We start from the raw sequence: 70,680 nt of genomic DNA, 5'->3' as shown, positions 1-70,680 counted from the left end.
TGCAGCGCCATCTAGCAGATGTGCTGGTGAAATGGCACCAGCGGGGCCATCCCAGAGCCCTTCAAAGACACATGTCCACTGTGCTCAGTGCTGAGGTCACCACGAACAAACAAGTCCTTGAGAAGTTCACTGTCCATCTGGGGAACAATCACAGGTTCTAGGACAGACACTTACACAAGCGTCTAGGGAACAGGGAGGAGCGGGGCTGACCTCCGCTGGGGCTCGGGAAAGGCCACGCAGAGAGAGCAATATTCAAACCAGGTCTCAGAAGATGTGTTCTTACTAGTCAAGCAGTAGAGATGAAAGAAACTTCCAGGCAAGGAGACTGAAGCCTCGAAGGCCCAGAAGTGTGAGAGTTTAGCGCATACTCAAGGAAGGCTGGAAAGTTCAAATCACAAGCCAATAGCAACTTTACAGACATCTAGTTTAACATCCTTGTTTTGCAGATCCCACTTTTGACATCCGGGCAAGGAGGGGACTTCGTGCAGATTTACACCACACTGGAACTCTTATTTCCTGACACTCCATCTCCTACTCTTCTTCTGAACCATGGAAGGAAGAGGCCAGCAGCCAGCTCTCTGGAAAAGGTTACTGTTGCCTGCCAGGGCCCTAGAGTAAGGCTGTGCCCATGCAAGTTAGACCTTGAACACAAGAAGACATGTTTGGGTTCAAAACTCACCTCCATCCGTAGCTATGGAAACTTTATCAGACTAACGTCTTTCTGAGTCTCACTTTCCTTATCCGTCAGGTGGGAATCATAGTAGTCCTTACTTCATATGGCTGTTTCTGAGGTAGAAAAAGTTGATCCCATGGGCACAAAGCCCAGCATATGCTAAGTGCGCTCAATCACTGAATAGTAAAGGCTATGACTTTAATATTGTCACTTTGTATTATAATATTATTGGTATTTTTCTTACTTGAAAGTATCCATTATCATTAATTGATTGTTTATGATTTATTATTTCTACTGTAAAAGTACTGACTACTTCCTGAGGGAACTGGAGGTATTCTATCTACCTGGAGGTAGATAGAATTCTATCTATCTGGTATTCTATCTATCTGGAGGTACTCTATCTGGGTAAGAACAAACACAGAAGCCACAGTCCTATTTTAAAACTTGAAGGGCCAATCTGGAACAGGAGAAGTGGTCTGAGGGATGACAGAGGGCTGGGCCAACAATGGTCGAGAGCTTCAGGATGGAAGATTTTACTTCCATGTACAGAAAAACTTCCTTACCCTCCAGGTGGCCTTGGGAGGAATATATGCACCTGTTATTAGAAATGTTCCTTCCAAGACCAGATGACCATTTGTAGGGCCTGCACCTACCTTGCACGGGGCTAGAAATCATCTAGTCCATTTCACTTTCTGATCCCTTAAACATCTAATTTAGCTCTGCTTTCTAGGGGAATATGATTCAGTAGGTCATCTGGGAAGACAGATGTCTATGTTTATAAATTTCAAAGTCATGAGCAATGCTCAAAGAAGTCAGGATCCAAAAAGCATAACCCTGTTTGTTCAGAGTAATTCATTAGATTTTAACTGGAAATGTTAAGAAGAGGCTGAAATGTCCACGTAAGACTGGAGACCAGAGGAAGACAAGACAAGAGGAATAGGACAGAGGAACAGAAGGCAGCTCAGCCTTATGCCCCAGGTGCTGCTTGAGAATGAGTCTTCATTCTGAAAAGATGGAAAGGGCTTTTGCAGTCCTGATATCCATATAAAGTGTAGAAATACCATCTTAAAATCATTAAATAACAGAACACATTGAATGCTCACTGTTCAATCATTTATGCAGAGTCTGCTGTGTGCCAAGCACTTGGAATACTAAAGTACATCTAAAACTAGAGTCTAGATGAGGCTTGGAGGTGTAATGTCTCTGAGAAGATAATAAGACCTAGGCACATAATAACTGTAATCCAAAAACAAAAGGCCTAATATTATATGTCAGACATGTGAGGTTGCATGACTCTCTGTAAAAGGCATTGGAGGAAGGTTTTATGGAGGAAGTGATAGTTAGGTTGGGCCCTTAGTAACACATAGGATTTGAACTCCAAATGATAGGAGGGAAGAACTTCTCATGCAAGACAGCAGTGTGGACAAAGCATCGAGGGTCTAAAGTATGGGCTAGGGGTGGGGGAGTAGAACCCCACTGTGGTCAGAGCATAGGGAGTGTGAAGGGGTGGGGAGGGATTAAGATCCAAGAAGTCATCCTTCAGCAATCCCACTCCCAGGTATATACCCAAGAAAATTGAAAACACGCCTCCACATAAAAACCTGTACACCAATGTTCATAGCAGCATTACTCATAATAGCCAAAAAGTGGGAACAACCCAAATAAATGTCCATCAACTGATGAATGGATAAATAAAATGTAGCATATCTATCTATACAGTATTATTTAGCATTGGCAATCAAAAGCAATGAAGTTCAGATAAATGTGACAACATGGATGAACCTTGAAAACACATACTAAATGAAACAAGCCAGAGACAAAAACCACATAGGAAAATCCATTAATATGAAAGGCCCAGAATAGGTAAATCTATAGAGACAGAAAGACTGATGGTTGCCTAGGGCTGGAGGGGATACATGATGGCATATTTCAAAGGTTACGCTTTAGGTTTTCTGGCTCTTCCCACTGTTAGAGAATTCCTCTGCTTGCAGCTCCCTCCACAACTCTCCAGCCAGACTCGCCCTTGGGGTAAGCCTGGGCAGCAATTCTGAGTGCCCCCCGACATCCCAACTGAACACCCCCCCCCATCACCATAAATGTCCAAAAATGACTGAGCATGACTTCACCAAGAACAGCACCGTCCCCAGACTTTCCTGCCTTTTATTAGCACCAAATATGTTAACAAGTACATCTTCTCTCTCTCTCTCTCTCTCTCTCTCTCTCTCTCGCTCACTCTCTTGCTCTCTCTTTCTCTCTTTTTGGTGCACACCTCTCTCCCATTACAGAAAAGTCAGGAGGCTAAGACATACAGGACTTACTGCCTCCAAGCAAAGCTGGCATAGCTGAAATGTAAAGAAAAAGCAAAGATTCAAATTCTTGGCTTTTGGAGTGGGCTTTGGAAAGTCACAGCAAAAACAGTCTTGAAAGCCAAGAGTGTGGTTTGGAAGAGCCAAGCTTTTTAATTTAAGATCGAATAAGGCTCTGAGTTCTAGAAGCATGGTTTGTGGCATGAGAGGCCTAGCTGAAGGAATTGGGACTTCAATTCCAGCTATTCGTGACCTTTCCTTCACTTCTTAAATACATCCTCACCACACAGGCTCAACCATTCCCATACCACCTTCCCTCCTGCCCTGCTCCAGGCTGAACCCCCAACACTCCAGGCCTGGGCTCCACCTTGCGTTCCCCCTGCCCAACTTACACACCCGACCACCCTGATCTTTCTGAAATCCTACCCCTGCAATGTTTCCTCCTTGCCCACTGGAAATGCTTATTGAATATTTGCTAGATACTAGGCATTGTGCTAAATTGGGGTAAGCTGTGACCCCTGATCCAAATCAGGTCTGCCACAGGTTTTTGTAAATAAAGTTTTATTGGAACACAGCCCCAATCACTCATTTGCATATCATCTAAGGAAACTGTCATGCTATGAGGGCAGACTCAGCAGTTGTGACAGAGGCAGTATGGCCCCCAAAGCCTCAAATATTTAGTCCCAGGCCCTTTACAGAAAAAAAAAAGACTTTACTGACCCATGTGTTAGATGCCAAGTTTACCACAGTGAGCAAAACAGGCATGGTCACCTCCTGCTTACAGACTAAGGCCTTCCACTTCCTGCCCTTTTCTTCCATTACCTTCTATTCATGAGTCCTCTGAGAGTACACTGGTTCCTAGATTTTTGGAATTCGTCCATCAGTAAAAATAATTTTCTTAATGACAGAGGATTGACATAGGTTATCAGGTAAGTATGTTTTTAAAAACCAACTACCATCTAATATCACTAACATTTTATAAGAAAGAAACATTTTAACATTAAAAAAGAGCAAGGTGGATGCACCTGGATGGCTCAGTCAGTTGAGCATCCAACTTCAGCTCAGGTCATAATCTCGTGGTCATAAGCTCGAGCCCTACATTGGACTCACCACTGTCAGCACAAAGCTCACTTCAGATCCTCTGTCCCCCTACCTGTGCCCCTCCTCGGTTTGTGCTCTCTCAAAAATAAATACACATTTTATTTAAAAAAGGAAGAAAGAAAAGAAGGAGCAAGGATATCTCTTAAAATGAAGAAAAATTCCTCAAGCTACACTAGTTTTGCAAAATTCATTCTATTGGCTTTATTTTCCCCATTTTGCTGTGAAGAATGAACGTTCTTCACAAATCATCACAGGTTTGTGATCATCTGCATAGGAACCTTTGATCTAGTCTACGCAAGCTGGTTTGATTTGTATTACCCAAATTTGCCATGAATCTTCCCACGCAATTTTGCATCCAGAAAGCTCTTCCTCCTTCTCTCCTGCTCACTGTTCAGAGCTCAGCTCCTCAGAGGCCGAAGGGTAGGGTTCCCTCTGGCAACAAGCTAAAAGCCCAGCTGCTCAAGCAAGCACCCAGGCTGCTGGCAGCATGGACGAGAGATATGGCTGTGGGTGTCTGTCAGCCACAGAGCAGGGTGACAGGACAGCCAGAAGGGCCACCTGGAGTGTGGCCCTTCCACTGGCACATGCAGGTGCACCCATTTGATACAGGCATGCTGACAGCTCCGTGGCAAAGATTCCCACCCGAATGCTTGACGGATGAGCACCGGCTTTCTGATAAGTCTCTCACATGACCTGGGATGCCATGAGGGCCCCCGGCGGCCACGGCCAGCTCCCAGTCAGCACATGTGGCGGCCAACTCAGAGAGCTCGCCTTACTGGCCGGCAGCCCCAGGATGCCGGGTCCTCACTGCTCACATGAAGTTTCTGGAATCCCCTTAAACAATCTCGAGGTCTGTGGAAAAATAAGTTATGGCTCTTCCATGAAGAGAATCCCAGCATGGCCCCATACCAAGCACATTTTTCTACCTGACTTCCATTCAGAGACATTCTCCAAAAACCCCTACTTACCTCCCCACTGGTGGGGGGGGGCACCGTAGCAACAGGGTATCTTACCTTTTCTGCAAACAGAGTGGGGGCAGCAATTCTCCAACGGCCCTCCACAGTAGAGGTTAGAGGTTTCATTGTCCTGAGCTGGTCTCCAGCAAAATGTTTCATTTCTCAGACATTCGCATTAAACCCATTTTTGTGAGACAAAGTGGGGAAAAAAAGTTGGATTTCCAAGAAGAAATTAGAGACCCTGAGACAAAACCGGAAAGAAACACTTCACACTACAAAGAGGGAAACTGAGGCCAGAAGGGGAAGAGAATTGCTCAAGACACCACCAGTAGAGCTGGAACTAGAAATTAGACCTTCTTGGTCAGTCTAGACCTCTTCAACTATACATTGAAACGTCCGGATTGTCATTTCCTATAATCCAACATGAAGGGACTTTTCCTTCTAGAAAATGGGAAAATAGGGACCAGCTGAGACATAGGACATGGTAAGGACAGGTGAGTCTGTGGTGAAGAGAGAGAATGTCCACTGCAGCACATAATTACACAGCATAGACTTACCCTTCAGAGTAACATTTCCATTAAAGGCAGAAGGAACAGGGTCCCCAAATTTTAAGTAAAGACACCACCAAACTTGTTCTCATAATACCTTCATATTCACCCCAGATGGGGAAGCAAGGCCCTGAAGAAGGGCAGGAACCAAGTGAAGGACAAACCGAGTCAGGTGGGAGGTGGCATTAGGGGCTCGGCCTCAGAGGGTCCAGTATAGCTCTCTTCTTGGCAGGGGTTCAGACCATTGCAATCCCTGTCCTGAGGCTACAGGCCAGTCTTGAACTGAGGACTTCATCTCAGCTTTCCCTGCAGAGTCAGTTGTTCTCTCAGGCCAGTCGGACCAGGCCGATATCGCATTCCCCTCCTTGGCCCCAGGGCAAGGGACACGCTTTCCCGCAGCCTGATCCCCTCCCCCACGGTGTGATGTCTGCCTAGTATGGCCCAGGGAGCAGCTGGTTCAGGAGCTGGCGGGTCAAGGCTCTGAGTCAGGCCTGGCTAGCTCAGTGAGGATCACCTGCCCTCCAGGAGGGCTTGTTTTACTGCCCTCTGGCCATGTGTCACAGCAGGACATACTGAACTCTCCCTGTGATCTGAGGACATGGGTTGAGCTGCCCAGGGCAGGTGGGGCAAGAACCCTGAAAGTAATCCAGGCAGCATTTCCCTGGGGGTGTCTTCAGGGCACTCAGCGGGGAGGCACCAGTCTCAGGTCCTGACCTCATGCAAGGGGAACTGACGTTGTTGGCCTCGGAACCCCTAGCTCTAGACCCGCCTCCAGCATGCCATCTTGTGGGGCCTGCCTAAGAAACCAGCAGAGCTCTCAGCAAAGGGTGGATCGGAAAGAGATCTCTTTCCTTGGAGAGAATCAACAGCATCAGAAAGTAACACCCTGCCCGTTACCCAGATCACCCAGCTTCTATGGGCCGAAGGACCTCAAACATCTTCTAGTCCAAGGCCTTGGTGGTCTAGAAAAGATAACAGGTCCAGAGAGGGGAAGAAGCTTGCCCTAGGTCACACCGCCATTTAGAACCAGGACGACAATCCAGTCATGCTGTGCTGTCCAGTTCTCAGCCCACAAATGTTTTCAGAGCATGGTGGTGACAGACTTCACCCAGGCCCCTGATCTGTGATGGAGAAACATCTCTAGGAGCCACCGGGTGCCTTCATAGGGCAAGTACTAGGTGCACCTGCTGTTCTTTGTGGTGTCAGGGGTTGCACAGAGCACTCATGTATATCGTCTTTTTAAACATAGCCAGCAATCTTCTAAGGAAAGGGTGACTCTTATCACCACGAACAAGAGAGTAAACCTGGGGGCGCCTGGGTGGCTCAGTCAAGTGTCCAGCTCTTGATCTTGGTTTAGGTCATGATCTCATGGTTGGTGAGTTTAAGCCCCTCTCTCTCTGCCCCTCCTCCACTCACACTGTCTCTCTCTCTCTCTCTCTCTCTCTGTCAAAAAAGGAATAAACATTAAAAAATATTTTTTTAAAGGAGGGAAATTCTGACACATACTATCACATGGATGAGACTTGAAGACGTTATGCTAAGTGAAACGTCAGTCTAAAAAGGACAAGTACTGTATGATTCCACCCCTATAAGGTGCGTAGAGTGGGCAAATTCGTAGAAACAGAAATAGAATGGCGGCTGCCAGGGGGCTGTAGGGGGAAGGGATGAGGAATCATCGTTTAATGTGGACAGAGTTTCAGTTTATAAGAGGAAGAGTTCAGGAGATGGATGGTGGTGATGGTTGCACAACAATGTGCATGTGCTTAATGCTAAAAAAAAAAGGCTAAAATGGTAAATTTTACGTTATGTATATTTTTTCCACAATTTTTTAAATAAGTCATTTTTAAAAATAAAAGAATGAGGAGGGAGTGTTCCAAGCAGTTCAGGTTAAGGACAAAATCCTAGACAGAACAAACAGTTCGTACAAAAGCACAGAGGTCTGAAAGCAACTAGTGCTGTCTGCAAAGAGCAAAGGCGTCCCTCCGTGTAAGACACAAGGGAGGCCACAGTGGGCTGGAGAATGCATTCCCTGAATGCCCCCTGGGGAGTTTTCATGCCACTCTGTGGGCTCACGGGGAGACATGGTCACAACCATAACTTAAAACAGTCAACCTGTGAAGAGCTTGGGGAGGGCGGACGGGATCCGGGACATGTATGAGGAGCAACCTCTAGATAGACGTTCAAAGGGAAACTTCTTTCTAGACAGTCCCAGCTCCCCAGCCCTGTGGTCACCCTCTGTGGTCACCTTCCCAGTGTTGCGGCGACAGTGACTCAAGGCATTTGCCCCATGAGGCCACCAGCTGATGGCAGAAAGGATTCCCCCGAAAGATGAAAGCAGGAGCAGACTAGGCTGGGGGGGGAGGGGTATGCGAGAAGCTGCCTTCTGCCCTGTCACCACCCCTGCACTGTGCAATCCATCTGGGTGATGGCTGAAGGGTAATGGGGGGCTTGTCTCCCCACAGGTCCACTCTGTGGTTTCCACCAACTCACAGGCAGGTGAAGACACTCGAATGTGCATATTGGTGTGAGGAGTGGGAGGGGGCCTCTGTGAAGTCTTTGAGTCAAGAAATGTGGGAAAACCCAACTCTGCAACTTATAAATAGTGACCTTGGGCTGCCCCATGTCTCTGTGTGGGTCTCAGTTTGCCCACCTATGAAATGAAGTCAGACTCCATTGTTAGGCCCCCAACACGAGGAGGGGCAGGGCATTACCCGGCACGTGACAGTGATTAGGTCATCCAGTATGCACACACACGGTCCAAGGGATGGGGCAAAATTGATTAGCCCATGAGGGAGATACACGTCACCGCCTCTCACCTTCCGGGGCCTGGGCCTAAGTCACATGTCTACCACGTCCCTGAGCAGGCATGCTCTCCCTGGTGACAACTCTCTGGGAGGCCTGCAGAGGAAGCTCTTAATCTTCAGTGGGGAGTCAAGCCATCTCTGTCACGTAGGCGTTTCAGACACAAAGCTCTTCTCAAATGCTCAACATCCTACCCAGCTGTGTGTGGGCCTTTTCTTATACGTGGCTGTTCCTCTGTTTGGCAAACTTGTATTCTGCCCCTGCCTTAGACGTGGAACGTGTAAATGGACTTTCCCTTAAACATGGCCCTCATGTAGTGTGTATTTGGCCCCAGCTTTGGCTTCTTCACCTGTATGGCCTCGGCCTCTGCCTCCAGCTCCTCTCTGCATCTGCCCCGGCACCTCCTTCAGCCCTGCCATTTCACAAATGGCTCCCTCTTCAACTCAGACTACGTCTTCACTCCTTAGTAAGACTTGTGCTGTCCACCTTGGAAGGTAAGGCTGGTAGAGCTCTAAGAACACCAACTGGGGGCGGAAAGCTTAGCTCTGGAGAGTGAGTAGTTCCACATTTTGAGTTCTCTGTGGTAACAAAAGAAGAGGGAGCCCTTGCACTTTGAAGCCAGGAGAGCTGTCCTGGTCCCTCTTTCCCCTCACCGCAGAAACCTCTATAAACAGACCAACAAAGTACATCTCATTTAAAGACAGGGAACAGGGGCGCCTGGGTGGCGCAGTCGGTTAAGCGTCCGACTTCAGCCAGGTCGCGATCTCATGGTCCTTGAGTTTGAGCCCCCGCGTCAGGCTCTGGGCTGATGGCTCAGAGCCTGGAGCCTGTTTCTGATTCTGTGTCTCCCTCTCTCTCTGCCCCTCCCCCGTTCATGCTCTGTCTCTCTCTGTCCCAAAAATAAATAAACGTTGGAAAAAAAAAATTTTAAGACAGGGCACAAAAAAGAATATGGAGATTTCTGCTCCCAGCCAAGAGAAGCAACAGGGACCCATTTACCCTCCTACCTAAAACAAGAAAAGAAGGAAAAAAAGAAAGAAAGGAAGGAAGGAAGGAAGGAAGGAAGGAAGGAAGGGAAAGAAAAAATACATAAAATAATGGTTTTCAGAGCACGGGTGGTCACACAGCAGAGGACAAACATACCTGAGACCCGAAGCACAGGGGATGAACCCTGTGGTTGCCCCAACTTAGTATCTTATGATTGTCCTCCAGCCATAGCACAGGAAGGGAACTGGGGCAGAATTGGCCGACTCTCTGGGTTGAGTGGATGGAGCTGAGAGTCCAGGGGGGAACCAAAGCAGCAAGAGCTTATAATACAGAGGTCACTCAGAGATAGAACCTCAGAAATCTGCACAGGGCCCTCGGTGCACCCGCCAATTACACATGCATGAGGAGAAACTCCCTAAGATGGAAGAAGGAACCACCTGAAAGGATTAGAGGCGATAAAACCTAAAGCCCCACACAAGGCTGGAAGCAGTGCCCACAGCCAGGCATCAGACTGAAAAACTCACAATTCACAGGGCATGGGGCAAAGCACTCAGGAGGGTCTTGCCTCAGCAGTGGGCAAGCAGTCCTGGACTGCACAGCTCCAGACCTGACTAGCCAATCATAACAACAAGAACAGAAGGAACCCCCGGTTTCCCAAGTACTCAACTGCATCCAGAACAATACTTGTAATTTGCAAGAATACAAAATATCTAACATCAACAGTAAAATGTACAATGCCGATATCCCATCAAAGCTTACCAGACATGCAAAAACTCAGGAAAACATGACCAATAATGAAGCCAATCGATCAACCAAAACCAACTCAGAACGGACACGTATGTGAGAATCGCCAGAAAAGGACCTTAAACAGGTGTTCACAGAGTCAAGTGAACAGGGAGAATACACAAGAGACCCAAATCTGTCTTCTAGAGATCAAAACTACAATGTCTAAGGTGAAAAACATGTGGATTGCGTGAAGTGATGGGTGAAGAAAAAAATCAGTGAACTTGAAAGTATAGAAATAGAACCTATTCCAAATGAAACACACAGAGAAAAAAGAACTTTTAAAAAATAAGAAGGACGTCAGTGAACTGTGGGGACAAGCCCAAGTGAGGATGTACCAGCTTCCAACCCTCCCCTTTCAGCCCCTCAAAGGCTGCTGGATTACAGCTAAGGGTGGCTTTGTCCTCTCCGTGTTGCTCTTACTTGAAGTTTTTAGGGGGTCTCTATGTTTTGTATTTTTAAAAGCATCTTGCAAAGAGAGTACAGAGGTTTATTGGATGCCTTCACCCAGGTTCCCCAGATGTTAACGTCTTACAGAACCGCAGTGCGTTTGTCAAAATTAACACTGGAACATTACTGTTAATGAAACTACCAACTTTATTCAGATTTCACCTGTTTTTCCCATTAATGCCCTTATTCTGCATTGTATTTAGCACTTACAGGTTTTTTTTTAATTTTTTTTCAACGTTTTTTTATTTATTTTTGGGACAGAGAGAGACAGAGCATGAACGGGGGAGGGGCAGAGAGAGAAGGAGACACAGAATCGGAAACAGGCTCCAGGCTCTGAGCCATCAGCCCAGAGCCCGACGCGGGGGCTCAAACTCAAGGACCATGAGATCGTGACCTGGCTGAAGTCGGACGCTTAACCGACTGTGCCACCCAGGCGCCCCAGCACTTACAGTTTTCAAGTTGAAACAGCAAGTACGTATATCATCGGTGTGCAGCTCACTTATTTTTTTTTAATATATTTTAAAGCTTTTGGTCTTGGAGTAATTTTAGATTTGCAGAAAAGTTGCAATGCACATATCCATCAGGATCAGCTGCATATGTATCTTCATTCAAGCTAATGAAACAGCTGGTATCTGGACCACAGCTCGTCTTATGGGGGAGAGGAAAAAGAAAGAACATGGCGTGTCATGTGCTGGCTCTTAAAGATTCTGCCGGGAGGTGATTGATGCCACTTTCATTAATTACCTAAAGCACGACCAATGCTAAGGTTGGTGGTGAGGGGAAGGACAACCTTTCCCCAGAGAGGGGCAGCTAATACTTGAGAATAATAGTCAAGCTTAGGAATTGACAAACTTTTTCTATAAAGGGTTAGACTAGCTATTTTAAGCTTTGCGGACCATAGTTTCTGTCACCAGTATTCACCTCTATTCCTGAGGCAAGGAAGCAGCCATAAAAATATGTAAATGAATGAACACGGCTGTGTTCTGATAAACCTTTATTTGCACAAACAGGCAGTGGCTGCATTAGGCTGACAGGTCACCCCCTGATCTAAACTACCACAGTTGCCAATACTCACTTGAGAAAAAATGGAAAACCCAGCTCTTTCTATAAGAAAGTAAGAACCTGGGGGCGCCTGGGTGGCGCAGTCGGTTAAGCGTCCGACTTCAGCCAGGTCACGATCTCGCGATCCGGGAGTTCGAGCCCCGCGTTGGGCTCTGGGCTGATGGCTCGGAGCCTGGAGCCTGTTTCCGATTCTGTGTTTCCCTCTCTCTCTGCCCCTCCCCCGTTCATGCTCTGTCTCTCTCTGTCCCAAAAACAAATAAACGTTGAGAAAAAAAAAAAAAAAAGTAAGAACCTGAATGAAGAGTTTTTAAATCCACCCCCCCCCCCCCCGGCCAAAGAAGGATCCTCTAAACTTTCATCACAAACTGTTAGATGTACAAAGTGTGAAAAAACAAAATCCATGAGTTTGGATTATGACAGAGAAAGGAAGCCTTGAAACCATGGAAGCGTGAGTGGGACCTGGTGTGCCTTCTGGGTCATTCTGAAAAGCAAAATGTGTGCCCTGCTCCCAGAGGAACGTAAATACTTCCCCAACTCTGCCTGCTCTTCCCGCCTCCTCATAAACTCATTTTCCTCTTGACCACTCGGGGTCATCATGCTGTTTTCACTTGCTCCCCCCTCCAATGACTATCACCACGGTACCCCAATTTGAACAGAAAACTGATGATGGACTTCCCCTTGGGAGAAGGCAATCGTGGAATTCATATTAGACTGAGAAACGGAAACTGGCTTTTGTGACTCTCCTGCTGTGTGACCTTGAAAATCTCACATTCTTCATTCTCCAGATAACTCCTTGGTACAACAGGGATTAAGATTACTTCGCTGGGTGGTGATTAGGACGTAATCATTCACCAGTGAGAACGTGCTTGTAAACGTTCACTCCAGCAGATGCTCCGGCCGTCACAGGATAAACAGAACCTCTTGACAGAAGGCTCAGGAGGGACGATGGGGTCCATCTGCTACAGGCAGGACGAGGTCTAAATCATTATTTTTTAACTTGAATAATGCACTGAACCCTTTAAAAAAAAGTCTCAGACCGCAAGGACCAACTTCAGTGACTCTTATTATACTATTCCTGATACATGAAGAAACGTGAAACTAGGTTTGGACTTCTGGTGCTTCCTTTATAACTCATAGTGAGAGCGTCTTTTGAAGAAGCCTGAGAACAATGGTGTTGAGGTGCTGTGAACCAGGTGGAGTAAAGGCCTGAGGAAGAGAGTGGAAATAGGGTCAGCGGCCCTTCGAAAGAGATCCTCCAACTTTGGCCTGCTTTCTCTTTCTGGCGTGGAGAACAGAACCAGCTGTCTTAAGATGAACACAGCTGTCGTGGGCTGAAGCTGCTCCCCCCAATTCATGTATCAAAGTCCTAACCCCCAGTCCCATGAGGGAGAATGTGACTGGATCTGGAAACGGGGCCTTTAAAGCAGTGTTCAAGGTAAAATGAGGCCACGGGCTCACAGTGTGGGCTCTAACTCACTCTGACCGGGGTCTTTATGAAGAAATCAGGACACGAAGCGGCACAGAGGGGAACAGTGAGGAAAAGGAGGGACAACCTTGTGAGGACAGAAGTCAGCCATCGGCAAGCCGAGGACAGAAGCTGCTGGAGATCCCAAACTTGCCGACACTTTCATCTTAGACTTCCAGTCTCCAAAACTGAGAAAATACATTTCTGTTGTCTAAGCCACCCCCCCCCCCCATCTGTGGTATTTCGTTATAGTCGCCGGAGCTGACTGACACAATGACATGAAGTTCGTGGTTTCTTTTAAAAGACTTTCTGATGCCTGGATGGCTGTCAGTTAAGCATTGGACTTTTTACTTTTATTTAAAAAACACTTTTTTGGGGCGCCTGGGTGGCTCAGTCGGTTAAGCGGCCGACTTCAGCTCAGGTCACGATCTCGCGGTCCGTGAGTTCGAGCCCCGCGTCGGGCTCTGGGCTGACGGCTCAGAGCCTGGAGCCTGTTTCCGATTCTGTGTCTCCCTCTCTCTCTGCCCCTCCCCCGTTCATGCTCTGTCTCTCTCTGTCCCAAAACTAAATTAAAAAAAAAAAAAGTTGAAAAAAAAACACTTTTTTTAATTTTTTTTAACGTTTATTTATTTTTGAGACAGAGAGAGACAGAGCATGAATGGGGGAGGGGCAGAGAGAGGGAGACACAGAATCAGAAACAGGCTCCAGGCTCTGAGCCGTCAGCCCAGAGCCCGACGCGGGGCTCGAACTCACGGACCGCGAGATCGTGACCTGAGCTGAAGTCGGCCGCTTAACCGACTGAGCCACCCAGGCGCCCCTAAAAAAATTTTTTTTAATATTTATGTATTTTTAAGAGAGAGAGAGAGAGAGCAAGCATGGGAGGGGGAGAGAGAGAAGAAGACACAGAATCTGAATGAAGCAGGCTCCAGGCTCTGAGCTGTCGGCTCAGAGCCCATCACAGGGCTCAAACTCATGGGAGTCAAACTCACGAACCTCGAGATCATGACTTGAGCTGAAGTCGGACTCTTGACTGACTGAGCCACCCAGGTGCCCCAAGTGTTGGATTCTTGATTTTGGCTCAGGTCGTAATCTCAGAATTGTGAAATCGAGCCCCACATGACTGCGCTGGGTGTGGAGCCTAAGATTCTCTCCCTCTCTCTCTCTCTCCCTCTCTTTCTGCCTCTCTCCACTTCCTCACACTTTCTCTCCCTCTCGATGTCTCTTAAAAAAAAAAAACAAAAAAAGACTTTGTGCTTGCTTCTTTGGAAGAATACTCTGTCAGGCAGAAGCTATTGTTGTAAATAGTTGCAATTTGCATATGTGAATATTTATGGTTAAGCTTCTCTGGACACAGGGTGGGGGTTGGGGGACTGGCAGCAGGATGGGGGACGTTTTGCTTGCTGCTGGATGACTGTCTGCTGACTGCCAGGCTTCGGTGCCAACATAAGGCCAAACTGATTACATTTAAAAGTTTTCTCGCCGGTGTGGGCCGGGCCCACAGTGCTGTATTCATACAACCGAATATTCCACAGCAACTCAAATGAGCAAACCGTAGCCACCTTGCACAACGGGGCTAATCTCACAAACAGAACGGGAGAAAATGCAAGTCACAGGAGATGTGCGGGATGATCTCATTCATACAAAATTCACAAACAGGTGACTCAACTCTGCCCTACTGGGACAGAGACTTAGGTCATAAAACCAAAATGAAAAGCAAGAAATTGGCTTTCCCGAAAGTGAGGTTAGTGATGACCTGCAATGGGGAGGGAGGCGTAGCTGTCCGGAGGAGACACGGGGTGCCTGCCATGCTCCACTTCTTGACAGGGGTGGTGGTTACACAGCGGTTTGCTTTATAATTGTGCGTTAAAATGTACAAGTTTTAAAAACTTATCTCTTTGTATAAATGACATGACAAAAAAAAAAAAAGAAGGAAAGTTGAAGCAAATATGACTAAACATTAATTGTTCTCAATCCTGGAAGTTCTACGTTATATTATCAACTCTACTTCTCTGTAAGTTGGGTTGGTGGCTTTTTCTTTCTCATTATTATGCTGAGTGAAAGAAGCCAGGCAAAAAAAGAGCACATGTGTGGTATACATTTGCATGAAAGTTAAGAAAATGCAAAGTAATCTCTAGTGACAGAAAGCAGACCAGGGATTCCTGGTGGGGTGGCCGGTGGCCAGGCAGGGGCATGAGGGAAGGAGATGAGGGAAGTTTTGGGGGTGATGGATTTGTTATGCTGATCATAGTGTTGGTTTCATGGGGGTATACTTATGTCAAAATGTATCAAATTATACACTTTAAATATGTACAGTTTCCGGAACGCCTGGGTGACTCCGTCAGTTAAGGGTCTGGCTTCGGCTCAGGTCGTGATCTCACAGTTCGTGAGTTCAAGCCCCACATCAGGATGCTGTCAGCACAGAGCTTGCTTTGGATCCTCTGTCCCCCGCCCTCTCTCTGCCTCTCCCCTGCTCACTCATTCTCTCTAAAATAAAATAAATAGGGTAGATCTATTTTTAATTTTTTGAGGAACCTCCACACTGTTTTCCAGAGCGGCTGCACCAGTTTGCATTCCTACCAACAGTGCAAGAGGGTTCCCGTTTCTCCACATCCTCTCCAGCATCTAGAGTCTCCTGATTTGTTCATTTTAGCCACTCTGACTGGCGTGAGGTGATACCTGAGTGTGGTTTTGATTTGTATTTCCCTGATAAGGAGCGACGTTGAGCATCTTTTCATGTGCCTGTTGGCCATCCGGATGTCTTCTTGAGAGAAGTGTCTATTCATGTTTTCTGCCCATTTCTTCACTGGGTTATTTGTTTTTCGGGTGTGGAGTTTGGTGACCTCTTTATAGATTTTGGATACTAGCCCTTTGTCCGATATGTCATTTGCAAATATCCTTTCCCATTCCGGTTGCCTTTTAGAGGGGGAAGGAGGCAAGCCATAAGAGACTCTTAAAAACTGAGAATAAACTGAGGGTTGATGGAGGGTGGGAGGGAGTGGAGGGTGGGCGATGGGCATTGAGGAGGGCACCTGTTGGGATGAGCGCTGGGTGTTGTTATGGAAACCAATTTGACAATAATTTCATATTAAAAAAATAAAAAAATTAAAAAATATAAGATTTTTCTCCCTCCTAAATAAATAAATAAATATAAATTAGTTTTTAAAAATATGGACGGTTTCTGGTATGTTGATTATACATCAGTAAAGCAGTTTTTAAAAACACTTTCTTGTGCCTTTTCATAATGTTTCACATGGTCTTCAATATACGTATATTGCTTTGAAATGAGGGAGATATTTTTATTTTTTTTAATACGAAATTTATTGTCAACTTGGTTTCCATACAACACCCAGTGCTCATCCCAAAAGGTGCCCCCCTCAATACCCATCACCCACCCTCCCCTCCCACCCACCCCCCATCAACCCTCAGTTTGTTCTCAGTTTTTTTTTGTTGTTGTTTTTTTTTAATTTTTTTTTCAACATTTTTATTTATTTTTGGGACAGAGAGAGACAGAGCATGAACGGGGGAGGGGCAGAGAGAGAGGGAGACACAGAATCGGAAACAGGCTCCAGGCTCTGAGCCATCAGCCCAGAGCCTGACGCGGGGCTTGAACTCACGGACCACGAGATCATGACGCGAGCTGAAGTCGGAGGGTTAACCGACTGCGCCACCCAGGCGCCCCTGTTCTCAGTTTTTAAGAGTCTCTTATGCTTTAGCTGGAGGGAGATATTTTTAAATAGTGAGAGACACTGTAATAAAGTCTGATGCCGGCTCCCAGGCCATCGTATGTACCTTTGGGTCACTCATGGACATCAATCTTATCAATACATATTCTGCCTTGGATGTTAAAAGAGCCTCTACTCTTCCCCCTTCCCTCTTCTCTCCCCTCTTCTCTCTCTCTCCCCACTGCCTCCGTCCTACCCCCTTGGACTCCTTTGCGCTTTGGCTCTGGCTCTTGCTTTCTCAGAAAACCCTTTTCTTCAGCTGAGCGGGCAGCTTTAGCAGACGTGGTGACACTCGGAATAATGATCAACCATCTTTTCTGTCACTGAATTGAATCTACAGGAGGTAACATGCTTTCTCATATCTGACTTCCGGTTGTCAGGAGAATCCCTGGGTGACGCAGCAGGAAAATAAAGGCAACTGTAACTTCCGTTCCAAGCAGGGTGGTCAGTTTCATAAGGGGGTAGGGAGCTGAGTAAAGAAATAAATTAATCTCTTCGCTGCTCCTATCACTTTCAGAGATGGTTAGTGAAGACAGCAGATGAAAGATCCAACCAGTTCTTTCACTCCAGCTCCCTCCCTTCGGCAGCGTGATGGTCTCTTAGCTTTGATGCAGTGAGTCATTGGCTATGCAAAGGGAAGTCCAGAACTGAGTTGGGCCGACATTGCTGGTTTGCCTACCCAAAATTTATTCCTCTCTTCTTACTTACACAGGGACCTGATTTTGTTGGAGGTAGCAATGCGCCTGGCTGAAAAATTAGATTTCCCAACCTCCCTTCCAGGTAAGAGTGGCCATATGACCAACTCTGGTCCATGGAATAAAGGAATAAACTACAGATAAGACTGCTGGAAAAGCTTCCTGAAAATGGGGTTAAGCTGACAGGTTACTTGCTGATCTTTCGTCTTCTTCTACCTGAAACATGGATGTAATGACTGGTGCTGCAGCAGCCATTTTGCGGTCCTAAGGTGATCTCGATTGAAGATGTTTGGCTTGTGCTAAGGAGAGCACAATAGAAAAACAAGAAGTTAGGACATTGATGAGATTATTACACTACCACACCAGCCCTAGGATGCCTATCCCCAAAGTTCTTTTACACAGGAGAAAATTTGAAACCATATTTAAGACATTGTTTCACAAGTCTGTGTTGAAGCAAAACATAATTCCTAAATGATAGAGAATTGATGAGCTAAGTTATTCTGTGTTTTGAGGTGAGAGGGAATTTCTGGGATGAACCCTACAGAAAGAAGAGTGCTGGAAAAAGAGGGGGGAATAAGCAATACGATGATGCAAACCTCGTATGCATCATCAGCCTCGATGATGCAGCCCTGGTCGTAAACATCCTTATGGGTACATGTCACCTCCCTCCCGTGTGGGTATGTACGTGAGAGTCAGATAATTATCCATACAGTAAGGGATTCGTGTTAATGTAGAAAGAGCACTCCATTTGAATGTTTGAAATCTAGGCTTCCTACCAGTGTGATTGCAGGCAAATCCTTTAACCTCTCTGGGCCTCAGTTTTTTCATCTGTAACAGCAAGGATTGGCCAAATTAAATTCTAAGGCCTAATCCAAACCTTCTAGGAGCCTATACAAACTATATCATTAAAATAAGGTTAAATCTATTAAGTGTTCAAGGAGAAGAAATTCAGCTTTATATAAACATATGCTACAGGGGCACCTGAGTGGTTCAGTCAGTTAAGCGTCTGGCTTCGGCTCAGGTCACCATCTCCGGGTGCGTGAGTTCAAGCCCCGCATTGGGCTCTGTGATGAGAGTGTGGAGCCTGCTTGGGACTCTCTTTCTCCCTCTCTCTCTCTCTCTCAAAATAAATAAATAAACTTGAAAAAATATATATGCTACATAACAATGCAAATCCACTGTTGCAGAAATCCTAAGTCTTAGGAGAACAGTACGGATCTACAATTAAACGAGCCGTGAGTGCGTTGTGGCTCCTTCCTTCCTATATTGTGCTTCCCTTAAATCATCTCCTGGGTGTCTTGATGCATAGGTATATAGGTATATTTACATGAGAAAACCCGCCTTACACTGCAAAAATCATTTCCTTTAAATAAAAATTAAATAGACACAATGGGAATTTAAAATACATTCTGGTCTGTCCCAATAGCACAAGAGTGTGTGACATGAAGCTGGTAACATCAGACGTGGAAGGATTTTATTAGACAAATCGGGTAGCTTATATTAAACACCCCTGAGCCTTCTCGTCATAAATGCAGCCAAGCGGTCCGGAGTAATAGGTATGGGGCCCCTTGTGGGCTCTATGCTCTTTATTCTGACATTTAATGAGCATGAATAACCAGGAATAGGTCGTATCATTTATGAGCGCTTGTGAATCCAAGGAAAGGGTGATTTCTAAGATTCCTTGGGGATCTTTGAGACCTTGTCTATAAAATGTGTCTGGACAAGCTGTGCTCCTCCTTCAGTCCCAAACCTCTTCTTCAGGAACCAGCTAAGGGGAGAGTCTGGAGTCTGGAACCATCACCTGTGAGGATGTGATTGAGTTATTTGCTAAATTATCCTCCAAGCAATCATTTGGTCCTGTCCTCTGGCCGCCTGCGTTATTGTTGGATAGGGAAGGGCATCTCGTTCCCTGCAAGTGGAAAGCAGTTGAAACACATCAGACCTGTAAATACAGCTCCTACTTGGCATCTGCAGAATGGCCCGAAGAAGGCAGGGATTCTCAAAGAGCAGCGAGCTCCCCATCGCAGGAGGTATCCAAGCAGAGTCAGAGACTGAAGACAGGACTTTAGATTCAGATTGGAGATTTGAACTGGAATTCAAACTTTCTTTCCAGTTCTAAAAGTTGGGAATCCTACAACATATGACCAAATGCTCCTCACTGTGAACGTTACTACTTGTATTGGAGGCTTATTACGTGCCAGGTGCCGTACTGAATGCTTTGCTTGAATTCTTTCATTTAACCCTGCCCTAAAAGATAAGGCAGGTCTAGGCCCCTTTTACATGGTGTGATGTCCAAATATTTGTGGACAAGGGACCCGAGGCTCGGGGTAGCTGAGCACCGAGATCACACAGCGGCTAGGTGCCAGGCTGGGTGAGGCTCAGATGCTGGTCTGACCCCCCAGAGCCAGCACTTTCTACCTCTCAGGGGGCTCTACCCACAGGGGCAGGAGTTGTAGCGACTGGACCCACTGGAAGTCACCCCACCTGGAATAGTCCAGCCTCCTCTGGCAACTGTTTTTCAAGATTTGCACACAAAGACAGAGGAGATTCAGGGGTAACAGAGCGGGCAAAAATAGATTTTGAGGGCTGGGAGTGTCTCTGCAAGGTCAATGGGCTGCTGTACTGAGAACCTAAGGAAACAGTGAGAGGCACAGGGCACCGGGGCCTTGGTGTCCTGAGAGGGACAGTCCAGAGAAGGGAAATTCTAGCCCATGGTGTTTCTGTTCCTTTGAGCTACATGACATTCCTCTGAGAGACTCTAGCTGGGAGGGCTGTTCAAGGCCAGATTTGGCTCCCATTCCCTTTCCTCACTGTCCCAAACCCTTCCTGGCAGAGGGCCATCATTTCTTAAGTCTGGGCTACCTCCCCCCGGAACCCCCAAACTGTTCATGGCCAGAGCCATGGGGCCTGGTGTTCTCTGTCTGCTTTCCAATCCTGAGATTAGAGTCAGTAGAAGGTGGAAGAAAAATGTAAGACACTTTGCTTTCTCTCGCTCTCTCAAAAGGCAGCCCCCAGCAGTGTTTGTTCTCAGAGAAGCCCCGAAAAGAAGAGTGACCACTTTCCTTTCTCCAGGAGATAATTGAAGAGAAATAAGAAAGTGCCCGTGTTTGAGGGCGAAATGATGACAATTAATCTCTGAGCGGAGGCCCTCGCCATTAAATTCTTTGGAGAAACAACGCCAGGAGTTTCATGACAATCAAGAGAATGAAATTGAATTAAGAGAAATAGTAATTAAATCAGGAAAGAAGTTTTTGCAAAGGGGATTGTAAAGGAAATTAAAACCAGTAATGCTGAAAAATGTGGTGAGCAGAGCAGGGGCGAGGGGTGGAGGGAGGCTTGGTGGGGAAGAGGAAGGAGCAGACACAGCAAAGCAGGTTGGGAGGGCCCGTGTTTGGCACTAGGGAAAGGAATTTGGAAATTGTTCTCGAGAGGCCATGTGTCTGCTCTTCCAATTCAGGGCTAAGTACGCCCACCTCCTTTAGGAAAATAGAAGTCTCCAGTCAGATAAAGATAAAACAGCGGTAGACTTGAAGCAGGGTGACCACCTGTCCTGGTTTGCCCTGGACCACCCCAACTTTAGTTCTCAAAGTGCCATGTCCCAGGAAGCCCCTTGGTGGAAGGGATACTAGGACAGTTCATCACCCTAACGCAGAGGCAGCCGCCTGGCTTCCCAGCTCTGCTACGTGGTCGGTGGCTCCGTGATTTTGGGTGAGGCATGCCATCTCTGTGGGCCTCGGTTTCCTCACCTGTAAGATGAATCATCGTGGGTACCTCCAAAGATCAAAGAAGTTGCTGTCTGTCAGTGTGTCTAGAATAGAGTGTGTGAAGGAAAAGCTTGACCAATGAGAGCTGAACTGAAGAATATTGATATTAGCAAACATAGTCCAACAGCGCATTAAAAAATAATACATCAGACTGTTTCAGGGGTCCCCAAGACCACCCACACGTTTGCAGAGTTTCTAGAATGACTTGCAGGATTCAGCATATAGTTGTACTCATGGCTAAGGTTTATTACGGTGAAAGGATACACTATAGGGTCATCAGAGGAAAAAGACACAGGTGTAGTCTAGGGAAATTCATGCACAGGCTTCCTATACTCTGTCCCTCCTGCAAAGGTCACGTCTAGCATGTTCCTTTCTCTAGCAGTGAAGGATGCAGGAATGTGTGCAATGCTTCTGTCCGGGAGACCCATTAAAAACTCAGTGCCAAGGACTTTATTGGCAGGGGTTTCATAGGCATCTTCTGCCTGGCAACTACCAAAAATTCTAGACTCTGGGAAGGAAAGCTGGTGTCCAGGCTAAACCACACTGTCAGCCTTACGAGTTAGGGAACGGCTCAAATGCCAAGTTTCCAGACCCCCGGTCAAGGGCCAACTTTGCAAACAGACCTTTCTGAAAATAGCAGGGTCTGGCCTGCTGTGCTAAGTCTTCTCATCCCAATGACCAAGTGGAACTCATTGCAGGAATGCAAGGAGACTATGCATAAGTGAAAACTTGAATCTAGATCCCGAACTGGTTTGCATATCACCAAATCCCAGCTGGCAGTGCTAAGGCCTCCACTGGTCCGGGCTTTATTGCTGGTTGTAGGAATGTCATCCACTCACCTAAACAAGATCTGCTCACTACCGAATTCCCTCCCAAGAATTTGTCACCAACCAAGTTTTCCTACTTGGTCTCTTGAGTCAGAACACTAGGTTTTTCTCAGTTCATCATGAGATGAGCAAGTCTCCAGACTGAACAAGCTGGATGGAAATAGTGCTCGCCTTGTGCATAAACAGAGGCCAGGTTTTTGTTGACACTGGGGGACATCATCACTGCTGGTGACCCAAAATGGTTGTGCTCCAGGTTTGGGGCACCACCTTCCTCCCTCATGGGTGGCGAGGGGGGCTCCCTAGCTGCTGCAGGTGTCACAGGACTAGGAAGACAAGAAGGGGGTTGTTTAAAAACATGGCTGAGCTATGGATTGGCTTCCCCTTCAGTGTCCTTGTGTATTAGTTTGCTAGCGTTGCCATGCAAAATAGCACAAGGTGGGGAGGCTTAAACAACAGAAACGGAGGGTCTCACAGTCCTGGAGGCTGGAAGTGCAAAATCCAGGTGCTGGCAGGTTTGCTTCTTCTAAAGGCTTCGAGGGAAAGGGCTGGTCCAGGCCTGCCTTTGGCTTGTTCCTGTTGATGGATGTCTTCAAGTTCGCACGGCATTCTTCCTGCATGGCTGTGTGTGTCCAAATCTCCCCGTCTTAAAAGGACTAAGTCATATGGGATTAGGGCCTATGCTGATGGCCTCAGTTGAACTTGACTACCTCTGTAAAGACCTTGTTTCCATATAAGGTCACATTCTGAGGTGCTAAGGGCAAGGACTTCAACATATACATTGGGGGGACACAATTCAACTCACAACTTGCAAAAGTATAGGTGAAAATCAGAATTATTTTTTAATAACTTCCACTGGAGGATTGTTGTTTCTTTGCATGCGATAGCCCAGGAATCTGAGTTGTGTAGAACAGAAGAGAGCAAGGGGAGGAGGATCGGGGAGGAAAAGGAGAAAGAAGAAAAGGAAAAGAAGGAGGAGGGTGAGGGGAAGGAGGAAGAGGAGGAGGAGGAGCAGTGAGCTGGGTCAGACTACCAAGACTGAGGCAGGGTCAGAGGTTGGTGAGAATTAACTCCCCACTTACCAAAATTTAATTGTGGTTTCCTACAAAGCCCACCAACAAGCAGTGCCAAGGATGCACATGGCATGAACACAAATATTTCACGGCTCCCTGGCGTGTGCCACACAGGTGTATCCCGGGGGGAGATTCGGCAGCTCTCCCACAGCCAGGCAGGTGCGGGCCGAGGAGCACAGCGCCGAGGCTCCCTGCCGATCACACCTTGGGGCTGGGAGAGCGGGATGCCACGCCGGTATCCGATGGCCCACCCAGCAGGAAATCCTCGCCCAGTGAGATCATCACGTTTCAGTGGTACTGCCTCCTGGAGCCGGCTGCAGGTTCCAGTGCAGTGAGCCTCCTGCGAAAGGAAGTCTGACAAGGGCCTGTTCTGTGCATTCGTGCAGCACGTCTGTAAAAAGAGGTGCTGCTATGAGAGAGTGAGGGAACTGAAGAAGGGGCAATCGGGACTCTGGGCCTTGCAGGGCCTCGCGGCAGCCAGCTGACCACACACACCGCCCCGCGGCATACAAAATGCAAAATCCCACAAGGCAGGGTGAATTTCCCAGCACGGTGCAGACCGCAAAGCAAGTGGTACCATGGCTGAAGCTTCAAAGACAAGAAAGGGGAACAAAAATAACACTCTTGTGTCGGTGACAGGCCTGGGCCCACCCGGAGGCCACACCGGGACTCCCAGGCTGCTGCCAGCCAGGTCTGCCACACGGCAGGAGCAGACTCCTTCCAGGCGATTCTGACACATGCCAACATTTGAGAACCACTTCAGTTCTACCACCCAAACCAGTTTAGAGGGGTTCTAGAACAAGCTGCCCTACAGGATCTATTATCTACTCTGCCTCTGGCCAGAGTCAATGCGAAGAAAGACAAGCCTGTTTGCAGGACCAGTTTAGCCCACTCGTGTGTCATCAAGTTCTTCCCCTCATGTCCTTTGAGATACAGAATCCTAGGCCTTGCCCCAAAACGGAGCCATATAGACTGTGTATAACTAGTCTCAGACTATTTAATTTGCCCATTTTACTTTATTGTAATGTCTCTGGCTCGGGAAAGAGGGCTAGTTGCTAGGAATCGGATTTGGGCAGCACAGCCTTTACCTGAGCCCTCTTCGGCCAGTCTCGCTGTGTGCTTGGCTCACCTACCATCTGTGGTCCCGAGAATGCAAACATGCCCTTCGGTTGGCCGCTTCTCCCGATTGTCTCCCCATGAAGTCTTATGAACCTGCTGACTTTCTCCCAAATTTAGTGACTTATTCATTTTACTTCTACTGGCTAACCTTGCTGGCTTCACTCCTCCCCCTTTGACCAACACTGCCCAGTAACTCCAAAGCCCACCGCTGTTTATCTAGTCCCAGAGCCTAGCCTCTAGGAAGAGGTCGCTGACTTATGCACGGGCCCAAAATAGGGTCACAATGCGGTTCTGAGGAGGAGCCCTGGTCTGGAATTGGGAAGCCTGGTCTCTGGCCTCTGCTCTATGAACTCGCGGTACAATCTTGCCTCCAGGCCCCAGGCTCTTCTATTAAACACTGGGAGGAACGCAGTGAATTCTTAGTCTCTCCAGCTAGGGGATCCCGGCTCTCTGGTTTTCTTCTGTTGGACAAGTGACCATACAGTATGGATTTCCTGAAAGGCAGTGACAATTTTTCAATCCCTGGCACCACTGCCCATACACCACGAGCGTACTAATTCTGTGCTGGCTTCTGTCCACTTGGAAGTGGCTAGAATTCTAGCCGATAGTGAAGGGGGGTTGAGAATTCCTTGGGTCAAGGTAAGCGTAACGCAGAAAAAGATCTGATTTGTTAGACTTTCAGAACTATGAATAGCTTACAGTCCCCTAGGGCTCAAGAAACAACAGCCTAGAAATCTCTATTTTGAAAGAAAGGAACACAAAAGGTGGTATATATATACAAATGGGAGTATCATTCAGCCTTAAAAAGGCTGACAAAGGCAATTCTGAGTACGCAATTCTGCTACAACACTGATGAATCTTGAAGACCTTATGCTGAGTTGCATAGGCCATCACAAAAGGACAAAATGCTATATGATCCCACTCCTGTGAGGTACTTAGAGAATGAAATTCAGAGACAGAAAGTAGAATGGTGGTTGCCAAGGGCTGACGGGAGAAGAGAGGGGAGTTTTTATTTGTAGGTTTAGAGTTTCAGTTTTGCAAGATGAAAAAGAATCCTATAGATGGACGGTGGCAATGGTTGCGCGTGAAATGTGCCTACCACCACTGACCTACACTCTGAAAAATGGTGAAGATGGTACATTTTACAGTATGTGTACTTTACCCTAGTTTTTAAAAATGAAAAAGAAAAGAGAAAGGAACAGCTTGAACACTGAAATTCTCAGCTATGGTATTAGCATTGTATCATCAGAGCCAAAAGTAGCTACATAACATAATAGATGTCGTACATTTTTATGCCCAACCACCAATTTTCCTTCTGCTGAAAGAAACATCTCCCTGCTCTGCCACTGACAACCAGTATTTTCTTACAAATCACTAGCTCAGAAAATTCCGTGACTTTCAGCCACCAGTCCACTGGAGATCACTGAGGCAGACAGGGCTAACGGGCAGCATCTTGCGGCAAAGAGAACGTGCCCCCCACAGCCGAACAGCTCCTCCAAGTGACTTCAGCTTCTCCCCCCAGAGAAAAAGAGACCCTCTGGAGAGAGGAACAGATTTCTTTTGCAAATGAAATGCATAACTTTTAGCTGTTACTGGAACCATCAACCTGAATATCAGGGGAAAAAATCCATTACGGATAACATAATCTTTCGTTTCTTCCAAATGAAAATTGACTTTGTCTCCTGAATTTCAACATGAAGATAGCTACTGCATTTTCATGCAGTAAGCAGCAGCCAGGATGCAAAGGAACCAGTTTTTCCTCCTTTTCCCCCAATAATTTGCCATTTGTTTGGATTTACAAGAGCTCGCTCACCCATCTACTGCCTTGGGAAATCTTTTTACAAGATACATACTTTTTCCTTCCTTTAAACTTGATACTCTGGACCTAAATAACTTTATAGCCAGGACTTAAGAAACTCGGGAAACTGCTTAAATGTTCTAAGAAGTTTTTCTTAAACAGACTTGAGAAAGAGGTTTTTAAAATCAGCTATTTTTTAAACTAATACACCACCTCTCCATTTTCTGATTGTACAGAACAACTAGGGCATTTCATATGGATCTCTCACTCTTCAGAAATTCTGGCTTAGAGTCCTAGACTCCTGGAATATGCACTGTGAGCTATTCTTGGTATTTCCTAGGGTCTACGAGAAACTGAATGCTTTTCCTAGAAAGACAACATAAGCTAAGTGAAACTTCAAACTTTTTTATTTTGGGTTGGAATTGTATCAACTCAGTTTAGAAATGCTGGTATCTCACTGATTATTAAGGTCTTTAATTTTCAAAATGAAACACATTTTGTTTTGATAAATCTAATGTACCAAATAAATTCTTTCAGAACAGATTTAGCAACCAGTGATAAATAAATGGACATCTCGGGTCTACACTCACAGAATTAAGAACTGAGAGAGAGAAGAGGCAAAAACATTATCTACAGTTTTAGAGACAAAGAACAGAATGAGGAACCATTTTATCCAAGATATCTGGTTTATGATCCCTATGGCTGTTCCCTTGGGTACCAGCTGCCTCTGAACACAGATCTGCCTGACGGGAGTCACAGGCACACTCGTTAACAATCACAGCACACACAAAATGACAATCACCAGGACAGAAATACTTGGAAGAAAACAAGCCAAGGCCAGTTACAGTATCTTGGATTTGAGCGACTACATGGTCATATAAGGAACTGTGAATCCAACAAAGAAAACAATCTCCCCAAGACATGTTTTCTGCATATTCACCTGTAAATCTGGAGAGACTAAGGGCCCTGGTAGTCAGGGATCAGCAACGAGACTTGGTATAAATTAATTAAAAAGTTTATTAGCCATAGAAAACAATTGATTCCTTAAAACCAATTCTTGTTAAGTTCCCTGTAAAACAATAAGCTTACAGTATATTTCTTTCTCACAAACAGAAAATCACTATGCTTTTGGTCCAAGATATGTTGGGTTTCTTTCCTTCTTCTTCAGATGACAGACAGATGGATGGAGCCGAATCTATGAACGAGTGTACTTGCCCCAAATGTGCAACATAAATACAGAAGCGATGAACAGAAGACTCATAACCAATACTGGAACAGGGCCACTGGAAATAAGAAGAGAAGGCAGGCTTACTTTTAGTACTAATACATTATTTTATCTGTAACACTCAAGATTGCCTAGGGGAAAAGCAGGGGGCGTACCTGAGATTCATGCAAGAATATCATTTACAACATTTAGTAATATTCCCCCAAATTATTATTATGGATACTTTGAGGGTGTGGAAATGGCATGATGCTTACTTAGAAAGGAAAAATCCTTATCTTTTAGTAAACATACTAAAAGATACATAAATAAAATGATTTGATGTCTTGGAGACACAAGTCTCTGTAATTTCACGTACTTGATATTTTCCATAATAAAAAGTAGGAAGAAAAATTTCCCAAACTCTCTATGTGCAAATAACCCAATTACCAAACTGTTATTTCAAGTTAATATTTATTTAAAGACAACCTTCATTGTCTAACTAGAATGTATCAGGCATAAAAAGACACATATCACATTCTAAGTTACAAGGTGTTTTCAAATATATAATTCCACTTGATCAACAAAACTCATGACCCAGAACAAATATTAATCTCATTTTATAAATAAGGAAAACTGATGTTCAGAGACTAATTATTACTTGCGTAACAGCACACAGCCAGAATAGGAAGGAAGAGATTTGAGCCTAGGTTTCCTAATTCCATACATAGTGCTCATCTTACTCTTTAAGGTTCCCATCTAGTTCAATTTAGGAGTTTATTGTAAGAAGGAAACAAGATTCTACCCATCAACGCTTCCCTAATCATATGAGTTTTTCAAGTTGAGAATTAGTACATGGGTTTCTTAAAGGGAGAACCCTTTGATCTCACACAACCTGTGAATGCTGGCTGGTGAGATGAGCCCCCTCCCCACCCCGTTAAGATGTTGCTTCACCTCCCAGATACAACTGGGGAGTGGATGTTGGAAAAGACCCCAGAAATCTGTATCGTGAAGGCAGTGAGTGGAGTAATCCAGTGGAGCAGTGGAGTAAGAGTCCATCAGTGGCCGATAAACAACACAGAGATCAAAGTCCTTGCTACACTATTCCGTTCTTCCAAAATCTGTGCAATTACTGAAATGAACAAATTTAAAAATACATGGGAAGCAATCTTCATCGAGTTACACTTGATCATACCCTCTACTTTGGTGCAATGTTAGAGCGACGCCAAACACAGAGCATAAAGCTGAGAGCGCAGCTCCCAGAGAGCTGGAGTCTGGGACCCAACTCTGTCACTCATGAGCTGTGACCATGGCCCTGTTACTTACCTTTTCCGAGCCTCGTTTTCCTCATCTGTAAAATGGGGATAATCCCAGCGCCTCTCCCGTAGGGTTGTTGAGGTGTTAAATAAATTAATATGAACACAATGCAGGCTTACAGTAAGCTCCAGGAAATGCAATTATTATCAGCCTGAAAACAATTCTGAACTCCTAAGAAGAACCAGCAACAAGACCCAAGATGTGAATCTGTGGATATAAACTCCCATCTGCGTCCTTTCATCAAAAATATCGCTCTCCTCCTGAGGATGAAACTGTGGTTTACGACACTTCAAGGAACAGCTTCTATCCTGGGAGGACTCAAGCACTAAGCAGCAGCAAGCAAGCCTGGCGGTTCAACAACACAAAGCCCAGAGCAAGCACAAGCCAGACGCCCACGAAGAGGTTTTACCACCTTCTTGGCAAGGGTATACAATTAAGTCCTCTGGATACCATGAAGAGCAAGAGGCTTAAAAATTTCTCTCTGAAATACTCACAAAGATTACCTCGAACAAAGACCAAAAGGTTTTTAATACCAACTCACACATCCCAACCCCAAGAATTATTTCCTAAATACGTTCTCACCTTACAAATCTTCACGACAACAGTAAAAAATCAAGTAAAACCAAATCTCAAGAATTCCAAGGAACTTGGGAAGTCTTCCTCAACTACATTTGCAATCCAAGTCAAGTTACTAGTCAAGTTAATTAAGCTAATCCAAGTAAATGTAATTTTGTCTTTTTCTAGCAGACAAGCCACGTGGAAAGAGCACGGGACTGCACAGTCAGAAGGTGTATTCCAGCTCCTGCCCTGCTGCTGGGAGTGCAAACTGGTGCAGACGCTCCGGAACACAGTGTGGAGGCTCCTCAAAACATTAAAAATAGAACTACCCTATGACCAGCAATAGCACTACTGGGAATTTATCCAAAGGATGCAGGAGTGCTGATGCATAGGGGCACATGTACCCCAATGTTTATAGCAGCGCTTTCAACAGTAGCCAAATTATGGAAAAAGCCTAAATGTCCATCAGCGGATGAATGGATAAAGAAGATGTGGTTTATATATCCAATGGAATACTACTTGGCAATGAGAAAGAATGAAATCTGGCCGTTTGCAGCAACGTGGATGGAACTGGGGGGTATTATGCTAAGTGAAATAAGTTAAGGACAGACACCGTATGTTCTCACTCATATGTAGATCTTGAGAAACTTACCAGAAGATGATGGGGAGGGGAAGGGGAAAAAAAAAAAAGTTACAAACAGGGAGGGAGGGAGGCAAAGCATAAGAGACTCTTAAATAGTGAGAACAAACTGAGAGTTTATGGGGGTGGGGGAGAGCGAAAAGCGGGTGATGAGCACTGGGCGTTGTATGGAAGCCAATGTAACAATAAATTATAATAAAAATAAATAAATAAGTGAGGGGAAAAAAAAAACGATGTAGTTCCAGCTCCTGCTGTCTTTGACTTGTAAGTGCCTCTGTGAGCAAACGAGCGCATCAGTATTCCAGTTCCTCAGCTGCCGGGTGTAAGGGAGGAAACAGCTGTAAGCAGTGGTGTTCTGGAGCCTCACACTCAGAGACCTGCGGATCAGGTCTGGCACACAGTACCAGAAACTGCAAGGTGAGCGAGGCCTAGGGACCCTGGACGCCCACTTCCCATCACCTAATGAGCACTGCCGGACCTACGAACTCAGAAAGTGACATGTTCACCCTCCAGGGTCTACTCACCGCCCGGCAAACGCAAGGAGGCCAAAGAACGTCTGGTAACACAGCCTGACGGAGAAACTCCCATTAGGCTGTACCAGTGTCAGCCTGTTCCTCCAGGAGAGCTTTGCAAACTCACGCGACGCCAATTCAAGCGGTCACTCCTATTACTCAGGGTGGGACAAGAACACCAAATGAAGAGCAATTTCACCTCATTAAGCAGCTCTCCCTCCAGCTCTCTCTGTTCCCATTCATTTCTTCTGACACAGCCACGTGAAGATTCTCCCTTGCTGCCACTCAATCCAAGGAGAGATGTCATTCCAGGCCCTAAGCTGACTGACTGATGCACAGACAAACCAAACCCAGCCCGCCTGGCACGAATGCAGCCGCTGTGCACTGTAAATCTCATCAAAGCAAACCCCGCTGGTGGCAGAGACAGCGCTGCCGACGGCCGTGCGACCTTGGACAGAAATGCAAGGTCGGCTCCCAAGACTTACACCTTGAGCCCAGGGGAGTCTTCGGTGTAGAATCGCCACATGCCCCCTGTGCCTGCTGAGGTCGTGCGACCCGCACTCCTTGTTCCACAGCTAGCATTTTTTCTGGAAAGAAAAGAAATATTACAAACGGCTACTTCTCTGATGCCCTTACACCAGCATTATAACATTTGCGACCACTACGTTGTTAAAGACCAAACAAACAACAAAAAAACCCACAAAAAACCCAAAAAACTTCTCTTCCCTTGAACCCCCCAAATTCTTGCTTTTACTCCATTATCAGGATAACCACTAAGGACTGAGTACTGCCATATCCCAAGGAATACAACAACCCCAGTAAGTAGTCACCATTTCCATTTTATAAATGAGGGAAACAGGCTCATAAAAGGTTAAGTAAAGGGCCTAGGACCACACAGCCAGCCAGCAGCCAACCTAGGCAGTGGACCCAGTTCTGACTCGAGCCCATCCACTTGCCCACGTAACATGGGTGCCTCATTTGGACAATGCACTTCAGTTTCTCTTCAAACGTGTTTTTGTGAAGTCAAGTAATAAACCCCTGCTTAAAAGCCCTGCATCCATATAATCAGATTTTAAAATGACTACTTTAAAATGTTTTTAAGTTAACTGTACTTGCTACAAAAAAAAAAAACCAAAACAATTAAGCTCTTACTGTAATCCAGGTCCTAAAATGGAGTATACAGTTTAGAAAAAATTATTTTGTAATCCGTTTTCTCTATTTGGATATACTATCTATAGATCTTGGGCAGAGAGGTAAGATATGAAAACCGCAGACAACATCCAGCCAGAACGTCCCTCACAAGGGGATCAAGGGTTGGCAAATGAGCTGTGTGGTACAGGCAGCCCTAGAACACAGAAGTAGCCAAATAGCACTTTGCCACCGACCAGGGTACACAGGGAAAAGCCAGAAGTGAAAACCCTGCTGCCCCTATCTCTTCTCGCTGCCCTTCCAGCTCCGCTCCTAATCCCCTTGCCATGGGGCCTTTACCCCAGGCTCTCACCTTGCCATGGCCTTTACCCCAGACTCTAGTGCAGACACATTGATTATAGGCTATACGGTAGCCTGGGGACTTAGAAGTCCATGTGTATGGCTGTTTCTATGAGAAAGCTGATTGTAAATAGCAAACATAACCATACAGGGATTGGAACGGCCTTTACACACAAGGATATACATCGTTTAAGCTGTGGGGTAGGTACCTGAAATTTTCCTCCTTGTTCATAAAAAGGAACTTGAACTAGATAGTAAATCCAGTATGGACAGGATAAGTCACCAGTTGAGCCAGGACTAGGACCCACGCACTTTCCACTATTCCCACAACCTCCCAACTGCAGTGCTTATTCTCAGAGTCTCCCGGAATTACAGGAGATCCAAAGAAATCAGTCTAGGCTCTTTACAGATTTTTTATATCTACTGGCACATGGGACAATGCAGAGGACTTGATAATCAGGGTACCTGGAAATACCAAATGTACTCAAAACACTACCCATCTCTCCACTGGAAAGCCAGGTAGAAGTTGACAGAGCCCATTTTAATCCCTTAAATTTCTATTAGGGGTCTATTTTACCCTTCCTTTCTGGTCACAGTGTAACTGCCTCCCACATCCTATGCCCTATGGTTCCTTCAAAAATCCCAAGACTACAGGATGGCTATATTCCTTCATTCATTCATCATTTATTATGCCAGGTCTTATAGTAGGACGGAGATGATGGGCCATTTCTAGAAAAAGCGTAACAAAACAGATGAATACAAAAATATAAAGGCTACTATAACCACATGAACAAAATGCTTTGGGAGCAAAAGAGAAGACTCATAGCTACTGCTGCTTTCCAAGTCAGGAAAGGCCTCAAGAGGAAATAACCCCTGAACTTGGTCTTGCAGAATAAATAGAAATGGGTGAAGGGGCTGTCTAGTGAGTCCTGTTGGACTAAGCTCACTGCTGCTAGATCACAAAAGAGAAGAGGCAAGTAGGCTGAAAAAAACACCAAAAGCATTGGTATCCACCCCCACCCATTTTCCTTTAAAATTTCAGCAAAGAGAGTGAGACAGAAACTAAGAAGATGTGTGACAGAATCAGAGGGCAGTACAGATTGGAGTGGAAGTGATCTGGAGACAAGACTTTGGTAGAAAACGCAAACGTCTCGAGGAGAGAAGTTGGGCTAAACTAGACCAGTGAAAATAAAAAAGAAAAGGACGGATGAGAAGCTTTCTGTGTCCCATTCGGTTTCACAAATGACTAAATAGAGACAGAGCATAAGAAAAATCCAACACCACCCTGAAGTTTTGGCTTTGCGAAACAAGTGTTTAGTAACAGTGCCATATGGAAGTAAAGGGAAATATAACTGGGGCAGAAGCTAGGATGAAAGGAGACTGAGTTTTGTTATCAGACAAGTCCTGTTAGACTGAGTGTGATGGGGCCTCCAAATAAAAATGAGACGGAAAAGCTCAGGACCAAAGACCAGTTTAATAACATCAGTTTTCTCAAAGTCGTCTCTGATCCAACTCGTGTGTTAACTTTACTTTTTTAACAGCGGTGTCCCAAACTGAACAATCGGAAGAAAACCCTGCCTCCCTCTCGAGACACAAAAGACCTACAGCCACGTCGCCTGAGGCTCATTTTGCCCTGGTGATTCATTCCGGGGTCTCCTCCGGACCAGCGAATTCTTGGGCCCCATCTCTCTGACACCACAGCCAGAGGGGCGCGGGAATCCTTACCTCTGCCGGACCGTGGATCCGGCCGCCCGGGCAGCCACCGCTTTGCTGGGAGAGCGCCCTGACGAGCCCACATTAGTACCACTGGGAGTCGGACCAGGCTACAGAGAGAGACGATACGAGAGTGTGAGCGCCGCCGGCACGCCCCCAGACCCCAGGCCCTGGCGGCCAAGACCAGCACCCGCACGGCAGGCTGGGGACAGCGAGGCTGCCACAAGAGGAGGGCAAGGCAGAAAGCAAGAGACGGGGCGCCAGGGAGAGGAGGAGTCAAAGAGGGAAGACCGGGGCCGCCATACCATGCTGGAGACTGGAAGGAGTTGGAGGCAGAAACTGACAGCCAAGGATCGGTGAAGACCTCAAAGGCCCAGCGGCAGGAGAGGCTGGCTCAGACCCCGCCCCCAGGCCCTCGGCAGGGTCCTCGGTGGCTCCAGGGACGCCTGGGTTGTCCCACCACATGCCTGCATAAATTTTGTTACAGGAGACTTGATCAGTCGCTGCATGGGAAATGCAGACCTTCCGCCTGCTTCCTCTGGATCGCAGCGCCCTCCATAGAGTCCAATCCCTACCAAAGGGAGGATACAGACACGGTCAGACGAGAAATTCCCTCTGGCAGACACTGGGCGCCCGCAGATTTGCGCTGATGTGGCCTAACCGACGCAGGCGCCGCGAGGCGTGGTCGGCCCCGCAGAGGCCCGCTGGGAGCCGGAGAGGAGCATGCGCGGAAGCCCGCAGGGGCGCGGGGCGCTGGCGCGACATCCCGGCCATGGCGGAGGAGCGGGGCCGAGACGAAGACCCTGGTCCCAACCCGTCGGTGCTGTTCCTGCACCCGGACCTGGGCGTGGGCGGCGCCGAGCGGCTGGTACTGGACGCGGCGCTGGCGCTGCAGGCGCGCGGATGTAGCGTGAAGGTCTGGACCGCGCACTACGATCCGGGCCACAGTTTCGCGGATAGTCGCGAGCTGCAGGTGCGCTGCGCGGGCGACTGGCTCCCGCGCAGCCTGGGCTGGGGCGGCCGCGGCGCGGCCGTCTGCGCCTACGTGCGCATGATCTTCCTGGCGCTGTACGTGCTGTTTCTCGGCGACGAGGAGTTCGACGTGGTCGTGTGCGACCAGGTGAGGCGGCCGTGAGTTCGGCCACGCCCGACCCCGCCTCGCCTCCTTTTCCCAGTAGGGAGGGCGCACTGCATGGCATCTGCTGAGCTCTCCCGGTCTGCGGTTCGGAAAGATCCGAACTGATCTAGAGAGATGAGAATTGGGAGTGAGACTAGTTCTCGAACTTTAGTGTGGACACGTTAAAGTTGCACGTTGTCACAGGGCCCCATTCTCAGAAGCTTTCATCCTGGAGCCCTGAGGTGGGGCACACAGAAAGCTGCATTTTCGCTGGATCATCGACGATTCTGAAATAGATGGGCCTTGGGGCTTGCTTTAAGAAGCAGAAGCATTAGAAGTCAGCCTTCAGTCACCTTTCACTTCTGAGTAACTTGCACGTCTTCTCTCTTTGCATTATTTCTGTTGACACTTCCAGGCCACATGCATCCCACTGCCTGTAGCTTTTGAGGCCAAGCCACCCCATTCGTCCTCAGTGTAGTGTTAAAAACACCAAGCTAAGCATGTCATGCCCCTGTTAAAACTTTAACATGGCTCCCTTTTAGGCTTGGGAGAAGTCAGAGTTCTTTATCTCTATAAATAATGTCTACTTGGATCTGGGCTCTAGCTATTTTGTATTCTACGCCTTTTTCTTTTCTTCTTTTTTTTCCCCCCTCAATTTATTTTAGAAAGTAACGTTTATTCAGAGCAAAAATTCAAATAGTATAAACGTCCCATCCCAGTTCCACTCCGTAAAAGTAGCCACTGTTAGCAGTTTCTCCTGGATTCTTCCCGAAATTGCCTGTGGCTGCTCTAGCATATGTGTCTGTTCTCAGATGCATCTTAATTGTAATAATGAGGATTGTGGCACACCTACTATATGATAACTTAACCTTTTTTTCATCCCAAATTTCTGTTTGACATCCGTATATATCAATATTAGAGATTCACTTCATGCTTCATAACGGTTGCTGGAAAATCTGCTTTTGTGTGAAAGTACTATAATTTATACATTATTCTGTTAAAGGACACTCATTGTGACCAGTTTTTTGCAAATAGATCAGTGTTGTAGGGGGCATCCTTGTGTCCTTTTTCTTTGTACTTCTGTCCGCATGTCCTTTGAGTAAATTCCTAGAAACAGTTGGTGTCCAAGAGGGTTTTTTTTTAATTATTTTTTAAATATTTATTTATTTTTGAGAGACAGAGAGAGACAGAACACGAGCAGGGGATGGGAAGAGAGAGAGGGAGACCCAGAACCTGAAGCGGGCTCCAGGCTCTGAGCTGTCAACACAGAGCCCAACGTGGGGCTTGAACCCACAGACTGTGAGGTCATGACCTGAACCGAAGTTCCAAAGTCGGGTGATTAGACTCAGCCACCCAAGGGCCCCTCCAAGAGTTTATTTTATTTTATTTAAAAAAAATTTTTTTTTGTTTATTTATTTTCAAGAGAGAGAATGGGAGAGGGACAGAGAGAGAGAGACAGAATCCCAAGCAGGCTCCAGGGTCTGAGTTGTCAGCACAGAGCCTGACATGGGGCTTGAACCCATGAACCTCGAGATCATGACCTGAGATGAAGTCAGACACTTAACCGATTGAGCCACCCAGGTACCCCCAAAGAGTTTATTTTAAATATCAATAGCTATTGACAAATTAAGCTTTCAAAGAGGTCATGTCACTTTGCTCTCCCACAGTGTTATTCCTTTTATTCCATGTTCTTCCTCTTCATGTTATTCCTGTTATTCCATGGTCTTGTGCACATTGGGTGTTATCAACCATTTTAATCTTTGCCAAACTGATAAGTGGAAAAGGTTTCACATCTGTAATTGTGTGTTCCTTTAATTATTATTCCTGAATTACTTTGGTCGTCCTTGCTTGTATAGAAGCTGTTTTTTTTTAAGAAATGTGGACATTTCCAAATATCCTGCATGTGTAACTAGTCATTAAGCATGAGGCAGCTGAGGGGCGCCTGGGTGGCTCAGTCGGTTGAGCATCCGACTTCGGCTCAGGGCATGATCTTGCAGTCTGTGAGTTCGAGCCCCACGTCAGGCTCTGTGCTGACAGCTCAGAGCCTGGAGCTGTTTCGGATTCTGTGTCTCCCTCTCTCCCTGCCCCTCCCTCGCTCATGTTCTGTCTCTCTCTCTCTCTCTCTCTCTCTCTCTCTCTGTCAAAAATAAATGAACATTAATAAAAAAAATTTTAAGTAACTGAAGAGTCATCCCAAGATCATCTGTTTCATCCTAAAATTTAATAAAAAAATTAAAAAAAAAAAAAAAAAACCATGAGGCAGCTGACACTAGTGAATAGGAGAAAAAAACAGCTTGAAAGTAGGAGACCTGGATTTGGTTCTGTATCTGCTACTTTCTAACTAAGAAGCTTTGGATAAATCTCGCAGTATTCTTCAGGTGATAAGTGAGCAAGAGATCAAGTAACTTACACAGATTACCCAACAGGAAGGTCTCTAGGAATGCCAGCATATAGTTCATGCTTAGTAATGATTATGGTTAACATTTATTGAGCACATACTGTGTGCTAAATTCTTAAGCATTTTACACGCACCTGTGCGTTTAATAATCACAAAAACCATACAAGGGTTTTTGGAACTGCAGCTGTCGCCATGTTACAGAAGAGAAAACTGAGGCACAAAGAGAAGTAGATTACTTGCTCGTGGTCACACAACTGGCAATCTTGATTCCAGAGCCTATACTATAAACTACTATAGTTCATCTAGTTCCTTAGGAGGAGAAACACTAGATAGAGCTGCTGTGTCCATTGTGGTAGTCGCTAGACACATGTGGCTCTTAAGCACTTGAAGTGTGGCTAGTCTGAACTGAGATGTGGTGTAAGTGTAAAATATACATCTGATTTTAAAGGTTTAATGTGGAAAAATCAAATGTAAAGTGTCTTTTATGATAGTTGATTACATTTTGGAATAATAAGAATTTGACATTCTTTAAATTTCACCCTTAAAAAATTTGTAGTATGGTTACTAGATTTTTACTTCTGTCGAACAGTGCTGTTCTAGAGGAAACATTTGGATTTGCAGCTCTAAGTACTTAGCACACAGCCGACAGGTGTCTGTGAGCCTTCTATACACCAGCCATTGTGCTGGATGAGAGTCTAGGGGAACACAAGCAGAATCAGACATTGCCCACGATGAGCCCACAGACTAGCAGGCAGGGTGGATGGGTATGCTTTTGACTGGTTGAAGTTGAGTTGACCAGTCTATATCTGCTGTTGATTTTTGCTTTGGCTAGGTGTCTGCCTGTATCCCAGTGCTCAAGCTGGCCAGACGGCGTAAGAAGATCCTGTTTTATTGTCATTTCCCAGACCTGCTGCTCACCAGGAGAGATTCGTTGCTTAAACGCTTATACAGGGCTCCGATCGACTGGATAGAGGAATATACCACAGGCATGGCAGACTGCATCTTGGTCAACAGCCGGTTTACAGCTGCCATTTTCAAGGAAACATTCAAGTCCCTATCTCACGTAGACCCTGATATCCTCTACCCATCTCTGAATGTCACCAGCTTTGACTCAGCTGTTTCTGAAAAGCTTGATGACCTCATCCCCAAGGGGAAGAAATTCCTGTTCCTCTCCATCAACAGATACGAAAGGAAGAAAAATCTGACTTTGGCGCTGGAAGCCCTCATAAAACTGCGTGGAAGATTGACATCCCAAGATTGGGACAAGGTTCACCTAATCATGGCAGGTGGGTATGACGAAAGAGTCCTGGAGAATGTGGAACACTATCAGGAATTGAAGAAAATGGTCCAGCAGTCCGACCTTGCACAGTATGTGACCTTCCTGCGGTCTTTCTCAGACAAACAGAAAACCTCACTCCTCTGTGGCTGTACCTGCGTGCTTTACACACCAAGCAATGAACACTTTGGCATCGTCCCTTTGGAGGCCATGTACATGCAGTGCCCAGTCATTGCTGTTAATTCGGGTGGGCCCTTGGAGTCCATCGTCCACGGTGTCACAGGGTTTCTGTGTGAGCCTGACCCTGTGCACTTCTCAGAAGCAATGGAAAAGTTCATCCATGAACCTTCCTTAAAAGCCACAATGGGACTGGCCGGGAGAGCCAGGGTGAAGGAAAAGTTTTCCTCTGAAGCTTTTACGGAACAGCTCTACCAGTATGTCGCCAAACTGCTGGTATAATCAGAATTTTTTAAAGGCCTTTATGCTGTATTCATAACTCCATTTTCTGTAGCTTGTAGACTCACTTTTGAAACCAAGAAAGAAACCTAGAATCTATTGCAGACAAGATTAAAAGAAAAATATACTTGAATCTTGAATCTGAGCCACTTTCCTATACACCACACCTTCCCATCTACTTTTTCAGAAAAAGAAGGTATGTTTTATGCTATGATTATTCCACGTCTTACCAGTATTGATTAAGATATAAAAATGATACAGTTCTACATTCAGCAGAGTATTTTGATTATATTTTCTCTGGATTTTTGTTGCTCTGCCTATGAATTTTGAGTCATAGTGTGCCTTACTTGGTTTTGATAGTCTAAGTACGTCATCATTAAAGTCGATTAATTTGGGTTCATAGCATAATGAAAACAGGGTCACCGTAATCAAGCAATCAAGTTCCCAAAATCAATGCACCTAAGCCTTCACTGTTCTCCGTTAGGAAATTTTTGTTAGTCATACCTTTTGCCTGGATCCATAGCAAGAATGTTCTGTACTTTTTTACAAAGATGATTTATTATATTTTTGCACACTGAGACATTACATTAATAGATGTTTATCATAGGAAAAGAAAATAACATTAGATTTGGACCTCTTGATCTGTGTGGTATTGTTAGGAACGTAGAGAACCAGGTCTGAAGTCCAAAACTAGAGTAAACTAGATGTTGAAGTGAGGGGACAGTGTCACTCATGAGTGTGCCTCTTCCGTATGGTTAGCATCTTCATGTCCTCAGAGTCCTCAGCTTTGTTAATGTTGGTGTTTTGTTAAGTGAGCTCCTACCAAGTGTAAGGCACAATTGCTTTGTATCCTTCAAGGCCTGCCTTAGGTGCCATGGCTGTGAGGCTTAACCCTCCTCCCTCCTCCCAGCCTGCACGTGGTGTTTGCCTTCCATGTACCCTAGCCCTTTTGTGGCACTGACCAGTCTTATAGTTCCTTACTGAGCTGTTGGTCTAAGGACAAATAAACATTAAAGCACTTTTCAACGTATCTTTACAGATAAACTTATTTATTTTTTTATTCCCTCCCAATGTGGGGCCTGAACTCACAACCCTAAGATCAAGAGTCCCATGTTCTACCAGCTGATCCAGTCAAGCACCCCAAAAGCTAAATTCAATTTTTTTTTAGTTTATTTATTTTGAGAGAGAGCGCATGTGCGCATGTGAGCCGTGGAGGGGCAGAGAGAGAGAGAGAGAGAGAGAGAGAGAGAGAGAGAATCCCAAGCAGGCTCCACATCATCAGCACAGAGCCCGACACAGGGCTCAATCCCACAAACCGTGAGATCATGACCTGAGCCGAAATCTAGAGTCAGACAGACACTCAACTGACTGAGACACCCAGACACCCCAAATTCATTTTTAAAAGAGAGCAGTGATCGCTAGCCAAAGGCTCCACATTCATCAATTCTCAGGGCACAGACCTGAGAGCCTAACAGCCTATGTCAGTGACTTTGGGCAAATTACTTAATTTTTGTGCCTCAGCTTCTTCATCAGCTGTAATATTCTATGTTCTTCACAGAGTAGTTATGATAGATTACCATAATATATGTAAAGTAGTTAAAACAGTACTTGGCACGTGGGATGGGCTACATAAATGTTAGCTATTTTGTAATGTGGGGATATTGAAAACTGCAGAAGTTCCATGTGGGTTCATGCTGCGCTTTGGGGGTTCTTTACAGAATGAACTTTCAGGTTTTATCACCTTAGTCTGTATCACAGGAATATTTTAATATTTAATATGCAATAAAATGACTGTACCAAAAAAGGAGTTCTCTAAAATGAGAGTCAAATATATGAAGTCTTTTGTGGAATGAAAAGTTGAGTTTGCTTTTCTTTGCCATTGTGAAAGCTTACAGTCCAATAAAGTTGGTCATCCCCGTTTTGTGGGTTTTGTGTTTTGTGCCCTGGTGCACGTGTTCCTCCAAGGAACCACAGGCTTTGCAGAAAGCCTTGGTGGCTCAGACCACTGAGTTTAGGACAGAGTCATGCATGCTCTGATCGATAACTGGTGTTTACCCCTTCAGAGCACTGCAACTTTTGCCTATTTGGCCATTTTTACGCAGATCCTAACAAAATGGACTACAGGACTTCACGGGCCTTAAGTTTAATTTCCCTTCCTTGTCTACCCCGGCAGGTGACAATAAGACCAAAGATGGGGGGTGAAAGATGCAGAACTCTGCGTGCCGTGAGCTTCTAGCCCCTGATGGATTCGCTCCTGGCTCCTAGACCTAGGATGGAGCTTTGCCCATAAGACGTATTCACAGCTTCCAAAACTAAGCTGGAGTTAGGGAAAATAGAAGCACGGCACACTGAAGTGAGTTGTCCAGGACCCTATCAATAGTAATTCTTCTAGCAATCACTGTGTGCTGGGCATGACAATACATAGCAGACAACTGATCTATCCTAACGGTTCTATGAGGCGTGTGGGTTCTTGCCTTTATCGATGAGTGTGGTTAAGCAGCTTGCCTGTGTCACACAGCCCGGAGGGATGAACAGTCTCCAGGCTCTCCGGTTCCACAGTCCAACCACTCTACCATTCCGTTTGCCTTCCCCCTAACCAAACTCATGGGGTGGCCCTTCTTCCGTGAAACCCTCTACAGCACTGCAGGCGGGCCTGTTGAGGTCCTCAGGGTTAGAAAGGTTTTGCCAGTCATTTTCCCTTTTCAGCCTCAGCCATCTCGTGAGATGCCTGTGGTTATCCCCCGTTTTATCCCCGAGGGAGCTCAGGGAGATGAAAGGCTTGCTCAAGGGCACACAGCTAAAAAGGGAATGAGCCAGGATTCACCACAGCTACCCAATCCATCCAGGACTGCACATACCAGGAAATCTTAGCCCGTCCCCCCTCGGTAAATACCGCAAACTTCAGAGTTTGCAAAGGTCTTTCCAGGTTGTCTCATTTGCTCTTCACGGGATGGCTCCAGATCTTGTAGCTGTGTTGACAGTGGAAAAGCTGCAGCTTGCAGCTAGGAAGCCCTGGGGCTGTAACGAACCCAGCTGTCTGATGCCAGATCGGCAAGGTCCAACAGATGCCTCTCCAGTAAATGCTTCGCCACCTCTACCCTGCCCGGTCCCCAGCCCCACGTGTGCTACCTGGCTCCACCTCTCCTAACGTAAGGAGAATGAGGCACCTACGCGCACACTTCACCGACCTGCTGTCCGTTCGCCTCTGTCAGTGGCGCCAACTGCCCTGTGACCGCCTTTCTTTGCGTTTCCAACTCCCACTATCAAATCCACTCAGCTGAATAGGACCCCAGAGGTCACCCAGCCTAATTTGTTCTGGCACAGGTGGGAAAACTGAGGCCTCAAAAGAAAAAAGGACCTGCCTGAGGTCACACAGTGTCATCGTAACTCTCCTCTAACTTCTTAATGAAGCCCCTCGCATCCCCTCCACTTTTATCAAAAACCTCATCTCCTGCCACTTCCTTTGAACCCCTCAGTTTTTTATCCCTAACCTGAGCCTCTGCAACTCCATCCCCAGCAGCCTGTGAGGATGCCACGATCCAGACACCAGTGCCATGCCTACTAGCTGGGGGATGGGAACTTTCCAAATGCCGGACTCCATTTCCAACCTGTCCTCTGATCAAACAGTAACCCTTGGGAGGGAGGAAAGGGAGGGATTTTACCATACTGATTCCTGAGCCAAGGGGCTGCTGGAGCCAGCACTCTGGCCTTGTCAGAAGGATCGGAGAATTGCGAATTCACAATAAGGGTGAATTGTTGTGACCCAGAGATGTGAACATGAGCAAAACTATCACTAGGCCAGCTACTGATGTCATTTCAGACAAATATAGAAGAGTGAGTGTGTGTGTGTGTGTGTGTGTGTGTGTGTGTGTGTGTGTGTTGGGGGCGGAGGGGTACAGGCGTAGATGGGGCTTACCTTTGTGACCTGCCACTCACCCAAGATGTTGGCAGGCACAATTAGAACAGACTGCTAAAACGATTAAATCAGATTGGCCTTTGTTTTTCTGGATTACTTCTAGAATTCCAGGGTTCCACAACTATTGAGAAGGTGTCTTGATGCCAATAATCCTGAAGTCTACGTTTCCTTATCCATAAAGTGGTATGATCAGAACTGAGTAGCCTGCCCCACAGGGTGGTTGTGGAGAAGGACAGATAAGAGCGAGTTGGAGGGGCTGAATCAGTATGTAAATGAGTGAGCCAGAGGATGTGAAGCTGATTTGTAAATTACAGCGTGTCATGAGCTTGTTAGGGATGAAGGCAGTGTTTCACAGGCTGGATGAATTGCCCTTAAGAGTAGCGTTGGGAGTCTGCCTGTGCCAGGGCAAGTCACACCGTGGGGCAATGGACAGGTGGTTTAAACCACCCCAAAAGGAGTAGTTCCCTGTCAATTTGTGCACTGCTTAACTCAACATTGGGAGGTTTCCCAACAGTCAAGACAGTGTGGTACCAAAGTGAGGACAGACGACGAATAGATCAATCCAACAGAACTGAGTCCTAAAATACATCACATATGCAGTCAATTGATTTTTGCCAAAGGTGCTGAGAAACTCAACGGGGAAAAGATTTGTCTATTCAAGAAATGGTGTGGGACAATTGGATACCTGTATGGGGGAGAAAAAAACCTCAACCTTTACCACACACGATACACAAAAATAAACTTGAAGGGGAATCTAGGCCTAAATATGAAAGCTAGACTGCAGAACTTAGAAAAGAAAACAGAAGAAAATCTCCATAACCTTAGGGTAGGGAAAGATGTCCTAGATAGGACACAAAAAGCACAAAGCCTAAAGGGAGAGATTGATAAGTCGAGTCTCATCAAAATTAAAAACTGCTGCTCTTCAAAGGACACTGTGTTTTAAAAAAATGAAAAGGCAAGACACAGACTGAGAGAAAATATTCATAGTTAATTTATCTGATAAAGACCTGCAGCCAGGATATGTAAAGAATTCTTAACAACTCAAAAGGACAAATAACCCACATTTTTTAAAGAGCAGGAGATTCGAAAGGCCACTTCGCAGAAAGTATGCACATAGCCCATAAGCACATGAGAAGATGCTCAACATCATAGGTCATCAAGAAAATGCAAATGTAAACCACAACGAGATGCCAGTACAGGCCCATAAAATGAAAGACTCTCAGTAAGAATGTTGACAAGCATATGGAACACCTAGACTCTCACCCATTGCTGGTGGGAATATTAAAAAGTACGCTTTGGAAAGCACTTTGACAGTTTCTTACGAAGTTAAACATGACACCAGCCGTCCAAACCAACAATTCCACTTCTAGGTATTTTGCTTAAAATAAGTGAACACATATATCTGAACAAAGACTTACTCACATATTCATAGCAGTTTAATGTATTAATAGTCAAAAGCTGAAAACAATCCAAGTGCCCATCAATAGGTGAATGATAATAGATCAACAAAATGTGGTTGTATCATACAATGGAACACTTCTCGGCAATAAAAAGGAGTGAACTAGCAGTAAACACAATGACACGGATGAATCTCAAAAGCCTGCTGCTGAGTGAAAGAGGCCAGGCACAAAAGAATTCATACTGTTAGTAGGAAACTTCAGAGAAAAAAATCCAATCTACAGTGACAGAAAGCGGGTCACTATTTTCTTGCAGCCCAGGGTGAGGCCGAGACCAGCTAGGTAAGGGCATAAAGAAACTTTGTGAGGATGAAAGTGTTTTATGTATTTATTATGATGCTGGTTATAAAGATGTATGAATTTATCAGAACTAATAAAATATGGGCTTAATATAAGGGTATGTTATTGTATGGAAATTAAACCTCAAAGTTGTTTTAAAGCACATGTGCTGCAGTTTCATTTTTATGGGAAATGAAAGATGTTGTAAGTGAATCCTAGGTAATTATAAAAGTTTCTACTAGAATATACACCAATGTGATGACTTTGGTTGCCCCCAGGTAAGTGTGACTATCAAAATGCATTAAATTCTTCTTCTGTGTGTATTTTCTGATGTGGCATAAGTTGCCTTTCTCATAAGAAAATAAAAGAAAATTGAACATAAAAGTATAAAAGAATCTTAATGGTCAGTTATGTTTTTACAACATATTTTTAGATATTTGTGTTTCTGACGATGGCCCTACTGGGGACGTACAGTTTGTTCTATATTAATCTGTATTATTATGTATCAAAATTAGTCCAACTTTTTACAGTTATGAGCAGCCTCAAGGAGAAATAACTTGAATTTCTAAAAGCAAATATTTAAACTTTTAAGAAGGAAATTTCAAAAGGAAAAGCATAAAAAAAGAGAAGGTTGCCAAACCGCCTACCAATACACACACACAAAAATAGCAATTGTCAAAAACAAAAATCACTAACTGGTAATGTTTCTTTTCAAACCAAATCACCATGTTGACCAGCTTGCTTTCAGCCCAATGTGAGGCCTCTGTTGTGTTGTGGGACCAGGAAACCTAACTCAACACTCCAGTTCACTAGAGCAGTACAATATCCTGTGTCAGGACGTATGTACCACTATTTAACATTCTTCACAATTAGGACTCTTGGTTGCAAGTGACAGAAACCCAATACTAGCTTAGGCAGGCAAGGGAATTTTGGGTTCTCTGCAGGGATGGATCATGTTATCACAAGGAAAAGTTGCACACCGGAACCAGGAGAAGTGCAGGGGTGTGTCTGGCTTGAGGATCAAATAAAACTAGAAATTCAGATGCCACCAGAATACCATTTCTGTGTAGGAGACTTCATCGTCATTCATTGTAGACCAGTTCCTTCCTCGTGGCAGGAAACACAGTCACCAATAGCAGCAGAGACCTCCCTCTTACTCCCTCTTGCATCATCCAGGTGGATCAGGTCCTCTTTTTCAGAGTTTGGAGAAACATCAGTGAAGGACGGAGACAGACCCTTCTCTTAATGCAAGTCAGGGGCAAGTTTCTACGGTTTGCTAGGCGCAGGTTGACTCCCGCAGACTGTGGCCAGGATCCAGAATCCAGGATCCCACAGCAGCAGGACTCCTACAGCTAGGAGAAGGAAGCCCAGGGCAGAGGAAGGAGGCAGAGGTCAGTGAGTCAGGCAGACAAAACAGGTGTCCTCTCCAGTACTTAAAATGGAGATCCTTTAAAATAGTCCACTCAATGGCCCTGGCAAGCAAACCATCCCTTCCCACATACATTTTGCCAATTGCTTCCACTTTTACAATAAATCTACTGTCTGTTTAGGACCCACCTTGTGCAAGGGACTGGAATAAAGAAATGAAATTGCTAACATGTAATACTCTCTACGTAGAATTCTGCATTGTTTGATATTAATATTCCGAAACCTGATTTTCTTGATCACATTTGAGTAATCATATTTTACCCATATTTTAACTTAGAATATTTTATTTTTTGGTTTGTTTAATAAGAGGAGCAAGCTTGGATTTAGGGGGTTTTTCCCCCTTCATATCTAAGAGTATTGGCCTTTGATTTTTTTTTAATTTTTTTTTTAATGTTTACTTATTTTTGAGAGAGTGTGAATGGTGGAGGGTCAGAGAGAGAGGGAGACACAGAATCTGAAGCAGGCTCCACCCTCTGAGCTGTCAGCACAGAGCCTGACATGGGGCTTGAAATCATGGACTGTGAGATCATGAGCTGAGCTGAAGTCAGACACTTAAGTGACTGAGCCATCCAGGTGCCCCAGCCTTTGATGTTTAATGAACAATTTACCAGAATTGCTTTTATTACACCTTTAGATAGGTAGGAAGGTAGGTAGGTAGATAGATAGATAGATAGATGATAGATAAATGATAATCTGTTCTACCTTCTTTTTTTTTTCTTAAAAAAAAATTACCTGCTTTCTGGGGCGTCTGGGTAGCTCAGTCGGTTAAGAGTCCGACTCTTAGTTTCGGCTTGCGTCATGATGTCACAGTGTGTGAGTTCAAACCTCTCGTCAGGCTCTGTGCTGACAGCGCAGGGCCTGCTTGGGATTCTCTCTCTCTCCCTCTCTCTCTGGCCCTCCCCCCACTCACTCTCTCTCCCTCTCTCTCTCTCTCTCTCTCTCAAAAATAAATAAATAAAACTTAAAAAAATTTTTTTTAAATCACCTGCTTTCTCTTTCCCATTCTTCATTCTTTTGATCTGCATTGTGATATGTTGTTATCCCATTATTTTAATATAAATAATGCCTTTGAAGGTATTTTAACCTTTTGATGTCTATTTAACAAGATATTCACTGTGATTGCCTAGACTTCTGTCAGCGCAATCCACTGGTCTCACTGCCTTCCTACGAGCTCTTAGCTGCCATCCTTGTGTTCCCTCCGTGCAAATACTACCTTTGCATGACATATTTTTCAGAGAGAATCTAGGCATTTGCATAATTAATTCCTACTGCTTTCACATATAAGTAGCTTGATTATATATACACTCTTGAATCCCATGTTTTTCTTTTAAAGCTTTGCAAATGTGTTGTATTCTAGGCAGCTTTTCCTATAGTATGTTCTGGGGGAATAAGCTGTAAGAGATGCTTCTGGTAAAAGGACTCCGTGATCGTGTAAATATGGGAAATGTCCCATACACCTGGAGTTGTGCCAGGTAAAGCAGCAGAGTGAAGGCCAGGAGACATCCTGACGTAATGAACATGGTTTAACTTTATTCTCAGTGTATCCAATCTACTTGACCACAGTAACATTGAGAAAAAGCAAATGACCAATAATATGGTAATTGTTAACATTTGTTGAGCACACGCTCAAGCCAGGCGCTGTTCTAGGGCTTATTCTATGTACATCAACTCATTGGATTCTCAGAGCAGCTCTATGTGGTTGATAGAATTTTTCAGCCATATTTTAACAGGCAAAATGAGCTTAAACAAATAAGCTAGAAAACGGGGAATTCAAACCCAACCAGTCAGCTCTGCGTTACTCACGGCCTCAAGTGTTGGTAGGTGAGGGCACGATAAAGGCAACTTCTATACGTTTTCCAAGTCTGAAACACATAACGAAACATCTCATTGCACCAAAAAGGAAAGGGAACTTTCCACCAACCAGTCTCTAACAGAATTCGCTGCTAAAGTACCGCAAAGGTACTTTGCAGGGTAGCCTGATTATCGTCAGCACAAGTTCTCAAACTCTGCTGTTGGCCAACGTCCAGGACCCATCACTGAAGACTCATCACCTCATCCATTCAGCCTCTTCGACTGACGGGCAAAACAACATCCAAATATTCATTGCACATCTGTGCCGGGCAGATTATACATTAGCAATTCAAATCTGGCCAGCGCACCGGCCATCCCTGCACATGCGTCTGTTTGGGTGAGATGCCTTGTTGTCTGGGACGGATAATAAGGCAACTCGGTCTAATCTTGAAGAACAATCAACCCATCTTGCGAAGGTGACTGGCTGTGTGTGTTCTTGCCCTGGCAGCGTTGGAACAATGGCCCCGTAATGCACTCGACTCAGCTGGCGATGAAGTCCCATCCTGATTAGTAACCGTGGCTGGTGTCAATCACCACGGGATGCACCATTGTCCTCTGGTCCCAACACCGTTTATTTACAGGAAAACAAAGGCTGTGGGGGGCTATGGCTGCTTCCCAGAGATTGCAAAATAGATTGAGCTGTCAAACACACAAAGTAGATGAAGATTAATGAGTCGTGTGGACAATAAATGTGAAGAGATGACCATGAATATGCTAATGGGCATTATCCAGATACACCGTAATTGCTACCAAAATTAAAAGGTGGCATGAAGAAGATGGGTCACAAGGTGACAGGGAGATAATCTTGGATGCTTGAGACACTCACCCCAGATAAGACCCTCTACAGGTTTCCTTTCCCCGATTAAACCATCCCGAAGCATCATTGTTCTCAAGCTGTCTGAATAGCCTCCTTTTAAACAGGGACAGAAGGGGGGGGGTGAGGGGTAAAGCTGGAAAAGTTACTTCAGGGGAAGGTGCAATTCGTATAAGGAAGGTGCTTATCAAAGGCAAGAAACGATGGGCTGTCGGGCTCCCTCCGCACCCCCAGGGACAGAATGAGGGACGCCACTTCAAACTTGGGGACCCCCAGGCCAGAGCTGCAGAGATTATGACAGGCACCAGACTGTTATTAGATCACCTTTCAGGCAGGAGTGGGTGAGTTTTCAAAATATTCCAATACACTGGTGATTTTTTTAAAATAGACATAACAGAGAAATTTGAAGAACATACTGTTTAAAAGCGAATGAAATTTTGTTTCCATGAACGATTTGGGGAGAATCCTTACCCCGTGGAACTGTGGCGTGAGTGACTCTCACCCAACCCTGCAGCCAGTCCACACAGTCTTCCACGTGGCGGGACACTGTTCCCTGTTCCCATTCACCCCTTTCTTCCTTTCCATCCTCATGTCTGTGGATGGTGGCTAAGTTCGAAAAACAATATACTGGAAGTAACTCTCCGAGAGACCATGAACCCTAAGAAGAGAAAATGGTTCTTGTTTTATAGTTTCTATCCTCTGGGGGATCTGGGACCTTGGACCTCATCCCCTGGAGGTCTATGGAGCATCACTCCTTGATGGGAAGAACTCTCCTCTGCTCTTTCAGGTTCGAGACCGAGCTCATATTCCCCGGCCCACCCCAGGGAAAGGGCTAGCAGGTTTCAGGAAGACGACAGAGGATAGAAAAGAGGAAGGATGGTCAGGAGAAAGAAGGGGTCCTAGGGACTGTCTGAGGCTGACTCCGTCTGGGCTGAGATCTGCGTAACGGGAGAAAAAAGGGATTTTGCACAAAAGTCAAACAGCCTTACTGAAAGGGGTGGAGCAGAAGGTGCTGCCTGAGGTAACTTTGCAAGATAGTGGTGTCTGCAAAACTAAAGGCAAAAGCAGGCAAAAGCGAGGCCCCTGGGTGGCTCAGTCGGTTAAGCGCTGGACTTCGGCTCAGGTCGTGATCTCACAGTTCGTGGGTTTGAGCCCCGCGTCGGGCTCTGTGCTGACAGCTCGGAGCCTGGAGCCTGCTTCGATTCTGTCTCCTTCCCTCTCTGCCCCTCCCCACTTGTGCTCTGTCTCTCTATCTCTCAAAAATAAATAAATGTAAAAAAAAATTTTTTAAAAACAACTAAAGACAAAAGGAATGACACATAAACCTCTTCTACTGTAGTTGACAAAGTTGTTTCCCATCGGGGTGAGGGTTAATTCTGAACCTACTTTGTGGGTACACTGGAATTGGACACTGACGTAAATGGATGGCAGATGGGGGAGAGGTTTCTCATTGTGGGCGTGGGAGGTTCGCAGGTGCTGAGTGCGCAATGGATGGGAGCTGGGGATAAGACTATGAATTCCTACGCAACTTAATATGAACACAGACGGTCGCACATAGAGTACGTATAGGCGTGCGTATACACACAGGTTAGTGTACCCATGTACATCTTGTCTTCTCAGCTGAGAGGCTTAGGAAAAGGCCAGAACCGTTCAGTAGCTACAAGCATACCTAGCACCCGAACCGTGGTTTCAAATACCATTCTCCAGTGAAAGGAATTGACACTCCTTAGAGAAACGGCCAACCCCAGCATGGTGCGGGAAATAGGCAAGATGAGCCTTGAACACCTTACAATGCCAAAGGAAGAAAGTGCTAACACAACAGATTTTAAAGCCCACATTGATGGAGGGTATGCTAATGGGATATGGAAGCAACAAAATAAATAAAATAGTGCTGGATTATAATCCAAAATATAAAATAAATACCCATGAGCCCATACTGATCTGAATAAGTACTAAATACCTACATACGGAAGGAAGGAAGGGAGGAAGGAAGGAAGGAAAAGAAATTTTTGTGCAGAAGCTATCCCACCCACAAGGAAGTGAATCATAACTTCCTCTGTTAGTTGGGGAGCTATCATGGCTCCTTCCTTCCAAAGACTACACAATGGAAAGAAAGAACAAAAGTAACTTGATAGAGGGGCCTGTGTGGCTCGGTCGGTTGAGTGTCCAGCTCTTGATTTTGGCTCAGATCATGATGTCATGCGTTCATGGGATCAAGCCCCACATTGGGTTCTGCACTGAGTGTGAAACCTGCTTGAGATTCTCTCTCTCTCTCTCTCTCTCTCTCTCTCCCCCTGTACCCCTCTTTCCCAACTCATGCTGTCTCTCTCTAAAAAAAAAAAAAGGGTCACTTGATAGTCGAGAAATATAATACAACCTGGGCCAGCTGACCAAGGTCAACATCAACAGTGATCAGTCATGTTGATGGGATGTATCCTTGATATGATATGATGAGAAGGGCAACTTACCTCTGTGGTCCTCCTACCCCCAAACCCATAACCCCAGTCTAATCATGAGAAAAATATCAGAAAAGTCCCAATAGAAAGACATTCTATGAAACGTCCAATGAGTACTCCTCAGAACTAATCATCAAAAACAAGGGAAGTCTGAGAAACTGTCATGGCCAAGAGGAGACTAAGGAGACATGACAACTAAATCCGGGATGGGGTCCTGGTACAGAAAATGGACATTGAGTATAATAGGTAAAAACAAAGAAATCTAAATAATGTTTGGACTTTAGTTAACAATAATGTATCAGTAACGGTTTATTAACTGTGACAACTGTACCATACTAAAGATATTAATAATAGAGGAAACTAGGGCGCCTGGGTGGCTCAGTTGGTTGAGCACCCGACTCTTGATTTCGGCTCAGGTCACGATCTCACAGTCATGAGATCGAGCCCCATGTGGGGTTCTTCACTGAGTATGGAGCCTGTTTAAGATTCTCTCTCTCCCTCCCCCCTCTGCCCTTCCCCCATCCTCTTTCTCTCTCTCTCTCTCTCTCTCTAAAAAGAAAATAATACTAGAGGCAACTGGTTGTAAAGTATATGAGAATACTCTGTACCACCTTTGCAATTTTTCTGTATGTTTAAAATTATTCCAAGAGAAAGAGTATATTTGGAAAGAAAAGGAAGTTTGCAGCATCCCTTGTGCTTAGCTAATAGGTAAGACGATTCCTTTTAGTAATGGATCGTGCCTGCACAGCCTTCAGAGGTGGTGAGGTGGCAGCCAGAGTTCTTCATTGCAAGTGGAAGAAATCTACTCAGTAATTCACACCGACAACAACTTTGTCGTAGGACACTGAGTAGCACACAGAGCATACGAGAGGGCCTCAGCAGCCACGCAGCTGGGACAGTGTTGGAAACCATGTTCATCACTGGCCCAGCGGAGACCCCACTGCTGCTGCCCCACTGAGGCAGCCGCCAGATCTGCCACCTCGGGAAACTGTTAGGCTGCTGTTGCTCCCGACCCCTTGCCGGAGGGGCTTCTGCAGGATCCCTCCTCCGCTTCAGCAGGCTACACTTCAAATCACGGGCACGAGTCTGATTTGGCCAAGCCCTGGTCGTGGTCCTGCTTGGTGCAAAGGAGACAGGGCAGTGAATATTTGGCATTTTCAGTTTCTACAGTGGGAGGGTGTGAGGAGAAGACTATAGGAAGAAACTGAGGGCTGAGCTGGGTTTTTCTCCAGGATGTGATCAGTTGGCATTTCCTTTTGCTGGGTCAATGGGTAAAGCCAGGGGAACCTCGCTTAAGCAGAGGGAATGGTCAGGATTGTAAAGAAGCATCTAGGCTAGGCAGACCACCATCTACACTGTGCTAAACCCAACTTAGATGCAACCAAAATATTTGCTTTTCAGTAAAAACACTGAACAGGCGTGATGGATTGCATCGTGTTTCCCAAAATCCACATGCCGAAGCCCTAAGCTATAACTATATTTGGAGACAGGGCCTTGAAGGAAGAAACTGAGGTTAAATGGGATAATCACAGTCGGGCCCTAATCCAATAAGGACTGTGTCCTCATAAGACAAAGAGACACAAGAAAGCTCTGTCTGTCTCTTTGAGTGCGCACAGAGGAAAGGGCACGTGAGGACACGGCGAGAGGCAGGTGTCTATAAGCCAGAACAAAGGCCTCACAGAAACCAACATTGATGGCACCTTGACCTTGGACTTGCAGCCACCAGAACTGTGAGAAGGTAGAGAGCTGCTGTCTGAGCCGCCCCGGTCTTCAGCACCTTGTTATGGCAGCCTGAGCTAAGTCAACAGGTTGTCAGGGGGAGTCATTCTGGAGAAGGCAATGCTCCTGTTTCCTTGAAGCTCTCGCCATGGTTTCTGTGGCACACTGTGAGGGGAATCACCCTTGGACAGTAATCGCCTCCACTGAGCTGGGTCCGCTTCCTACTTTGGTGTCAGAGTTGTTCACTCCAGTGGTTTCTGCACGTGGGAGAAGGGGAGGCGGGGGGGTGGGGGGACGAGCAGAGCTCCATCTTTGTTTTCTTTTTTAAAAAAATTTTAGGGGCGCCTGGGTGGCTCAGTCGGTTAAGCGGCCGACTTCGGCTCAGGTCATGATCTCGCGGTCCGTGAGTTCGAGCCCCGCGTCGGGCTCTGGGCTGATGGCTCGGAGCCTGGAGCCTGGTTCCGATTCTGTGTCTCCTTCTCTCTCTGCCCCTCCCCCGTTCATGCTCTGTCTCTCTCTGTCTCAAAAATAAATGTTAAAAAAAATTAAAAAAAAATTTAATGTTCATTTATTTTTGAGGCGGGGGAGGGGCAGAGAGAGAGGGAGACACAGAATCCGAAGCAGGCTCCAGGCTCTGAGCTGCCAGCACAGGGCCCCACACGGGGCTCCAACCCATGAACTGTGAGATCAAGACCTGAGCCGGTGGGACGCTCAACCGACCGAACCACCTGGGAGCCCCTAGAGCTCTAGCTTTGTAATTACACAACTCAGTTCAGAGTCTCTCTGCTCTGCCACTTTCTAGGTGGTGACATCAGGCAAGGTGTGTATCTGAGCCTTCGCTCTGGGATGAGAGCGTAAGCTCTTCCTGGGTAGCGTTGGAAAGGGGAGTCAAAAGGGACCAGCTTCTCTTATGAGACATGATATTTGTTGTCACATAAGGGGAAGGGGCAAGGCAGCCCTGCTGAGCCCATGACTTTCTTTCCAACAGGACTCTGCTGTGCAAGCGGGTGCTAGGGGATGAACACAGTGCCATTGGCTACACGGAGCAAAGGTCATTTTTACTCCAGGCAATTCAAAACACAGCATCGGTGTCGATGACAACAAAACAGCTGAAGACAGAGGTGCGAGAGAGTCATTTGAGTATAGACTTAGTATTAGATATTACAGAATTTTTACTGATTTTTCTTAGTGATAATAGCATATGGTGATACAGGACTATGTTCTTATCTTTAAGAGGTTTATGCTGAAATCCGTGGGGATAAAGAGTCACGCTGTCTGGAAATTACTTTCAAATGGCTTTGCAAAATAATTTTAAAAGAAATAGCAAAATAAAGCAAATATGGGGAAATGTTAAAGTAGGTAATAAAGCTCAGGGAAATTGGAGCCCTTGATTTATCCATTTTTCCTCATCCACTCGCCCAAATCCACTCTCCAGTCTACCCGGCACATGGTGGACACTCGATATGTTTGGTGAATTAAAATTAGAAATAAAATTCGCTTTACCTGCTAACATTTGCATAGCTGAGCAAAGATGCGGTTTCAAGCCATTTGCAAAGAAATACCCACAACTAATGACTTTCTTAAGTAAACATAATCTCCTTAAAACCACAATTGAACATTGATTTTTTTTTTCCTCCCGGAGTCTAGTATCAAGCAACAGCCCCCTTGCCCTCTGTCCCAAGATGCTCCCACCCAACCCTGCATTCTCAGAAGACCCGGCTTCCTGCACCCCACGCGCTTCTCCCAGGGCCGCGTGCCCCGCTAGGGTCCCTTCCACCCCAAGGTCTTGGGAACAAACCACGTGGGCAAAAGCAGTCTGTTGTGCTTTTTTAAAAAATGGTTTAAAAGAACTGGCATTGGAAAGCATTTATTTGCAACTAGCTTGTAAAAATTAAAGTAAGTGGGAACATTACCCAAGAGGCAACAAACTCCATCTAGCTCATTGTTTGAGAACAAATCAGACATATAAAAAGCTCTAAACATTTTCAGATTCTTTCCTTGTTCCAATTCACCTGGTATTGTTTTTTCTCGTATTCCAAAGGGAATTTTGTCCATGATAGAAAAATCAGAAAACGAGGACAAAAATAAAGTCATCCTCACCCCAAGATGACTGTCAGATTGCTGTAGGTCCTTTTGTATAATATGATAATAATAATAATGATAATAGATATTTCTGTTTAGTGGGTGCTCACTGTATAGCAGGCACATTTCAGTTCCCACAACAATATGAGATTTACCGATGCAGGAATTGAGGCTGGGAGAGGGTAAGTCACTTGCCCAGGATCACACAGCTGGGAAGCGTGGAACCAGAGGAAGACCTTCAGATCTGTTTACCTCCAAAGGCCGAACTTGTAACCACAGCTCTATACTCTCTCCCATAAATCTCTGTCATTTTTTTCTTTACAAAAACAAGCTTATATCAGACAATCCCCTGCTGCTGGAGAGTAGCAACAGGCTTCCAGCTTTCAGTCGTTTTCTGTTGCTGCCGTGGCTTAAAACAACATGTATCTATTCTCTACTGCTATGTGCTCATACTATAAGGGCAGCCTGTGCTGGGGTCTTCCCTGGGGACCCCCGGTGGCTGGTCCTTGTCTGATCTCGGCATGTCAGGCTGATAACTGGAGACCTTGTGCAACCTGAGATCCCAAGGGCCTGTGCTTTGTGGTGCCCCTGTGCTAAGCTCTCATCTATATAAACCAGAGAGCTCCCCCCAGACATTCGTCACCCCCCACCGGACATGTGGGAATTCCTGGATCTCTGTCCCAGCATCGAATATGAAGCCAGGGCACTACCTCTGCCCATTTCTGGAAGGTGCTGCCTCCCCACGCACCACTATCAGACATGGCATCGCACCAAAGGTGGACTCCTCTGAGAGGCTTAGAGGACCAGCCCCAATATTTTTTAATTCCTCCGAAATGAGATGGTTTCCTCTACATGCACTTCCTCTCTGAGCTCCGGCCCCAAGGTGAAATGGTGCATCAGTCGGCTGTTGACACAGTATTGCTGCATAACAAACCACTTCAAAACTCAGTGGCGTCCGACGATAAGCATCTATTTTTTTCACTCACGTGTCTGTGCTTTGGTGAAGGCAGCTCTGCTCCAGGCTGAAGGCAGCTGGGGTTGGCTCCAGACAAGGGATTCAGAGTGGCTCCAGGTGACTCCATATTCTCCTTGGGAGAGCAGCTGTGGAGACACATTCTTCCCATGGAAAATCAAAGAAGCACTAGAGAACACGAAAACACATGGCCTCTTAAGGCCTTGGCTCTTCTGTTCACATCGCACTGGTTTAATCAAGCCCCTTGGCCAAGTCCAAGACCAGTAAGACAGGGAAGTAGGTTCTGTAATTCTGTGTACAGGGCGGTCGCAAGACAGAGGGAGAGCGCGATGTTCAGGGTTTACCAGAAACTCAAAGGAAGGAGAAACTACCTCTCCCCAGGAGCCACTGAGAAGGCTTGAGAGACAAGAAGACCGTCGTGCTGTTTTTAAAAAATAGCAATTTGTGTACCAAATGGCTCAAAGGGGAAGGATATTCTGGGAAGAAGCTGCAGGTTAAGGGACCAAGAAGTGGAGAGGACGTACTGAGTTCCGAAAGCCTGGTGTGATGGGAAATGATCCTGGAGAAAGGGGCAGAGTCAAGTCACAGAGGATTTTATGACCCGGGCTAGAGCTTCTGAGGGTTCGACTTTGTTCGAGAAGCTATGAGGAGTCCGTGATGGATTGTAAACAAAGAAGAGGCCTGCCTAACCTCCCACAGAGCTACTGAGTGAGAGGGCACACGTGGGTCTCCTCACCCCCAAAGCAATTCTCTTCCCAGGAGGACCCCCTACTTCCAGTCACCCGAGGCCCCAGACGCTGACACAGCTTTCTCTCCAACCCCCCAACGTTGAGCATCTCACAGCGGGGGCCTCACCTGAGTGATGGCGCAACAGGACTGAGGGGGGATCTTTCAATGACCCCAGGAACAAGAACCTCCCTGTTTCACACGACCTACTTACAAAACTTGGATGGCTGTAGACCGTTGATATAAATTCCTAGTCTCTATCATATTTATTTTAGTGGGTGACTAGGAATGTTTGAACAGCATACAAATTTACGGTCAGAAAATATTAGCTCCTAAACACTGCAGCCCTGCACCCCAAATCACCTCTTTAAATTCAGATTGTTTCCCCATTTCCATCAACTGCAGAGTTTTCATCTTGGACAGATTTTTACAGGTCAGCCCTACACCAGGGATTTATTTGTGCCCATAAACAAAACCCCGATATTAATCGCAAACTATTTCTGATTCTCAGTTAACGTTCTTAAACATCTTGTGTCCCAGGGGACTCTTTGCCCTGTCCTATGAAGATGATGTTTCAAGATTTATATTTCCCCAAGGAAGCGAGTAGATCATAAAACCTAATGTATTCCGTGGTTTGGAATGATAATTTCGCAAAGAGGTGAGGGAATATTTCACTGTGGATCATTACAACATCCATGTAAGTTGTTAATATAGTACTTACTACTTCCCTTTAAATATTCATCCAGCTCCTGTTTATGGAATAGCTCCTATGCCCGTGGTGTTGGCTGTGGGTGGGTCATGCACTGGGGACAGGGACTAGAAAGGACAAAGCTGTGGACAGCTCCCTCACTTGGGAGGATGGAGGGCTGTGGATGGAGACAGAAGAAGCCCCCGAAGACAAAATGACCCGTCGTAGACAGCACACTGGAGACCCAGAGGGGAGAGAGCTTTGGCAAGGAGAAAGAAGGGCGGGGAGCTCAGGATCCAGAACTGACACTTGTATGTGCCCCAAAGTGTCTGTCCCTGGAGACCTGGCCAGGTTGGGCAGAGGCACGTTTGTTTGTTTAATTAGCACCAATATGAACTCTGTGTGTATTTACTGAGACAGGGTGAAGAGACAATGGTTACAGATCACCTAGTCTAACCTGCCCATTCCACAGATAAGAAAATCGAGGCTCAAAGGAAGAGGGAAACTCCCATCTCCAGGTGCATGGGGGCTATTCTTCAGCCCCTCCCTCCAACTCCCACAGCAGTGATCTTTCTCTCTCAAAACAGCTCAGAGGACCGCAGGCTGGGAGATACTGCAATGGCAGAGCTGGGAGGGCGCTGGGAGGTCCAGAGGCACAGATGGCCAGGCACACATGAGGTCACACTGTGAGGCGGTGTCAGAACCAGGGCCAGAGCCGTCACCCTGTGAACTACCACCTACCCTGTCCCAGCTTCCCTGCCTCCCTCCTGCCCTCGGATGTAGGGACACAGTCACCTTCCGGGACACCCGAGGTCATGGTGGGCAGGCTCCTTGGCCTCCCCATCCTTCTCTGTGACCAGCAGGATACTGGCACTGACACCAGGAGGAGAAACAGCTTTGATCAAAACTTCTTCGTCATGCGTTGTGTCCTTCAGAGCCCCTTCACTTCCCTCCTGTCATGGAAACCATCCCATTTTACAGAGGAGACAGTGAGTCTGAACCAGTCGTCTAGACTCCCCGGATCTGGTATCCTGGTACCTAAGGTGCTATCCCTAAACTAGGCTGCTCCCTGGGATTGGAATACGCCGCTTTGAAGGCGTTTAAAAGCTGGGGGGGAGGGGGGGTGGGGAGAAGTCCCCACGAAATTTCAGTGACAAAGTCCTCTTCCACAGCCTCCCGGATGCCCCGGACGGATGCCCCAGGATGCAGCAATAGCCGATGTGTGGGCGACTGTCGCCCTCTGGTGGCCAAAGAACGAAGTGTTTCATAGCCAACTGGGAGAACAAAGACGCTTGTCTCCAGGTCTCCTCCACCCGCCACGGCAAAGTGTCCGAATGGGGACAGCTTTTTATCCCGGGGGCCCTGTCCTTGGCTGCCGTGGCTCTACTGATGGAGGAGATGGGCGTCAGCTCAGGAGGGAGCTGCCGGGGCCTGGTTGACGGGCTGAGTCTGAGGACTGAGGTGAGGATGGGGCTAGCCTGTTGCCAGGCAGGCGCTTACTTGCCTGTGGGTGCTCGCTGCTCGCCAGGCGTCGGTCGCCCTCAGAAGCCCCCAGAAGCCACCCGCCTGCCCCTCGGCTGCCGCTGAAACCCGAACTCAAGGCCCAGCTCTCGTCCCCTGCAGGAAGCCTGGCTGGCTCCCGCCCGGCTCTCCCAGAGCAGGTGACAGCTGGGTGACACCTCCGCTTCCTCCTCCGCCCCGGGGTCAGGGTGAGTGGGGACTGTTGGCTGATGTCTGCTCCACTTTCAAATCTCCGAAGGCAGGGCCTGGTCTCGTTCAGCTGCTGGAATGAGGCCAGGCCCAGCCTGGAGTGAGTGAGCGTGTTTGTTCAACGGGAGAAAATTTCAGCCCAGCCCCACTTTGCTGCAGGTTTGCGGAGGAGGCCACAGAAGGAATTTCTGGGTAGTGGGGAGGGCGGGGAGGACTGAACACGTGACCCGTGGTGCTAGTCTCTCCACCCAGCTGCCCTGGGGAGTCCTCAGGGCCCCGGCTGTTTGGCAGGTGTCCTCCAGGCCAGCCTGGGGACGGAGTCAGCAGGAGCTGGGGTGGATTGGGGGGGGGGGGGAGGGGAATATCGGTGCCTCTATCTTGTCATCTGTACAACAGGTGCAGCTAATCCCGATTGACAGCTCCCAAACATTCAGTAAGACAACCGATAAAAACCCGTTAACACCATGCAGTCTTGCTGGTAATTTCTGGGTTCTGAGCCCTGGGTAGGCCTTTCCGACCAAATTGCTCACTCCGTCACAGCTGTAGCCACACAGGGTGGTGGTCCAGAGTCCAGGGAGGGAACCAGGCAGGTTGCCTGAGTTTGAGTGTCTGCTCTGACTGTTTTCAGCGATGGCACCTCGCGCAGGCTCTCCAATTTCTCTGTGCCTCTGACAGCCCGTCCAGAAGAGGGCGCTGAAGCAGCCAGCGGTCACGTCATGGGAGAGTTCTAAGCCTCCCAAGAGTGAGCGCCTCTGAAGAGGTAAGAACAGTAGCTAGCCCTCAGGAAAGGTTCAGAAAAGCGAGCTCTCACCGCATTACTACGTACAAGCTGATTGTTGTGAGCCTGGCTCAGCCCAGAATGGTGTGGCTCAAAGATGGAGCTGAGCCGCCTTTTACAGAAAAACTGATCTTTCTAACGCACGCACTTGGGATAAGCTTCTTCACCCTGTGGCCCACATGCCATTGGAGTGAGAGGAAAATCATAGCATGCCTTAAAGACGTTTTGTGGCTCTAATGTTTATTGAATTGATTCATTAGGTAGTTCTATTTTCCTCTACCTAGATTTACCCTGTACGTGTGGACTTGTAAAGGAGGCAAAAACCTTCAACCGACACGCTGGCCGCGATGTCCAACCTATGACGGCACCGAGAAGAGACCAGTGGCAGTTATAGGAGCCATACGTCTGCAGAGAGGCCTGAAGACCGTTGTGTTAACCCAGCACCATTTAATATTTTCATTAATGACTTGAAGGATGGAATCGAGTCCCAGCTAATCAGATGTCGGCATGATACAAAGCTGGAAGGGATCTCAGCTACTCGGGAGGACAAGAGTAAAATACAATCCAAGCTTGACGAATTGCAGAGGCGGACCTAAATCAATAAAGAGAACGGCAATAAAGATAAATGCAGGCTGCCGTGCACCGCGCTGAGGAAATTATCCGGGTACCGAATGGCGATGAGAGAAATGAGTTTTGAGGGGGCCAGCAGGAGCTCACCTGGAGGTGAATTCATCAAGTCATAGTATTTGTAAAGTGGAGGCTCGGCTCTGTCGTCCAGTGGACCTCAAACGCCGGTGAGTTTTGAGAATTACCAAGAGAGCTTGGGAAAATGCAGAGTTTTCAGGCCATGGACCCAACATTACATTTAGTAGGCCCGCAGTGAGGCTAGGATGATTTCGATGCGGGCAGTGCTCTGAGAAAGCTAGAGCCTGGCAGGTAAGGAGGCAGCCTCTGACCACATCGCTGTGTCCCCAATGTTTACTCTAGAACCCTCGTCCCACGGCATGCTCTGCAAGAAGTGATTTCCATGATCAAATAAGCTTGGAAATGCTCCCTTTTAGAAAGGAAAAAAAAAAATCGTAAGGTATGTGAGCATGTTTATGACTCCAATTTTTTTTTTTATTTAAATAAACAGCTTAACTTGTTTTAGTCCAGAGTTTCCCAGCCTTTTGGCCAAGGAGCCATTTCTTCGTGTGACACGGAGCGACGTCTTGTGGAACGCACTTCAGAAAATGGGATTTCCTGTTCAAGTCCCTCCCTCATCACGTTCTCTGGATTTCTGAGGCCTTTTCAGCACCCTGCACTGAAACTCATCCGGGGAGCTGGAACTTGAAATCATTTTAAATGCTGCTCTGTCACACTTCCCTGGGTCTGAACTTTCCTTTAACGTTTAAAGAGAGGGCGGAAGAAAATTTGCTAGAGGCTTTTATTGCCTGTTAATAGTGCACCACGTACTCCAGACTAAGAAGGGGAGGGAGGGAAGTTTCCCTTCTTTGTTCACTGTCTTCCTTGAGCTTGTGTCCAAAACTGCTAGTTGCCTCCCCATGGCCCATTCTCTTCGCTCTCTTAGTAATCAGAATCTCCAGAGTGTTGAACGCGGCCATGTGTCTCACTTTAAAACCACATTTCTCAGCCTCCTTTGCAAATGAGGTGGTCAGTCAGATGTATGCAGAAGTCGCTGGGGAGATTTCTGGGGAATCACTTTAAAGGGAACTTACACATTCAGAAGGCACCCTTTTTGCTCTCCCTCACTTCCTTCTTCTTCCTGCCCGGAACACCAATATAGTAGGAGCGCTGGCAGCCCTCTTGGGCCATGAGGTAAACTTGCAAATGGAAGCCACTCACTAAGTAAGGATGGCAGAGCAGCAAGCAGATTTTGATGGCATGGTGAAGCCACCAGAGCAACCCGGTGCTGCCTGAGAGAGAAACAAAAGTGCAGCCCTATTGGTTTAAACCATTGTTTTTCAGGCCTCTGAAAATGCAGTTAGATGCAACTTTGAATTCACAGAGAGTAGAACCATCAAAACCTTTCTGTCATTGTCCACACATCTTAGTCATGCTGGGCTACCATCCTGACCGTATCCCTACGTGTCCTTGCTGTGTGTGTGTGTGTGTGTGTGTGTGTGTTCTCGTCCCACCTTTGGCACAAGGCAGTTATGTTGCTTGGATCCAGCAGTGTCCAGTGCGGCCACGCCTGTGTCTTTGGCTACCTCTCTCTTTTCTCCTTTGTTGGAATTAAGCGCAGAACGGAATCCACTTAGAATGACATTTTTGAGAGCTTCGCATCATTCTAGAATGAACTTCCGTTTGGGGATCCCTGTCCCTAGAACACTTTTTTCTGAAGTTCTGTAACCTGCATTCCTGTGCGAAACCAGTGAGTGGCTCCTGAGACAAGGGAGGCTGAAGAGAAACTCTATCGCAAGCCTTCCTTTGTATCACCAATGAGATTTGCTGAAAAGGAGAGTCATGCGATTGCAAAGAAAAACTAGAAATGAGCATAATCCTTTTTTTTTTTTTTAATGTTTATTATCTTTGAGAGGGAGAGAGAGAGAGAGACAGAGCACAAGCTGGGGAACAGGAGAGAGAGAGGGAGACACAGAATCCGAAGCAGGCTCCAGGATCTGAATGGTCAGCGTGGAGCCAGACACTGGGCTCGAACTCTCGAACCATGAGATCATGACCCGAGCCCAAGTCGGGCACTTAACCGACCGAGCCACCCAGGTGCCCCGTGCATAATCAAGAGGCAGGATACACGTGCTTCACTCCAGGAATGGACGAGACAGCAGAAGGGTCCCCTCCGCAGCCTATGTCCTCTGTCTCACTTGGCTGCCTCCCAGGGCCAGGGGGCACCAGATCTGCTGGTCTGGGCTGCTCAGCTTTGTAAGAGGCCCTCTCCTGCTTCCCTCTGCACCGCCCGCCCCACCACCGGCTTCCCCCCTCTCCCCCGGAGCAAGGCTGTGTTTTGCCGTGTAGGTGCCTCTGCCGAAAGGAAAAGGGAGATCCCCGGGAGTTCCCCTTTGCTTCTGGCCATGTGGCCTCCAGAGCAACACAAAAGTCTTTGAGCTTTTCCCGTCCGTCCCTTGACGGGGACAGCCATTTGGAAGGGGCTGTCTTCCAAGATCAGGCCTAGTGAGGCTGTTGCATTTTCTGAGAGACTCACATGGGAGACTCCTGCGAGAAGGGACTCACATCCAGCTAATGCCTGGTGGCCCACCGGTGCACGTGTCAGCAGTCACCTTCACTCCAGCCTTGTTCTCATCCTCTTATTGATCCCCGGAACCAGCCTCACTAACTTTGCCACAAGGCCTCTTAGATTTTCACACTGCGACCCCGATGTACATACCAAACCCACACACGGTCTATTATTTTCTCCCAACATACAGGCAACCTGTCGGCACCTTGAGATGTGCAGGAGCCTTGCGTCGTGGATCCTACGTCCCCAGTGCCTCTGGGTGATTGAATAAAGGAACGGACGAATGAGTGAATGCTGAATAAATACCGAACACATTAAATATTTATAAACATGCATAAACTGTGTCACTGCCATAAGGGAAAAAGGTGAAAGTGAGTCTCACAAGGTTTTACTCAAGGATAATCAGACTCTCATCCCTGATAGTCAACACAAAAGCCACCCCGCTCTTTCCTACCCTGGGTCCAGATTATGGCTTCTCCTTGTAAATAAAACTGTTCCCCCTACAACGTCATGAAACACAAGAGGTAGGCATCTAATATATCAAGTCATTTTTTCCAACCTACTCCCTGGATTGCGTATCAGATGTCCTGGGCTTTGTTTTCGGCATCCTTTGGCCAAATAAACCAGTCAGGGCTCAATTCTCCAATTGACTGGATGTCTCAAGGAACAAACCCTCAAATCTGATTACAGGAAAATTCATTACTTTAAGTCTTCCCTCAGGGTTCAGAGCTCATAAAAGAAACCTCCAGAGGCCCCGGCTTAAGGGAAGAGAGGTCCCTGTGCTGTGAATCTACAGATCGGCAATAATTAACCTGAACTAATTATGGTCAAGCCCCCGGTCAGTCCCCCCAGGTCAAGGCTGTCCCCTGACACTCTGGTGTCCAGAGCAAGAACTTTTCCCTCAAACACAAAAGGAACATTCAGTGGATCTTGGTATAAAAGAGCATGACCTGAATAGGATGCTCTACCAGGCAAAGCTGGGGCCCTGGAGGCTCCCCAGCAGAGCCACAGTTCCAGCCCCTGGAAGGGAACCGGGAAGGATGCTTCCCTGGGCTCTACTGCCGGATCCGGAAGGGTTTTACCACAAACACAACCACAGATATCGACACAGAAAGACAGACAGCAAGCCGGGATAGACGTGCACATTTTATTTAATATGTTAAAAGATGACGTGAAAAAGAAAAAGAAAAAAAAAAGGAATGCTCCAAAAGAAAAAAATAGTTATAAGAAAGATAGTTTGCCAAGAAACAACAGCCAGTCAACACAATCAACGTGGTTTTTTTAAAGGTCCAACCTCACCCTAGAAATAAACACACGAAAAAAAAAATCAAACAAACACGGAAAGAACGTTTTGTCTTTTGAGATCAGTAAAGTGGTTTTTTATGTTAAGGCGCATATTCACAAGGGGGATGAATGGGGCACTGCCCTCCACTGTTGGTGGGAATAGATTCTGTACCTTTTGGAAGGCAATTTGGCAGTAGGTAACAGAAGTCTTCAAATATGCGTATCCTTTAACCTTGTCACTTAACAACTTTATCCTGGAGGCAGTGGTCCTCAAGCAGAGGCAATTTTGCCACCCAGGGGACACTTGGCGATCAACAGATATTGATCGTCAGGATATCGGGGGGGGGGGGGGGGCGGGAGCAGTCTGCTAGTGGCATCTAGTGAGTAGAGGCCGAGGATGCTTTAAGCATTCTACAAGGCACAGGTCAGCACCCAGAACAAGAATTATCGGTCCGAACATCAGAAGTGTCACTGTAAAGAAGCCTCCTTGCCTTAGCAGAGAAACTCAGGGGAGTCCACAGGGATATATATATATATATATATATATATATATATATCTCCAAGGCTTCTCCAGGCAGCATTGAATAAAAAGTTAAAATACTAAAAACAGTGCACGTCGGTAGAAGACTAGTTAAATAAATCATACTTCGTGCATATGCTAGAATACCATAAAGCCACTAAAAATTAAATAAATCTGTGTTTACTGACATGGAAATACATTCATCCTATGGTGCCAAATGAGGATATCTGGTTTCAAAATCAATGCCTGGTGTGATAATACTTTTTCTCTGCATACATGTATAGAAAAAAATCAGAATGCTTTTAACCACCATGTCCCATGTTCGATGGTGATTTTCTCTAGGTGGAAACATGACACGTGATTTTAATTGTTTCTTGTAGCTTATCGGTGTTTCCTATTTTCCTTCCAAGAGCACAGCCAGCAGGGACCTTGTAATACAATGCTCGAGACCAAGGGTTTTAGAGTCAGACACTGACAGTTGTGGCTGGGTCCTTTCTCAGCCATACACAAACCTGAAAGATCCGGTGCCAGTGAGCTTGTATTCCCAATTGCCAGCAAGCAACTGGGCTGCCCCCTCGTAGACAGATGCACCCCAATCCCCGTAAAGTCATCTCAGGGCAGGTCCATATTTTCCTTTTCTTTTCCTGGAAATCACCCAAAGCACCAAGTTTTTATTAAGCATGGAGACATTTAAAATTCCAGAAGCAACCTTGTAGGTACGGGCAGCCCAGAGCAGGGACATAAAGCAGGAGGCTGAACGGGAGAAACGTGAGGAAGCGGAGAGAAAGCCACCAAACACAATTCTGAAAACGCGAGACAGCCCGACATGCAAGACTGGAGGAGCGTATTTAGAGCGGTGGGAAAGCAGGGGTTATCGGCTAGCCAAAGGACGCTTTATGGACACTGTTTGGTTTGAAGAAACAGAGGAGGCAGGCTAAATGAGAGGTCACCCAGACCGAAACAGTTGAGGAGAATGCATCTGCGTGGCAAGAACAAACACTGCTTCCCTCCACGAAAGAAAAACAAATAAAAACCAGCTTCTTACCTCCATTGGCTTCAGAGCAATAAAGCCTAAACAAACTCATGTACGATACCTCGCATTATTTTTTATAAAAAAAAAAAGTCATTGCCCTGGGGACATAGTGGTGAAGCAATCAGACGTGCTTCCTACCTCTGCAGACCTCCCAGTCTGGTGGGGGAGCCAGAGGTTAGTCAAACAATTCCACAAACTCCAAATACAATACAGGGGGTAAGAGCTTGGGCTTTAGAGGTAGACAAACCCAGAATCTATCCCCTACTCCTCCATGAAATCTCTGAGACTCTTTGCTTACATGCCAAATGGGGAAATACAACAGCACCTCCCTCATAGGATCGTTGTGGGGTTTACCAAAGGGGATGCATACAGGTCAGCAGAGAGTCCAGCACATGGCGGGTGCTTGCCACTGTCAGTATTAACACAACTGACAATATCAGTGGCCGCAATCAGCAGCAGCAGCAGCAGTAAGAGTACTATGAAGGGAAAACGGAAGTTGTAAGAGCTTCACAGCAGAGTGGGAGCAGGTCTCTTTTAGATGGTAAGTCCCGAAAGCCAGAGGAAGCAAAAAGAACACGAGTCCCCGGGAATTTACAAAAATCTGGGGGATGATTTGGATTCCGCCAGTGCACGGCACCAGCATTCTAGCTGAGCTTAGCTGGATCTCAGGGGCCAGGAGACCCAGGCTGACATCTGTGCCTATTATAAAGCAGAGGGCCCCGACCCCCACCCCCACCCCATTCTGCCTCTCCTGTCAGCAGGTGCGAGCAGCCTGGCAGGGGCTAATGAAATGTTTACTGAAAAGATTAGCTTGTCAGTGGAGCCTGGACAGATGGCTATTGATCCTCTGCTCGTCTGTCATCCCTATCCCATCTGAGACTAGGTGTGGGAGCAGGTTCTCTGTGACCCAGAACTCAGGGTGGGGGCTCAGGTCCCAGGTACAGTGGCACACGGGAAAAGGTGTTTGCAATGTGAGAAGGTCTCTTAGATCTATGGCCTGGTCAGAGGGGTCTCTGAGTCCCTGGAAGCCCCCTCCTCTTGGCTCACGGAAAGAGCATAAGAAATAACAGACGGGTGTTCAAATTGATTATTTTGTGACCTTGGACTCTGTGAGACTCGATTATTCTCATCCATAAAACGGGAAAAATAGCACCTACCTCATGGAGGTGTTTCAAGACCTAAATCAGGAGGTAGTTATCAAAGTCCTAAGAACTGACATTGTTGAAAGGATGTTTGAATTTTAGAAATGAGAAAAAGGAACCCACAGTGAGAACTCTTGCCTTAGTCCATCAATTTCTCCAATGTGGAACGCCATCTGGTGGTCGTGAGGAGTCTGGCTTGTAGGATGTTCTAAACAGCTTGCCCAGTGACCCGAGGGCGGTGCTGAGCCACTGAGGGGAGTGGCTTGATACACTGGGTTTAGGAAGATCACTGTGGCTGTAGGGGGACAAGACTGGAATTTGTCACAGCTAAAGAAATGGCAGTAGGAACACAGGCCCCTTGGAGACTGAATGTATAGGCCTTGACGATTAACTGACTGGCTGACTGGACATGAGAGATGGAGGCATGGACGACCCTCAAGTGCATGGTGACCCTGTCACCCTGTCAACTAGTCAGGAGGCCCCGGGGAGAAGCAGGCAAGGGGAAGACAATGAGCTTGTTTTGAACACAGGGAGCGTGAGATGCCTGTAAAACTCCCAAGTAAGATGTCTCCAGGGTGGTTGGCTATGAGCCTGAGGCTCAGGAGTCAGATCTGGATTCCATACAATTCAGGAGTCCTTCTCCTCCTCCTCCTCATGGTCATCATCACCATCGTTTAGTTGGCAATGGAAGCCACCATCAAGGACGGTGCTCCCAGGAGGATGCCTGATGGGGAGAGAAGGGGCCTGAGGGGACAGGCGGGAAGAGATGCTTGTAAAGGCAAGAGAGGTTTCATGGAAGCCAGGAAAGAGTGAGTTTCGGGAAGGGGGCGTGGTGGGGGTAGGCAGTGATCAACTAGAAAATTCTACAGAAAGGTCATATTTTTTTTTAAACTCTAAAATACGTCTTCTGAATTTAGGAACAAGGAGGTCATTTTCAACTTAGGGAAGAACGTTTCTGTGGGGCAAGTGAGAGTGGATGGGAGGTGAGACTATGCAATGAGGGGTACATGGCTCTACAGCCAAGGAGAGGAGAGAGGGGGGCTGCTGGCTGCAGGGCGCTCAGGAGAGCAGGCTACTCCAGGACTAGGACCGGGTCACCGGGGACTATTGCAAAGTGAGGGAAGAATCCAGGACAGAGAGAGGGTTGAGACAGGGGAAAGGAACAAGGTCCCAGAGGGGCACAGACTCAGGGCCCCCAAGGGGGCCTCAGGGAGCCTCTACAACTAAAAAGCAGCCCCAGGACAGCTGAGCCCCACCATGGAGGAAAGGACCCTAAGCAGAACCCCACCCTCACCTCTCTTCCCCTCCTCATCCTCCTACCCCCTCAAACACCCTATCTTCTTGGAGCAGGAGGTGAGTCTGTCTCAAAAGGACATGGAGGGATGAGGTAGGGACTTAAAGCAAGGAAGGAACTTGTAAACAGCCTCTATGGGGCTGGAAGAGGGAGTGCGGACTGGGGCTCCGGAAAGGGAGGAGGGGCCAGTGGAGGCCCCCTGGGATGGAGGCTTCAGAGGAGAGCAGGAAAAGAAGAGCTAGGCTGAGCAAAGATTCAGAGCAATGATTCCTGGCGGGACCTGAGACCAGACAGCGGGAATTGAGGGGAGGAGGGTCTGCGAGGACCCCCAGATTGCCCGGCTGGAGGAGGAGGGTGCCAGTGCACCCAAAGGTGCACACGGGGACAGGCAGTGAGAGCAGGCTGCCTGGGGACACCGCTGCCACTGTCCACAGCAGCCTCTTGCTCTGCAGCGACATGAACAATGGGTGACACGCCCTGGCACCCAGAAGCAGAGGGGACTCTGCTCAGCATTTCAAGGCGGAGAGGAGGGAGGAGCAGGCGGGGGAGCAGCCCGCTGCTGACCGGGGGACTCCAGGCAGTGCTCTTCCTTTTCCTCAGCCTCAGTTTCCCCGTCTAGACAATAAGAAGAGCGCTTCCAGGAACCTCTTCGGACCCCCTTCCCCAACCCCGGTCAGTGGGGACATTCTGCAGAGGGGAAGTTTTATTCCAGTGTGTGTTTTACAGCCTGGGGCGCTGGCGGGGCTGGGCGGGTGCAGAGCAGAGCCGGGGAAACCCAAGCGTAGGACTCGACCAGATCTGAATGTGCCATGTGTCCCATTCATTAATGGCTCCTTTCAAGGTTATTAAGTTAGACTAGGTGGGTGTGTGGCCTTTCTTTCTATTGCCCTTCCAATTAACTGGCACTTTGCTTGGGAAATGTTAATTTGGAGGGTGAAGGAAGCCAGGCCAGGGTAACAATGCTCCTCTAACACAGGTTAATTGCTGGTAAGCGTTACAACAGTGACAAGGGCAGCTCTGGTTCCCAATGATTAATGGCTGAAAACCTGGAGGGTCAGCAGAAGCTTAACCCCTCGGTGACCTAGATAAGGGCAGAGAAAAATCCCAGTGGGTCGTCCTGGGTTTGTGAGTAAGTCTGGAGGTGTGTCCCTCGTGGGTGAGACGAGCCATTTGGACCCCTTCCATTGGTTGGTCCTGAGAGTCAGGTATCCATCAAGAGAATGTTGGCAAAAATGCTTCCTGCCACCATAGCGTCCACTAGCACCTCTAGTCCCTCACAATTACCATTTCTTTTGTGCTGTAAGAACAGTTAAGATTTACTCTCATAGTAACTTTCAAGTATGTAGTACAGTATTACTAGCTATAAGCACCTTGCTCTACATTAGAGCCTCCAAACTTGTTAACCTCATAACCAGAAGTTACAAGACCAATATCTTCCTTTGACCAATATCTTCCCATCCCCCCCCCCGCACTACCATTCTTTGTTTCTATGAATTTGGCTTTTTAAAATTCCACATATACATGATTTACATATGAAACACATATCATGCAGAATCAGTCTTTCTCTGTCCGGCTTATTTCACTTAGCATAATGCTCTCGAGTTTCATCCAAGTTGTTGTGGATGGCAGGATTTCCTCACGTCTCGTAGCTAAATGATATATCTTATTTATCTTATATACATGTACTATAGAAAATAAAAAATGATATAGTAAATAATATATAGTAAAATAAATGAGATATATCATTTGCCTTGTGTATGTGTGTGTGTGTGTGTGTGTGTGTGTATCACATCTTCTTTATCCATTCCTCTGTTGAAGGACATTGGTTGTCACAACGTTCGGTTGTGTCCACATCTTGGCCACTGTTAATAACGCTGCAGTGAATATGGGAGTGCAGGTATCTCTTTTTAGATCCTGTTTTCATTTCCTTCTGATGTAGATCCAGAAGCAGGATTGCTGGATCATATGGCAATTCTAGTTTTAATTTTCTGAGGAAACTCCATGCCATTTTCCATAATGGCTGTACCATTTGTGGATTCTTTCAGTGCATTACCTATCCAAAAAATAAGATTTTTCAAAGGATATCGGTTCCACAAGCAGCTCCTCAGCACCCTTGTGAGTGGAGGGTGTAGTTTTGAGCTGGGCAGGGTTCAGATAGGCAGGAGGAGTGAGAAAAGTCAGGAAGACACAGGTGTGACAACACCATGCTGGCCCAGGCTGCACAGGAAGCAGCCCTAATAGATTGTCTCTCTGTTCTGAGACTGATCCCACCCACCTCTCCCTCCAACACACAGACCTTTTCCGTTTCCCACCAAGCTTGGTAGATTCCTGGCTTCTCCCTTCTTTTCAGAAAGGGTAGAAATAGAAAGTTCAGGATAGATGCCATCCCGTTTCCAGTGCTTTCTCACAAGATCAATTCAGGGCGCTGGAACCCAGCACGGGAGTGGCAGTGGGCGGGGGGAAGATGGGCAGAGAGAACAGACCTCACGAGGAGGCCTTGAAGAGTCAGCTCATTGCTGAGCTGAAACGTCTG

The 70,680-nt window shown here is 46.6% G+C and overlaps 2 protein-coding genes and 3 long non-coding RNA genes across 7 annotated transcripts; 2 read left to right on the top strand and 3 right to left on the bottom strand.

Annotated features, from left to right (window-relative positions):
* Window positions 1-27,127: 27,127 nt before the first annotated feature.
* Window positions 27,128-34,005, bottom strand: SEC61B (SEC61 translocon subunit beta). Its single transcript, XM_003995660.5, has 4 exons — window positions 33,863-34,005; window positions 33,570-33,667; window positions 30,842-30,943; window positions 27,128-27,411 (listed from the first exon to the last, which is right to left on the bottom strand). Exons 1-4 carry the CDS (start codon window positions 33,863-33,865, stop codon window positions 27,324-27,326), a joined length of 291 nt encoding a protein of 96 aa, XP_003995709.1. The 5' UTR covers window positions 33,866-34,005; the 3' UTR covers window positions 27,128-27,323.
* Window positions 34,006-34,071: 66 nt separating this feature from the next.
* ALG2 (ALG2 alpha-1,3/1,6-mannosyltransferase) lies at window positions 34,072-39,834 on the top strand. Its single transcript, XM_003995659.5, has 2 exons — window positions 34,072-34,677; window positions 37,905-39,834. The coding sequence occupies exons 1-2, from the start codon at window positions 34,072-34,074 to the stop codon at window positions 38,805-38,807; spliced, it is 1,509 nt and encodes a 502-aa protein (XP_003995708.3). The 3' UTR covers window positions 38,808-39,834.
* A 7,555-nt stretch (window positions 39,835-47,389) lies between these two features.
* LOC111557516 lies at window positions 47,390-58,469 on the bottom strand. Of its 3 annotated transcripts, XR_002737583.2 has the most exons (3): window positions 55,793-58,469; window positions 49,021-49,207; window positions 47,390-48,374 (listed from the first exon to the last, which is right to left on the bottom strand). It is a non-coding gene; the product is annotated as an uncharacterized LOC111557516 (long non-coding RNA). The 3 variants fall into 3 exon arrangements; XR_006588746.1 differs by having other exon boundaries at window positions 47,390-49,207; XR_002737582.2 differs by lacking the exon at window positions 49,021-49,207.
* Window positions 58,470-58,521: 52 nt separating this feature from the next.
* On the top strand, window positions 58,522-62,283 carry LOC111557515. The gene is made up of 3 exons (XR_006588748.1): window positions 58,522-58,654; window positions 59,532-59,663; window positions 59,966-62,283. It is a non-coding gene; the product is annotated as an uncharacterized LOC111557515 (long non-coding RNA).
* Window positions 62,284-64,007: 1,724 nt separating this feature from the next.
* Window positions 64,008-66,400, bottom strand: LOC109493873. The gene is made up of 2 exons (XR_002148346.3): window positions 65,191-66,400; window positions 64,008-64,174 (listed from the first exon to the last, which is right to left on the bottom strand). It is a non-coding gene; the product is annotated as an uncharacterized LOC109493873 (long non-coding RNA).
* Window positions 66,401-70,680: the final 4,280 nt, after the last annotated feature.

This window comes from Felis catus, chromosome D4 (genome assembly GCF_018350175.1).
Source record: "Felis catus isolate Fca126 chromosome D4, F.catus_Fca126_mat1.0, whole genome shotgun sequence".
Classification (NCBI taxonomy): domain Eukaryota; kingdom Metazoa; phylum Chordata; class Mammalia; order Carnivora; family Felidae; genus Felis; species Felis catus.
The sequence above is the reverse complement of the archived record's forward strand: the minus strand, read 5'-3'. Positions and strand labels throughout refer to the sequence as shown.

What these genes read in the sequence shown, in the direction of transcription:
- SEC61B (XM_003995660.5), bottom strand. An exon ending in GGATCCACGGTCCGGCAGAG is followed by an intron (nt 30,944 to 33,569) that starts GTAAGGATTCCC and finishes TTTTCTTTCCAG; the next exon opens with AAAAAATGCTAGCTGTGGAA. An exon ending in GACTCCCCTGGGCTCAAGGT is followed by an intron (nt 27,412 to 30,841) that starts GTAAGTCTTGGG and finishes TCTTATTTCCAG; the next exon opens with TGGCCCTGTTCCAGTATTGG.
- ALG2 (XM_003995659.5), top strand. Translation starts at nt 34,072, where the DNA reads ATGCAGACCTTCCGCCTGCTTCCTCTGGATCGCAGCGCCCTCCATAGA. An exon ending in ACGTGGTCGTGTGCGACCAG is followed by an intron (nt 34,678 to 37,904) that starts GTGAGGCGGCCG and finishes TGCTTTGGCTAG; the next exon opens with GTGTCTGCCTGTATCCCAGT.